The sequence below is a fragment of the Trachurus trachurus genome (genome assembly GCF_905171665.1).
Source record: "Trachurus trachurus genome assembly, chromosome: 7".
NCBI lineage: Eukaryota > Metazoa > Chordata > Actinopteri > Carangiformes > Carangidae > Trachurus > Trachurus trachurus.
The window spans coordinates 12,250,138-12,322,226 of NC_139901.1; the positions used below are offsets into that span (position 1 = coordinate 12,250,138).

At 41.3% G+C, this 72,089-nt stretch overlaps 1 protein-coding gene across 1 annotated transcript; it reads left to right on the forward strand.

Annotated features, from left to right (window-relative positions):
• Positions 1-3,305: 3,305 nt before the first annotated feature.
• Positions 3,306-48,558, forward strand: tafa5l (TAFA chemokine like family member 5, like; the record flags this gene model as incomplete). The annotated part of the gene is made up of 4 exons (XM_083974594.1): positions 3,306-3,402; positions 17,987-18,136; positions 32,172-32,299; positions 48,535-48,558. 4 exons carry the CDS (start codon positions 3,306-3,308, stop codon positions 48,556-48,558), a joined length of 399 nt encoding a protein of 132 aa, XP_083830720.1.
• Positions 48,559-72,089: the final 23,531 nt, after the last annotated feature.

Below are 72,089 nucleotides of genomic sequence, written 5' to 3' on the forward strand. Positions count from 1 at the left end.
GTTGGAAGTTTTATCACCAGGCCAACAAAATTACTTTGCTGTTACCATCTTAACCACACCAGGCCCGACAGAAAGGGACCAGTTCCAATATGATGCTGAAGAACGGGGACCAACTGTACTTCTGCTGTGATGACACCTGACGTCTGACTACTCTGAGGTATCGACTTTAAAGGAGACATATTATTCCACAAATTAAAATAAAGACATGTCTGTGACATGCTTTGGTCAAAATACCGCAAGGATCAAACATCACAGCACTCTTTTCATCCGCTCAAAACAACCCTGTTCAGAATATCTGGTTTCAGTGCCTGTCCCTTTAAATTCAAATGAACCACTGCTTGCCCCACCCCACCCCTTCTACTGGCCCCAGGTAGGGGTGGTATTATGCAAATTCCAATCGGTTCTGTGGTCACTCTGACCCACATGCTCATTTCACTGTTGCCAGACGAAAGGATCTGTTAATGTTGTCATTCAAAGATCAACTTTTTTCATCGATGTGATGCTAACCTTTTTGTTCTATGTTCATTATTGATACTTAATATATAAATAAATATTATTTTATGCCATATCTAGTGTTATTGTAGAAACAGGGGACAGCAGCTGACATGGCTCCTCGCACAGGGAACAAAATAGGTCATTTGTATGGGTCTGTAGGTTTTAAAAAGGTTTTATATGAATTAAACAAATTGGTAATGTTAATTTGAGGTTTAGAGGTGTTGGTAGGTAGCTTTTCTTACCTTTGCATACATGTATTTTGCGCTACATTAGCTGGCCTTTAGATTTAGATTTATTAGGCACAAGAGTGGTGTTGATCTTCTCATTAAACCGTCAGCATCTATGCACATAAACTAATCTGATCATAATGACATTGGAGGGAGTATCTCGTTGATGCAATGAACTACTTCCCCCCACCTGCACAACTGATACATCTTTAAAGTCACAGCTGACTCACAAAGTCAGTAACATTAATGAGAATCTTTGATAAAGTGTAATAATCACATATATTAGACAGTTATAAAGCCTAAGCACAAGCTTCAAACATTGGGCATGAATAAATACGAAAATTAAAATGGCAGCATTCTTACAACCCTGTCAGTCACAGTGACGGATTATGATTTATTACACTGCAACCCCTGCTGGTGCGTCATTCACACAGACTGAAACGTGGTTCTTAGCCCAGCACAGACCCCAAGCCGAACTCTGTAGCTCATCCACAATCTGCCATGCAGGTAAACTACGGCCCGAACCCTAACCCTAAGATATCGTGGCAGAAAATCGACACAGTATCCCTTTAATAATCAAGAAATGCATAGTCTTTGCAGTGCGGGTGATTCTTCATACATTACAGTGATAATGTGACAGGCCTTGGCCCCGGCTCATACGTCATCATAAAAGCCATTCAGTGAAAGGCTCATAGCACAGCAGCGCATTGGGGGAACTTCTCCATCTGCTAATAAAGTGCACATTCACTGGTCATGGAATCTGCTGTGTGTGTATGTGTGTGTGTGTGTGAAAGAGATGGGGATGAGTTATAGTAATGGTCCTCGAGTGGCAGGGGAGTCTTAAATGGTGCTCTTTCAGAAGACAGACTGGCATCTGCAAAGCTTTAGCTCTCTCTCTCTGTCTATCTCACTCACACACACACAAACACAGGAAAGCATGTGGCCCTATGTGCACACTTGAGACTTGATGTGATATTATGTTGGATGTGATACAGTAACTTCTGCTATAAAGAGCTCCGAGGCCCTGCACATGCTGTAACTCCAGGCCTGTAAAGGGACAAACGTCTCCCCATTTCCCCTGAATGCTGTGCTAAATGTTAAGTGTAGACCATGCAGCCCTCAAGGGCATTCTGCACCCACCAAAGAGGACATAAAGACATGGAGAGAAGTAACACGTCATGCGGGGAGTCTGGTGCTGCTGTGTCTCCCTATGGGCTGAGACGGTACATATCCATGTGTATAAATAAGCATCATCATCTTGAGTTTGCGATTTATAGCCTGAGAGCTCAAAGTTTTTTTTCCCCCACTTTGAGGAGGGAATTGGGACACTGTGTGTGTGTGTGTGTGTGTGTGTGTGTGTGTGAGAGAGAGAGAGAGAGAGAGAGAGAGAGAGAGAGAGAGAGCAGATGGAAACACTAACTCAAGGCAACTCGGTGTGCAGCAGCAGCAGTAGTGTTTCCTTCCATGGATTGGGGGGAGAGAGGAGGAGGGGGTCCCTCTTGTTCGGTGTCGCCTGCATGCAAATGCAGCGGAGTGGGGACTGAACCAGTCTGCGTTAGCGCGCCCACCTCTCACCAGCACTTGACTTTGCGCGGAGCAGAGCTTTTCCTCTGAGCTCGTGGAACCACAGGCGCCACCATTGAGAATTTTCCAGAGCCTCCTCCACCACTAAGGCTCATACAGGTGACAAACAGTGGCCAACTTCACCGCACCGCCCGTGCCGACGCGCTCGCAGTGCGTGTTTGTCCAGCGGCGGTGCGCTGCGTGAGATCCGCCGCTCTTGTTTTGACGTGACATTTCCTCTTGCGCCGCCGCTCGTGCATATGTGACCACATATGACGCATTTGCGCCTATAGCTGTTTCTTTCTTCTTCTTTTTCTCAAACGCCGGTTTTGGATGCGTTTTTTTTTTTTTTTTGGAAGGGAACAAGTTTCCGCGCTGATTGGTGTGCTCGTCATGTCCGCCTGGGTTCACTTGCGCGTTTCTCCGTAGAGTCGCGCAGAGCAGCGCGGGGCATCGGTGCAGAAGTTGTTGGTGGATTGTAAGAATAAGAGTGCGGAGCGCGGCGGAGGAAGAAAAAAGGTAGCGGCGGCTGAATTCATACAGCCAGCATCATCAGCATCTCCGCGTGAGGATCAAAACTGCGGGAGACCGCTGCTGCTGCTGCTCAATCCTCCTCATCCTCACTCCTCTTCATCCTCGCACTTTCCCCCCTCTTTCCTCTCGCCGGTGAATTCCAGCTCCTGAATCCACAGCTGCGTAAACTTGGCCAAATCTGGTGACATTGTAGCCTCCGTGTGTGTGAGTGTGTGTGTATGTGCGTGCGTACATGTGTGAGTGTGTGAGTGTGTAGCATGTGTGTGTGCGCCGAGGCAGCCTGGATGGATATGCGGCTCACCGAGGGAATCTGAAAAAGCAAAGGGGGGATTACTATCGGTCCCTCTCCTATTATAACCTCAAAATGGATGCCGACGACGGGCTGTGGAGACGCCACTGGATTAGCCACTCTTGTCCTGATCTGTTTGACATCTAAGCGGCACGAGTGTTCAAAGTTTGGATAATCTACAAGGCTGAAGGTGTAGGATGCAGTCAGGAGCGAAGACCCTCTCCGCAGGTGGAGGTGCGTCACTCTGCTGCCTGCTGCTCCTCTGGCTCATCTACTCCCATCTGCTTAGAGAGGGTAAGGGCACTTCCACTTATTTATTACTTTGTCAGCAGCACCGCTGTCTCTGTGGGCTTTTTACATGCAGCTGCACATGCGGTGGTCAGATGCTGTGGCCCTGTGGAAAAATGCCTATAATGTCCAATAAAACAGGCCCACAGGGACTTGTAACGTGCTGTGCCCATAACTAGGCAATTTATAGTGACCTTGTTGTTCTTTGTGTGATTATATTTTTTGTTGTTGATGATTTGTTGTTTCTATCCCTGTGGGAGTCACCTATAGTACACAGAGAATGATGTGATTTAACACTATTATAGTGGACTTCATAATGACCATATTTTAACAATAGTGCTTTTGGATACTTTTTTAAGTGTATACAGTTGATTTTGAATAGTTGCAGCTGGTTTCCAAACTAATCTCATCATTTGTTCATATTCTGATGCAGAAATATGAAGCAGGCTCTGTGGGATTATAATTTAGTCTTGATGTAAATGAGCTTCAGGTGAAAAAAACAACACACTTTTCTTGTGCTGATTCCCTGCGCAGACAGAAAAAAGGCCTGACTTCTGCCTTCACAGCTGTATAATTTCACTGAGGTTATGGCTGTATCCATCCACGCCATGCTTTCCTCGTGAATAATACATTGACTGGTGCAATTACACCTTCACCCTGACACAGAATAGAAAGCAAAAGGATGTTTCCCTGCTCTTCATTGGCTGCCGTCCATGACAAAACACTGTGGATTCCAGTGCAGTCAGAGAGACACAGAGAACAGGCTTAAAGCACTGGAACTTGTTGGGAGATGTTGAACACTAAGTTTGCAGATTAGATCTTTTAATCAAGCATTGGCCAGCAGCATAATTACCGCTGTGGAGGAGGGATAGTGCCTACATCAATGTCTTTGGCAGCTTGCCGGGAACAAAAGTAGACACTGATGTGAAAAATGAACTGCCTGTGCACTGAAATGTGCTCCCTTTGCCTCTAATTTGCAGTGTTTTCTCCCAGAATGCTACTGTCACCAGCCTCTTATTGCCACCCGTGAACTGAACCGTCTTTGCATATTATCTGAGGAGCCACACCAACCACCCTCCCCTCCCCTTCCTCCCTCAGCCATTATTGACTCATTTTCAACTGAAAATGATCTCATTAGCGTATTATTGTACTAAATCACTCAATCAATCTGTTGTGAACTTTGCTACCCCCTGATATTCCTGCAGTAAATAGATTCTCCTGGGTTGGGCCTGATGGTTAAAACCCTGGATACAATTCTGGCTTTGACACCCTGCATGTTGCTCACTCCTCTTCCCAGTGCTTAGCTGAATTTTAAGAATGAAGCGTGTAGTGCTTTTAATCTGTAATTTTAATCTTCAAATCCCTAAAACCCCCCTTTGAAACAGCTGCGTTGGCCACTAACCGCTGCTGTGTATGATGTTTCATCATAATGAGACTCTGTTTTTTGAGCGGTGTGGACTTTACGCCACTTCTCATCACAAGATACCAACTCTTTACTTTCATCTGCATGACCCCCGAGGGGCCCCCGGAAGCGTCGTGGAGTGTGGGTTAACTTGCGGGCAGCAGGGTTGAAGCCTTGTGGTGAGTGGCTGCATCACCTCCACCCACTCCATAGCTCATCTGTCATGGCGGCCAGGACAGGAAATCAAAGCGCAGCAGCCCTGTCCACGCACACCATTGGGCCAGCGCCCGTCACGATGAATGGCCTGTCAGCCGCTCTCAACGTTGCCAGTTTATTCAACAATAAATTTGGAAATGTCTGGATTCTCCTCGCTGGATCACATTCCGGTTCAGTGGTGCAGTCAGAGCAGTGGCAACTTCTCTCTGCTTTGTCAACCACAAACCTTTGGGCTGGTGTGTGACGAGGTGCAGGATAGGGCTGGCTGGATTTTTGCCCACATTTGTAAGGTTGGAGAGGTGAGCGGTCCGTCTGCCTCAGCTCACAGAATTCAAATGACAAAAATGAATTTCAACCTGAAGGGGCAGCATAGAAATTCCTCACATTCCTCCTGAAATGATAAAACGAGGAAACAGCCATCCCCAAAATTTCCTCACCTCTCAGATGCAAAGGTGATGCTCACTGCTGAGGTGTCTCTGCACCTCAAACAGATTGTACAGCGGCCTATGTTATAGCATCTTTTTTAACACTGGAACAAATGAATGTAGGTGTGTGCTGAATGATGATCTGAGCATTTTAGCTCATTTTAGCTCATTATTTCACATACTTTTCTTCCACCAGTCTCATGTCAGCCTGCAGAAGGCAGCAACAATACACTGATAAAACCAACAGCCTGCTCCCTGCCCTGCATCACACAGAAGACGTACAAAGTTTGCAACTAGCTGGAGAGTAAAGTTGAACATCTAGCAGCTGAAGAACCAGGTGGCAGGAGCTTATAGGGGAGTAAATATTGGAGCTGCGTTCCTCAGGTAGCCAGAACTCGACGCCAAATTCATGCTAATGCTGCCCTGTGTGTGTTGGATGTAAATGAAGGCATCCAATAAGCATTTCAGATGGATGATTTGGGAGTTTCAAGTTTCTGCTGTTTGTCTTCTCAGGTAGCTAACTACTATAAAAGTCCATGTTAAACCTCACTACCTGATCACCTGTAATAAAACACCTATAAACACACTCACGGACCATTATTACATGACCAAGTCATTGTATGCAGCATCAATAATATATATATAGTTTATTAATCATTTACTGACACTTTATAGATGAGCTTATGAACCACTGACATCTCCTGATAATTAGTTAGCAATTGATTTAATATTTGATTTATACATGCTGAATCCATACAACCATTAAACAAATTATACATGAGCTCATTAATTCAGAGTTAACCATTTTTTACTGTGTTTATTAACCACATAATCAGTGTAGGAAGAATGCTTCATAAATGATTATTATTATTTAATAATGTTTAATTAATGTTTACTTGTGTGTAGATATTAGAAGTATTACCAAGAGACTTTTATTTAAAATATGGGAGAATATCATTGATACAACTACAGAACTGACTCAAATTTAAATGTACAGTTGTGTTTCCTAAACTTAGTTTCATCTGATTACAACACAGAGCAATGCTGCTTTTTACAGTGCATGTCATCATAAACACACCACTTGATATGTTTGAAGAATCTGAACACAAACAGCAATGTCCTGAAGCCGAGAGGCAGACACAACAATCCATCCTGCCATCCTGTCATCCTGATCTGCTGCACAAGCTGTCGATGGTAATGACAGCACACGTTTTACGAGACGCATCCACGGGCTCTGTCACTAAATTTTGAGGTGACTCACGTCAACTTCACAATCAGCACAGAGCTTCATTGATAACAGCGCTGTGATGCTTCCTGTCCAAATATAATTTACAGACCAAACAGAGTTTTTTTTTTTTAATCCTTGTAAATTATCCTGGATGCCATCACAGCTGCTTTTTTCCAACAATTCATCTCCCGTGTGTAGACTGGAAGTCTTCATGGGGTGCCAGAGTGATGAATTTAGAAATCTTTGGTTGATATTCTCTTTTAACTCGGGGAGCAGGGGCTATCCATTCAAGCATTAAACCAATCAGAGGAGCAGAGAATTACACTCTTTTTTCAAGTGAAAAGGATGATTTTCATTCTAGTCTTCTTCAAGGCGACATTAAGGATGCAAAGAGAGACCTGCTTTGATTATGACCTTGGCTGTAAATTGTAAGCAAATCATTGAGGCCTTCTTCTATAGGCAGTGAAGCTGTAAAAGTATGAGCATCTTTATGGGACAAAATGAAAAGAATTTTTACAGCTAAATCAATTTGGCAGCACACAAAGCTCATATCTCATAGCCCCCTGAATATGAATTCTTTCTAGCCGTCAGCTTTGACCTCCCTTGTGGTTGAGTGTAGTGCACTGCTCAGTGGATTTCTGCATTGTTATTTTCTCTGCAGAAAGCTCTGGGCTTGAAACTGCTCCATCATTGGCAGAGTGGTGTAAATGATTTGAGTTATGTCGCTTCAGTCTTGTGTCCTGCTCTATTTTCTGCCTGATGCCAAGATCACATTTTCTGCAAGGGCTGTGCTTGAATATCAAACTCACAGTTCACGCAATCGTGCATTACGCTGCCGCACTTATGGTGGGGGCATAATGGTTCGTCTGACGCTCACTATTTTCTCTGTGTTTACATTAAAGTGGGAGGGCATCCTGGAGGGCTATCAGAGTGAAATTTGAAGTGAGTCACCTTAGCTTTACAGCCCTCTCTGCATTACATTCAGCAGAGCTACTGTTTGCTTCTGCAAAGGCATATTGCACATTTACTCTTTATGCCTGAAGCCTGTATTCATCCACAACCCATTTGTCTGAGTATACTGAGTATTGTAATATCTCTGCAGCCTAGATTGTACTGCATCACTGCAACAGTAATCCATCAGAGGCCTCCATCATGTGTACTACAAGGGACATGTTTAAGGCTGCCATGGCTTTGTATGTAAGGGGAGTATTTTCTATTTTAACACTGCCCTTGGCAATGTCACACAACGGCAGCATTCAATGTTGGCGAGCGGTAACTGTACAAGAACACACTGAAGTCCTGTAAAGTGACATTAGGAAGCCGTGCAGCACACTCCTGCTTCCCAGTGAGAGAGGAAACAATCTAACGCCGGTGAGTCCGGCTTCCTCCCGAGGGAGCGCCACCCTGCTGCTGCTACGAGAAGTTTCAATTTGTCATTCTCTGTGGGCGGAGTAGTGTGCACACCTGACACGAGAATTAAATTTGGGCAAATAGAGCACATCTCTGGCATCTCAGTTGGTTGGGGGTGTAGTGCTGTTTTTCTCTGTCTCTGCAGACCCACTGGGCGCTTGTGATTGCATAAAAGTCATGCTCAGTGCAGCTTTTTTAAAAAATCCCCACATACAAACCTGGCACACTTTGAAATGTGAAGAGCTTTTTAGAGCAGAAACCCCAACTAGTGCTGTTGTTGGGGTGTGAGAGTTGGAGCTGCTCCTCAGTACAATGAATGGTGGACTAAGTGTGGGCCAACACTGTGCTTATTTTACTGCTTGCAGATAAATGAGCTTCATCCTGTAATAGCATAACACAGCCCTCATCTCCAGAAGTCACCACAGCTGCTCCCGCTCTTCCCTCCACCATTGTTCCTGGCTCATTTCTGTTAGCTTCATATTAAATTGCATACTTAGGTTCCATTACAGGTCCTCGACTTCAGCAGAGAGTTGTTGGCTTACATAAATATTGATCGGACTGCTGTAAAGTATTCAAATGGTATATGAAATCCCTTTAAACCAAGCACATTAATATAAAGCACATGTTTCGCACCACTGCTCCGCTGCCCTACTTGCTTAGCGGCGCAGTGGTGTCAGGAAGCGTAGAGCATGGGATCAGTCAAACATCTGCCTCTCTCACCTGGTGTCCTATTACATGCTACCCACTGTGCCATACACGTCAAATGGTGTTAAAGTAATGAGATGCACTTGGCCGTGGCTGCCTTGACTAGCATATGCTCAGTCAAATAAGATTGCTGTTTGATGTCATCCTCAGTTGTTAATAACAGACAGAGCTGTGAGATGTGAATGCTGGGCACAAGGGAAGGCCAGGTCTTAGCATTGCAGTCAGATGACTCACCTATAGAATGAATGTCCTTCAGGAGAGTACTGAAATACTTACATTAATAATTATTAAATTAATCAGGTATTTAATGGATGGAAGAATAATGGTAAATCATTTTCATAATCACTAACTAGTTTCAATAATTTATCAAGGAAGAAATAGTAACAATGGGCTGCAAGAACATTAGTTTATTAGTTGTACAAAAGAAAAATTATAAGGATAATACAAATGAAACTATTTTGATAGACAATATCTGTGCAGATACTCCTTCCTGAATATCTCTTGGTTTTGGAGATTTTTAGGTGTTGTTTTAACATAATCACTTCAGGCTTTTGGAAACTCAACAATTTTCCATACAATGAGATCAAAAATTTGCAGCTGACTCAATAATGAAAAGAATTGTGAGTTGTAGCCCCAAGCTCACATCCCAACTCTCCTGACTTTCCCATGAGGCTTCTAACAGCTACAAGTGTTGCATTCAGGCATAAACCCATCTTAAGTTGCTTATTCTGTTGGACACCAGCCGATGAAAACACGAGAAAATGTTACTGCAGCTGTCAGAGTTGAGTCATAGAGAAGCTGTGTCGCGACAGAAATAAAGACGGATGGTTTGACGTGAAATTAGTCACCAGAAGTGGTCGACTGCTGAGTTAGGAGGTGCTCCAGGGGACGTGTCAGTCCCGGAGACAGGAGACAAGAGACAAGAGACAGGAGAGAATTTCCTTGCAGATGATTTTGTGCCGTTGGGTGTTATAATGATGGTTGTTCACCAGCAGGCAGCAGATCCACTGGAAAAGTTTTCTTAAATCACTCATACAGTGTGTACGAATTCACAATAAATCTAATTCAGGCACATTTATCCATGTGCTGCTTTTGTTATTTTAAATTTAATAATTTGGAGTTATGGACTGATGACTGGTGGGACAAAACAACTGCTGTCCTCATTTGAAGCAATTTTGAGCAAGAATTCTGACCCCACCTCTGGGGTTGCACTTTACTGTGTTTGTGTGTGGGTGACTAAGAAACTTTGAAAGCCCTTGCATTATATACACTCATCCAAAAGTATATAGATAATAAAGCAATCATTTCACAGCCCCAATCATGAGGCTGGATGGTTTAAAAGTAAATAGATCTGCACATTCCTGGCTGGATTTAAGATTTGTAGTGGATTTCTTGGTGCTCATTACATTTCAAATTTGATAACTGCAGCCACTACAAATCAGTTTTGACAGATTACCTGCATCATTAATATTTATAGCATCTCAGACAATGTTTTAAATGTTCCATAAAAGATCAGTGGAATTCCTATCTGATGTGATGTATGTTAATACGATTGTCATGCTTTCTAAACTGGCGTTTTGTTGGCAGCTCCATTTTCATCCTGGAGAACAGCACTTCAATAAAAACAGGAATGTACAATGGAACCAAGATAATCACTCAGACTTATTATTGTATGCCAGTGTAGTGATTAGAGTCTGATTGGCTCTCGGGGAAATCTGGTTATATTCCAGAGCGTTTAAGCCAAGCCTTTACAGGACGGCTCTGCTCTGTAGCTGTGTCTTGATGTGAGTGATACCAACACATATTGCCATGTGTTAAGGAATTGCGTAAATTTTGGCCTTTTTAGATACAGTAGATATAGTTTGTAACTGTAGTTTGCAAACACACCCTGTGCAATAGAACATTGTACAACCACACTTCTGTCTTAAGTAGCACGCGAGTAATTACAATCTATAAAGAGAGATTGTTTTAATATGGAAATGGATCCTTGTCATAGTTCATTCAGTGCAGCCTGTCATATAATTTTATGGCATACTCCCTGAGGAGAAGCAGGGCCTTTCTCACAGCTCCCTGAGCCTGGTTTAAGTTGTGAGGGAACAGAACAGAGCTGCGTCTCATGTGATTGCTTGTTAAATCTGATAAAGGTGTTTTATCAGTTGGGACTAACTACTGATGTAGTTATCTGCACTTAATTAAAGCGACAAACAAGTGAGAAGATAAGCTAGAACGAACAGAGTGTTTTCCACAGAGCAGTAAATAGCTGGAATATTTTGAGATGTTAACCAAAGGGATGATAATTGGATTGGTGGTTTTCTGTATTCGCTGTATGTAGTCAGGGTCAGCCAGTGCGACCTCAGCCACCAGTTAGGCCTGTGACGATAACAAATTTTGCTGTACGATATATTGTCCCACAAATTATTGCTGATAAACGATATTATTGTCAATATTTTTTTTGAGAACAAATTAACCACTAATGTAATAATAATATTTCATAATAATGCAAGCAGACCCTTTCAAATGCAATAAACCTTTATTTCTCATGAGCACATTTTTTTTACCATTGTAATTGGAATGTCAAGAACTTATATAATATCCTAAATAAATAAAACAAACAAAAAATAATAAACAGTGCAGTGCAGCTTCTCTCCAATACCTGAAGCTTCACTTTTTATTCAAACCAACTAATGTGAGACCTTCATTTATCTCCTAAAAAGTAAACGGTAACACTTTACAATAAGGGTCCAAAAAGCATTCCCTAATGGTTACCTATGGGTAAGTAATGCTTATGAGGCAGTTAAGCATTTATAAAGTGTTACCTATGGGATACATGTTTACACTTTACAATAAGGGTCCAAAAAGCATTCCCTAATGGTTACCTATGGGTAAGTAATGCTTATGAGGCAGTTAAGCATTTATAAAGTGTTACCTATGGGATACATGTTTACACTTTACAATAAGGGTCCAAAAAGCATTCACTAATGGTTACCTATGGTTAAGTAATGCTTATGAGGCACATATACTAAGGGCCATATAGCTCATGATTAATGCATTAGTTAGCTGTTACTTAATGCTTATCCACTCCAAATAATCACCATTAGTAAATGATTACTAGAAACGTTATTAACGGCTTACTAATATATGAACTAATGTGTTAATTAATGCTGAGTAGTGCATGCATAATAATATCTAATTACATTATTAAACATTTATTAATGCTTAATAATTTATTAATTAACGTTGAGTAGTAAACATTAAGTAACTGCTTACTAACACATTAGCTAATGTGTTACCTAATGCTAAGTAATACATAATAACGGTTGTTCATGCATTATTAAACAGTTAACTAATGCTTAATAATGTACTAACTAACGTTAATTAAGGGACCCTTATTGTAAAGTGTTACCAAGTAAACCTCTAAAAACCTGCGGATAAGTTACTCGGCTCGTTTTCTCCCCAGGGATGATGACAGAGGTTGACCGGCCCATGAGCTCAGCAGACGGCTGCTGCCTCTGGGAAGCCCCTGTTGCTCCCGCAGTGGCTCTGCACAAAAACGTCGGAGGAAATCTCCTAACAGGCGATATCTGGATAAACTGACCACAGACTGGGGATCTAAACTGTGTGAGTGGCTATGGACTGCTGGCAGCCTATTTCAGGCAGAGATATTAAGATATTTGTGCCCCTATACTTTGGTGATCTGCAGTGTATTTGATCAAAGAGCTGATATGTAGAGCACAGACTTGCATCTTTGCTCTAAGCTCTGTGTGTGTACGTGTACGTGTACGTGTACGTGTACGTGCACGCAGCCACTTTGCACTTGTATAGTGTTGTGATTCAGTGATAAGGTCACCAGGCTGCCAGTCAGTGCTGAGAGCCAGTCTCTGTGCTCTGTATCGGCTTCCTGTAAGCCCTCTAGATGTTGTTTCTGACAGGATCCAGTGTCTGGACAGCAATGCACCAGCGTCCTTCACTGGGTGCACTCACCACCACCACCACCACCACCACCGCTGCAGCCGTATGCGCATATCATCATGTGAAATAGAGATGAGGGCTAAGTGTCTTCACACTGCTGAGTGACAGAAGCCCCCTGTCACATGAATTAACTCCTGTATGTATGATGGAGGACTGGCCTTTGCTAAGGGCACTCTACAAAGCACCCCCCCTTTACCCACCCACCCACACACACATACACTAAACAGCTCCCCACTTTGACTCCCCCCCCTTACTATTCTCCTCCTTCAGGCTTATTGCATGAAGCCCATTCATCTGTTCAGTGTTGAGACATGGCAGGGAGCGCTGATATCTGATGGCACCTCTATCCTCCCAGCACACAGGGAACAGCCTCAGCAAAAAGAGAGAGGAGGGTGGGCTGAGCAGTGATGGTGATGGTGGTTGAGGGGGCAGAGGATGGGCTGATGCTCTGAAATGAAAAGTGCATTGCAGATCTCTGTGGCGGTGATTGTGTTTTATGACTCCCAACACCGGGCTAGGTAATAATTTAATTTAACGCTGTGGAGAAACGGCAAGTCACTAATCCATTAATTGATATGCAGATTTGTCCTCTTTGGTTGGCAAGAGGTAGGTCCTGAGTATGGTTATTTATCTGGGTAGCACCCCCTCCACCCCAACCTGCAACACTGACAGTGGAGATAAAGAAAAGCTCAAGGATTGTTGACATTGTTGTAGAGAGTGGGATAGTAACGGTGTGCTCAAATGGAAAATTTGACTTATTAGTGGTGCTCAAGAAGAGATCAGGATTCCACTAATAATAGTGCATACAAATCCTGTTCCAGCTCATCAAGGGTAAATTTCACCTAACAGTGACAAAAGTTATACGGTAAAAATGAATAAGATTAATTCTCCAGAGATTGTAAATGTAGACAGGAAGTTGACATACAGAGGGTCAAAACCACAAAAGTGGCAAAGCAGCACACCTACCCAGAAACACAATGTCTTCACTTTCTGACAGTTAGATGAGAAGATTATCAACTTCTTAGGGTCTCGGCTCGTTGCCTGGCAACTACTCGGAGCCAGGAAATAATCTTGTCATTTACACACAATTTTTTTGTGGGGGATTAAATGAGATACATGTTAATTGCTAAGCTTTAGAGGTGCTGGTACAACTTTGGGGTCCTCTGAAATTGAAGAGCATTTTCAAGTCAAAATATGTTTATTGAATAGTTATTATTCTTAATCTTGTGAGCGGGAGGGAAAATGAGGGATTTCTACTTTTATATTTTGCTTCAGTTCAAAATTTTACCTTTTGAATCCTGGGTCCAGTTGTAGTTAATTCTCTATCTCAGCTTTTATTTTGCTTATTTGGTTCACATCCTTGGTCATTGTTGTTTCCATCATAGATCATTTGCATAATTGTCCCTAATCAATACCTCAGTGTGTACCTGCATGCTGATGACACAATTGTATATCTCCTTCTTTGATAGTCTTCCAGTCTCCAGTACTGACTCCAATGCATCCTGTCATAAAAGGTTTATTTACTCTGAATGAAACTCACTGATTCTTACCAATACTTAAGAACTTGGCTCAACAAAAGACGATCATCCAAGGTTTATAGCCACTTAATATTTAGTCACACTCGTTTCTTTGTGTAGAGTTAAAAGATGTCTTCCTTCCTGTCTGTCCTCAAGGTCCTTTGTTTTCACGCTGCTCCTTCAACACACCAGCTCTTAAACCCGGTATCACAATGCTTTACACTTAAACACAAATGTCAAATATTGTACTTGTCATTATTCTCTGCTTGGCACTGTGGGGTGGACCTCACTATAGTAATAAAGAAACACTCGTCACACGTTATTCATTTAAAGCTCAACTGTTACATTCAAGTGACTTCAGATGTCTTCTCAAATCTTATTATCATCAGAACACAATAAGAACATAACCCTTCATATCCTTCACGTTTTGCATCATTGAAATGAAATGACCCATAATAACCATAAACCCATTGATAGGCAGTAAATTTGGGTACCACTGAAAGGTTATGTTACATTCTCAAGAGGTGAGAAATGAAGGGTCATTGGGGCCTACATTTGATGTTTACCACAGGGACTCTGTGCAGATTAATCTGGCCTTGCCCAGGAGACTTTGACTCTATGATGTTTCTAGAATAAAGGTTGTGGGGTCACTATGGTCAGTGAAATCCTCCCTTGCAATATTTCCAACGTGTGTGGCTCTGAAACTTTGCAGAGTCGTGTAGAAACTCTAAGGTCCAAACACCTGCTGATGTAATTTTATGAGTCATTTGTGTTGATCAACAGTCCTTTCAACCTTTGCCATTATTACAGTCATTTCATGCTATAGACCAGTTAGCGTCTCCTTTAATGAACCTTCCAGGGTGTTGGGAAGCGACTATAGGCAGCAGTATAAAGGAGTGATGGTTGCTGAATGCCAGGAATTGACCTTAAAGGAACTGCAGCACAGACTCTCTCTAATCTACCTTCACTGAGCTGATTTTATTTCAGTGTCGACCTGAATGGCTTTCACTGGCAGCTTTCCATTCAATAAAGAGAAGGAAGAAGAAACCATGTTACTTTTTCCAGATCATTACAAAGGTGAAAGAAGTTTCTTCAACTTTCTCTGAGCTTTACTGTTCAGCCTCGAGCTGACACATTAATACTCTGTTAATTTTGTATCACACTTAATTAGAAATGCATCTCAGGCTGAATCAGATTTGGCATATTCACACATACTAATAGTGTTTAGCTGGTTATTGATTAGTTTTGTCATTTTAAACAACAGCAAAACTCCCTCTGATCTTAAATCACAAGTGTATCATCTACATATAGCGAGACATTTGTTTTTCTAAATGTGCTTTTGAAAAGAGTGGAGGTGCCCTCAAGCAGTATACTGTGACTAAAGCTTGTTTATCCATACAAAATAAGACTATTAACAGTCAATAACTGCCTCTGACACATCAGAGAGGCCCAAATAAAAGACAATTAAATGTTCCCTCAGGTTTCCAAATAACTTCCCCAAACAAAACTGCTACCTTGACATTAAATGTTGAGTGTAATTGTCAGCTACAAAGGGCCATGCTGAGGGTGAATTTGATAAATCCCAAAACTGAAAAACATCATCACTACTGCTCTTCTTTTTGCTTTCCCTGTTGAAGAGATTTCAGTGGGACTCATCAGAAATGATCAACAGAGCCATGTATGAGCTGTAGTTGCAATTCTGGGCACAAAACTATCCATTTCAACATGGGAGCATGATTGAAGGTTTGAAGCCTGAGCAGCTCTTACTGCCGGGAATTCAACTCCTGCTTGAGGGGGAATCTCAAAACTGTCAAATGAAAGTTTATCAAATGAACACGATTCGAATTAGAATCATTTCATCGTGTAATTTGCCAAATAAAAAGTTGAGTAAAAAGTTTAGAAAAGGTCCCTTGACATGAGAAAATCTGGATAATGAAAAACATTTAATCATAGATGTTTTTATTTTATTTTATTTTATTTTATCAATTTAACCCCTTTCCACCTCCCACTAGTTCATTTTTTGCTAAAACACCCACATGTATTGTAGATTTCTCCTCTCTCAATTATTTTAGAGATCACATGCTGGCAAACTTTACACTAAGAAACCTGCAACCACAGGTTCCTGGCTTAGGAATTATCCATCAATTTGTAATGCCTGAAGAAGTAATTCTCTGTGCATGGATAACATGAAAAAAGAATAGCGCGCGCGCGCGCGCACGCACGCACGCACGCACGCACGCACGCACGCACGCACGCACGCACACACACACACACACACACACACACACACACACACACACACACACTCATACTCAGGTGAGATTGAAAGCAAGGTAATCATTTTAAGACCATTTGCCATCTCTGTAGAGCTTCACTTGGCTTGAAAATTACTCTTTTGTAGGAACATGGTGCCCGGCAGCCACTGCCATGTCAACCAAGTCCCACATTATTTCAACCAGTAGTTTCATTAATAATTCATTAGTTAAATGAAAGAAATTTAAAAACTGAACTATTGATGCCTTAAAATGTGTTGCCCCTGGGGGCAAATAAAAAATGTTTTGAACACAGGACGTAGTGTTCTCAAACACAATGTTAGGGTGTTAATCAAGAGATGGAAGTGTTGGGTGGCTTTGAATACATATTCTCCTCCAATTAACCTGTGACACAAAAGCTGAAGAAGTATCAACCAAATGAATGAATTTAAAGTAACAACATTGAAATGTAACAAAAAACTTATTCTTCCTTACATCAGTAGACAAGAATACAGTAGCAGCATGTTAATGTTTTGTCATAACCACAAGTGTCATGTTATTAATGTCATGTCAGTCCTTTTGATAGATGTTCAGACATTTCAATCAAAACCACAAATGTGGCCGCTAAAGGAAAAGTGACAACAAACTATCGTCTGAGTGAACAGAGCACTCAAGTCCTTTAAACTAACCACAACAGAGATAGCAGATATCAGCTTCTTGTCGAGATTAAGGGACCAGAATCGGTGAAGGTGGCATGACACTACATGTCAGAAAGAAATAAGAAATAAACAGTGGTCTTCCTCTGTTAACACTCATGTTCTCATCTGCTCTGTCCTCTTCCTGACGACTTTAGATTGTACTATTACAACTTCAGCTGGTTTCTGACAGACAAAAGTCTTTATTCGGGTCTTTTTCAGTTACTTTACTGTATTCATTTGAGAAAACCACCAGTGCTGTTGTTTTCATAAAGTTATGGGCTGATTTCTATGAAATTTGTTTAATGTATTCATGTTCCCATGCAGTCAGAGAAACGGCTTTGATTTTTTCCCTAAAGCTCTAAGAAAAGTAAAGCCGGCAGAATGCTGTTCCTTTCCTTTTAGCACTTTCCTATCTTGGATCTTAGAAAATGTGGGCTTGTTAACTAGCAGTTATGACTAACCAAATAGAAAATGTCCTTTTAACAGATTCTTGGAGGAAACTTTTGTTTTCCACAGGATCACTTATAAAGCACTTTTATCACAGGAGCAACCAGCCGTGCTGTATTAAAACTGAAGCTCTCTGCTCCCTTGCTGCTTTTAAAACATCGGAATCACTTTCTAATTTTTCAGTTTGAGACTTTAAATGAAAATAATCGACTGCTCTCTGCCTGTTGTTTGTACCTTCAAACACCAGTTGCTCCTCTGTGCAGCGTTCATTACAGTGTCATTATGCTAATGTGATGTACTTTGTTCTCCTGTGTTTGGCAGGCCAGTTGGCGGTGGGAACGTGTGAGATAGTGATGCTCAATAGAGACAGCAGTGTTCCCAGACGGACCATCGCCAGGCAGACGGCTCGTTGTGCCTGCCGAAGAGGCCAGATCGCTGGGACCACGAGGGCGAGGCCAGCCTGCGTAGATGGTGAGTTCAATGACCTCTCCAGCTCAGGGGGGAGCAGATTTTACAGACTTAACTCAGAAAGAGGCCGAGCAACAGGTCAAATGGTGAGAGAGGCAAGAAAGAAAAATGTCTACTGCTCCACGCAGTGATCACAAGTAAAAAGACAACAGGGTGTTGCCATAGCAACTCTCTGTGGATAACTGAATGATAAATTAAATTATGCCTAGGAGCATTCGAAACTGTTTAATTTTACTACATTTTAATTAACTGGAAGTTTGTTTGTCGAAAGTGTAACCGTTACTAATCCCATCATCCCACCTCTGTCTGACCTGTACTAACAATGTATTTATTACTAAATGAACAACAGCTCTGTGTTCACAACCCTCTATTATTTCTCCTTATGGAGTCCATTACATGAGTTTCTTTATTAGAGCATCATACTTCCACAAACTATAGTAATTACCCAAGTGAAGATTGAATAAATACCTGAGTCACGGCTTAATTTAGCATAGGGCTAAATATTACAATGAACTAGTTATATTCCAAATGTTAATTTTAGTTAAAGCGATCAAAATGTGGTTTATTACCAAGTAGATTTTCACCAAGGAGGACAACAGAACAACAAAATTACATTACTTTTCCCACAGCAAGCTTTGTGGTAATGAGCTACGAAAACACTGAAAACAAAGAAAGAAGTCATTAACCTAACGGCTGGTTAGAGTGCTGCACTGCAGAGATTTCTTATAAAGCTACATGAAAACAATCAAGCTAGCAGAGTCACTAATGTGGCGTGCGTAACAAATCACTCATGACCAACATTATCACATAAAACTTTAGCAGGGGTAATTAAAAGCTCCTTTCTATACAAATAGACCTCAACCTACCACAGGGACGGCAGGATGCTGCATATGGATTTTGGACAAACCCCTCATGGCTGCACACAGAGCAAATGCTCATCTAAATGTTCAAAAACCTAAATAAAAATATTGAAGCATTGAATATAAGTTCCCACTCATGCTACACAGAAGAGGCCTAATAATATCTGATACAAAACAATAGAAACCAGCAGTGGCTAAAAATACATGCGCTGAACAGTGATAATAATGTGAAGCTTCTACAGAGCACGCTCACCTTTTTTCTGCCTGATGTTTCGACATAACAGGAGCATCATGAAAAATCATTACAGGAAAGCATAGGTGTAACTATTAACATTAACAATGTCTCTGTTCCATGTCCCATTCCAGTGAGCTCAGGACCCCACAGCTGGTACTGTAGTGGGGGTGTGGGACTGTAGCTAGTTACTGTAGTGGTTCATGGTCATTGATGATGTTGTGACAGACTGACACAATTGACATCATGATAAGATTCAGGAACCAAAAAACAACAGAGAGTGGATTTACTGCTGCATGCACAGTGGAGGAATTAGTCACAGACGAGAGCAACATCGGCATTGCAGAGGTTGTTTGACTATAAAAGAGTAGATCTACAACAACAAGCAGATCTACAAGAAACCAGCAACATCATAAAGTGATCAGAAAACAGTCTCAGAAAGAATTGAAATGAATGAAAATCTGCTATTCTCAACAACAACAGTCCTGAATCGGTTTCCTCATTTCTCCATTAAAAGCGACTGCTGTTGTGATCGACCTTTTTCATTCCTTTCAGGTTGTTTATGTCCTAACTAACTATGTGACTTGACTTGACTCAGTATTAGGGCCACATTTAGGAAAACAAATGAAATTTTGAGTGTAAAGTCGTAATTTTGAGGATAAAATCCTAATATTTTAAGAAAAAAGTCACAGTATTTAAAGATTTAATTGTAATCTTACAAAATAAAGTAAGAATATTTCTGGAAAAATTTTGTAATATTACAATAATCAAATGTTTCATGAGAAAAACTGTTTGTGGCACAATCTTTTCCATATAATTTCCTTAATATCATAATTCTGCTGCTGCTGCTGATTAGTCAAAAGATGAAGATGATAAAGTAGAGCTGCACAAGAAGCTCTACATTCCTCACTTCTGATATTTCCCCCTTCAAAACAATACCAAATCCAAAAGTACAAAATATATTCTCACTATATTATGGCATTATTCTCATTTTTTTTAGATTTAATTTCCCCTCAGTGTGGTCCTGATACTCTGTCATGGCATGTAGGCTCCTCTGGGCAGCTGCTGTGACATCATCATATCACTCGGTGCCTCTTGTAGTTCACATTGTGTTGAATTTTCCCTCGGTCCAGTGTTCCTGAATACACTCCAGCTGAGTCAAAATCACTTGTAATGGAGAATGTACAGCGTTCATCCACTTTGCAGATAAGATTTTATACTTTAGAGCTCTCTCTCTCTCTCTCTCTCTCTCTCTCTCTCTCTCTCTCTCTCTCTCTCTCTCTCTCTCTCTCTTCCTGTGTTATTGGGCAGAATCTGGAGAAGGGAGGGTGATAAGACAGATGAGAGGAATGGGAAGGTGGTCACACTCAATCTGTGATGCTGATTGGATCTCACAATATCACAATCACATGCATCAGATGCACCATTAGTTCCATCACGCAATGACTCATGTTGGTCTTAATCTAATAGCCCTGACATACGACCACAGTCCCACAGCCCACAGTGTCACGCTTCCCACACACACTTTCAACCACCTCTCCTTCTCTGTGGACGCCTCTCTGAGACACTCAGCAGATGCTAATTAACTTACAGAGAACTATGATTACAGCAGCAGGAAATTGATTATTACTGGCTCCCCGCCGCACCACACCCTACACTCCATTAATACCCAGTGCATTAAAGATGGAACCTGTTGCTTGCGGGCTCGTTTAAAGGCTTTCTGCCGACAGCTGAGAATGCATCCATCATCACATGGCTTTAAAGTGGAATTTCTGCATATTGCATGAGAATGCGTCGGGTCCAACGCTGGCACTGTTCAGATATCCTCCCTGACCTTTACTTCAGAATATGTTCAGTTATGTTTGCCTTGATGTGAAATCCCATAAATGCCCCCGTGTCCTTCTGAAAACGTAAACCAATTTACTGACTTATAAACATGTTTATCCATTTGTATCCATCACTGAGGCTTTGCAATAGTCTGGTTTTATTTTTCAGTGGCCTGTTATTAATGCAGCAAGGGCTCACTGTCCTCTGGGTCAATTTAATATAACTCTTTCACAGCAGCAGCAGCAGAGGATCGCTGCCTTTTTCAGATGTGTGGTGATAAAATAGTGACCTTTAATGAAAGTGGAGCCATCTCTGAGTGAGTAAGCAGAGGCCAAGAGCTTTGTCCTGGTATTGTGCATTTAGAGCTGTAATCTGATTAATCCTCACTTTAGAAACATACAGTACGTGTAGACACAAAACCTGGCACCCCTTTTCGTCTTAATTCTAACTTGATAATAATTCTTCTTTTTTTGTGTTCATCAATCAAAAGCATGTCATGCAATATTATCTGCCAGGGCAAAAATGCAGGATTTCTGTCTCCTCTGGTGTTGATGTTGTACACCAAACTCCTAGTACAAGTACAAAGTACAAAGCAATGTTCATCCACTCAGATGTGAGAAATGCCCCCCTCTTAGGATGCATAAAAGCATGAATCAACTCTCTGTGGTGCCTGACAGCCAGAGACAGTTGACATCTAGATATTACAAATACTACGTATCATTCTTGTTGTACAGAATTCAGAATTCTAAGTTAAATATACATTTTGTTTGCATATATTTGCCAAGAGACTTTTTTAAAACCATATATAATGACAGTATCCCTGGTTCACTTCCAGCAGAACGTCTTATTTGCATGTCGAGGGCCACTTTCACTCCCTCTCACTGTGTTTTCTGGCTCCTCCTGTATTGTCACTCTCTAATAAAATGAAATGAAAGAAAATATGACGAGAGAGACTCAGTGGGGCAACTACAGTATGTGTCAGAGCTGTGAAGAAGGCGGGAGTTGCCCAGAGAAAGTAAAACTCATCTTGAACAGTAATGCTGTTAGACGAACACTTATTACATTTCTGGTAATTTAATCAATGTAATATATATTTTATTTAAGTTGTGAATCACAGCTGAAATAATGGCAGACACAATATCTTCAAAGTCTCCACAGTCTGTCTTTCTTTGCAGTGGAGCAAATGCTAAATAGGACCCAGCTACAGAGACACTACAACCACGCACGACTACAAAACATAATAAAAGTTTTGCAGAATCAAATAAACAAAAGCCTATTTCCAGCGTGGGTGGAGACGACTAGTGCAGAGAAGATTAGGCATCTAAAGTCTAAAGTCCATCTGATGAGTTGTAGCCAGAATCTGGAACAACGTTACCTTAAGAGGTGTAATTGATGAGAGTGACATAACCTGTTTGCCCTCAGTCCTACTCAGCGGGAACCCAGTCCACCAGCTCCAGAGCCAGCACCATGGACAGCGGTCGAGACTGATTTACTGAGTGAATTCATTTTCTTGGAACAACTTCAGATGTGCCCCAGTTTCATACTCTAAACTCCCACATAATTTCAACTGGATTTAAGCATGGACTGTTCACTTAAGAGAAGTGACACAGTTAAATATTCCCCAAAATGCCTCTACTCAGAGTAAATCACTGGATTCTTTAGGGTAGAATGGACCTTTGTCCCACAATGAAAGTACAAATATTAAACCACAATAAAATAGTGGATGATTTATTTCTTAACAGCTTAAGGAACATTTCCACATTTCACAAGTACATATTATTTCTGCTTGGAACCCCATTAACTAATGTCAAGCTTGATGATTGCTTATAGTGCATGTTCGTATAGTGAGATCTGTTCTGCCTTTGATAAACACTTCACAGTGGCTGGTCATATTTTTGAGGATGAGGATAGTGCATCCCATGCTTCTAACATTTACAATCTTTCTATTATGACTGTGTAGTTGCTTTAAAACATCTGCCTCTCAGTTTACTCTTGATCCCATATCTCTCAGTCTAGTTATCAAGGCTCCTCAGGCCATTCATCCCAAGTCATCTCCTGGCGAGGAGCATTTGAATCATTATTTCCTTTGTCCCACTGCCCCAAGCAAATAACAATTTTTTAACCTTTCTGTTTATTGGAAAACTCCTCATGTCGTCTCCTTGTATAAGGAGGGAGAAAAGAGCGGGTCAAATACTGTAGACAAATATTTAAATTATCCTGTTAAGATTAAGTTGTAGTGTCACTTGCAAATTCTTGACATAAGGTTCAGTTCTGGGCCCACTTTCCTTTTACGGTTTACCTGCCGTTTACAATTGTATGCAGATGATATGGTAATTTTTTGTGTCACTGAGTCTGATATCAAACAGACAAACTTGTAAAGATATTATATCAAGACCATTTTTTGTACAGAAATAAAACTAACTTTATTTTCCTCGGCTCCATAGGAAAAGAATGAATCAAGCAGTTTTTCTCTCTGGTATAAATTCTGCTGATGTGATTTATAGGCAGGCCTCTGCTTACACTCTTACACCCTTGGATTCTGTTTATAATTCTGCCCTTAGGTTTATTACTGGTGATTTTTATAGTGCTCATCATTGCATCCTGTATGAAAAGGTTGGGTGACCTTGTCCGCCTGATGGACATGATAAGCATATGTTTCTGTTTAGAGTTGTCGTCTTATATCACTTCTATGCTGGATTGGTGCTCTGGACCATGTCAAACATGCTCTAATGACTAGGTCCTCGTGTGCGTACTAATTTATATGCTCTGACCACGGGAAACTCTCAAAGTAGCCTAATCATGACCTCCATGATCAGTTTAGATCTATGATCACAACCATTCCTCTCTTGTTTGTACCTGTTTTTCATCAATTTGTCATTTCCATCTCTATAGTTATATATAATTGTTTAAATGTATTGCTTTCTTATACAGTACATTATTTAGATTTTGTTGTTATCTGCTACTTGACATCATTTTGAATAATGGCCACCTCTCAATGATTAATTCATGATTATTTAATAACTGAAAAACACTTTGCTATACATATTAATATGTAGTGTGTATTTGATAGTATTGATAATTAGCATTTATTTTAATCCCAGCTGCCACAACTGTTTGACCTGAATTCCAAGCGAACTGAGTGGGCAGTAATAGATCTGCCTCCTCATATGTTTGCTTGTCCATCTGTCTCATGCAACATTTTAGGTGCAACTGACTGGATTTTAATGAAACCCAGAGAAATGACACACCACGAACACAGTGCTCAAGCTTTTCCACTGCCAGTTAAAATGATTGACATGTTGTTGGTGGTGGCGGGCTTACAAATCAGAACTGAAAGTTTAATAAACATCCTCTCCTACCCTGCAGGTTTGACTGATGTGGAAGTTGGTTCACACACACACACACACACACACACACACACACACACACACACACACACACACACACACACACACACACACACACACACACACACACACACACACACACACACACACACACACACACGTACGGTGACTTAAAAAAACATACTTTATGGACCATTGGTTTATTTGATATTACATTTTCCACCATTTTGAGTCTGTCCTAGGAGCATGAAATAGAGGGGAATGTACATCATTAGCTTTGTTCTCTGTGAACTTAGGTGAGCTGTGGCCACTTCTCACACAGTGCCTTGATCAAGTACGATAGCTACTCTGTTTGATGTTTGACCATGTTTGCAGTTGACCTTTCAGAGTGTGGCCACGCACCATACAGTGTGTTAAAGTTCATGTTCAGACGTGTTCTGCTATGATCAATATTTTAAAATAGAGGATGGAGCTGGGCTGTAAGAACATCTCCTCTTACCTCCTGGTTGTGAAACCTGAGTCAGGCCTGGAGCCCCACCCACTGCCTTTCACCTGGCACCAGGTGCTGCAGGTGAAAGAGCAGAGCATCAACACTGACCCAGACTCAGATGAGGAGCCTGTTGTAAGACCAGAACTAGTAAACAGGTCAGAGCAGGTAGCACAGTTAGCATCTCTCAGAAGAGTTGGCACAGTTAGCAACGTTTCAGAGCAGTTAGTGAAGTTAGCTTTTTTTTCCCCTTCAAAACTTCTTAATTTGTTCATGTTTGTAAGCTTATAACTGGCAGTGTCTGTATGTGTTCAAATGTTACCTCTTTCTGTCATTACTCATAAGGTTTCAGATTTATTAGCCCCACCCCCTGTCCCAACAAGTTGAGGACTGATAGATTTGTGAAAAATCCAGTGTATGACACTGTTGTTGGGTCACAGTGAGAATATTTGTGTTTTTTTACTCTTTTACTTCTTTGTGTCATGTAAAAAAAACCCATCATAATTGACGTTGAATTTAAACACTTGGTTTTTATCAGAAGGTGTCTTAAACAGTGAAGAAACTCACCTGTGTGATTTTTAATCACCATCACAAGCTCATCGATTCCAGCCTCTCTGCTGTTTCCTATATTGAACAAAAACTAAAATCCCAGCCTTACCTCTGATGTAGCCTCTGGGACATTTTCAAATTTCACAGCTGTCTGCAACTAGTGGCTTAAAGGAGACAATTGGACAAATATTTTCATCTCCCTTGCCAGTCTGCCAGTATTCACACTTCCATAATGACACGCCAACAAGCTTACCTAAGCCCCCAGTGCATAGTTTGTTATATCTGAGTTACCTAAAAATGTTTATGGTCTGATTGGCCTCGATGGCAGCTACTGCATCCTCCGTGCTTTCCCTATTTGTTATAACTCACTGAACAATTTCTCAGCATGCGACAAATGCAGTGTGGTTTTCTTCTTTCCACCGACTGACTTCTTTTGTTTGTCTTCTTCAGGACATATTTCAAGCTTCCTGCCCTCTTTTTTGGTGCTGCTGTGTGTCACTGTTGTGAGGGTTTAGTCTGCACACTGTACACAGGAGGATTATGTGCTTTCCCTTGCTTGTCTCCCTGCTCTCACTGTAATCTGCTCCCCGGCTCCCTCCCTTTCCCTTCCCTCAGCTTGGCCCATTGTTGCCATGCCACCACATCACACTGTAATCGTATGAGGCTTGATGGCCACCATGATAAGGGTCTGCAGGCTGCAGGGACACTGTTTATTTGCTCGCTGCAAGCTTCTGCTTTAACACCCATCCAAATGATTATTGACACTAAATGAGCAAAAATAACGAGCTCAAATAAAAAGGGAAGGTTTTTGTCAGATTTATATTGCAGACGCACAATTGAGAAGATTTGTTGTATTCTGTTTATTTCAACTGCTGAGAGAGAGGCCTATATTTAAAACAGGCTTATGTTGGAGACAAGCTGTAAGACGCCTCCCTTTTTCTGATCTGCTCCTGTTTTGCTGTTGATGCTGTTTGTTGTTCATGCAGACTCATCATTTCCTCTGTGTTTACCTGTTGTCCTGATAGATTCAGAATAATGCACATGTTCCATCTGTGCAACTGGGTCATCCAGTCACCAACAGAAACATTGTTTTCATTCACAAAGCCTCCAATAGTTTACCCCCCCCCCCCCCCCCCCCACCACCACCACCACCACCACCACCACCACAACCACCACCACAAACAATGTCACTGCATCTCAACACTTCCTGCTTGGATGTTTCACAATAAAAGATCCTCACAGGATTTTGAAAAAGCAAAGAGTCAAGTTTTGTTTACAATGGCTCAACAGTTATTAAATAAAGACGTAAAAAGCCAGTGGATATAATTACCTCAGCCATTATGTGAATACTGACTTTTAATTGAGACTTTATGGTATCAAATGGACCCCAAGCCCCAAAAATACAAGAAGGTGTCTCGATATCTAATCAGTGGATCTTAAATTTTCCATTTGTGTTATCACCAGCAAACCTGAAGGATTATATATCTCTGAAAAAAGGTGTTTTGCCACAAATGTTGAACAAAAATTAATTTGATATATCATAAAAATCTTTGTTTTGTGTTTTCGTCAAAGCAACTTTTGTAAATGAGTGGGAAAATTACCTGAAGATTAGATTCACAGTTGTTACCACACTGTTGCCAAATATACAGAAATATACAGACAATTTCTCTACAAACTCATTTTTTGATCTAACGTCCTGACTGAAATACAAGCAGCCAGATATACAAGAAAGTCTCAGTAATTCCCGCCCCGGCAACAGCTTGCTCAACAGAATCACAGTTTACGATGACGTACTGAGACATTTGTAGCTTGGCTGCTGTCTTTGTTTAAAGTGCGTTTATGTTGGATTTTGCTGCCGTTGTAATTACAACGGAAAGACCATCAGGCCTCTGGAAGCAGGCTGGAGGACAGAGGGCTGAAAATCTGGCCGCTACAAATTGATCCGTGATTGAAGCTTAATTAACACCAACCACAAACCCTTTAAAAACCTGTTACTGCATTTCTGGTGCCCAGCTAAGCTAGTTTGCTAATCTTGTTGGATGCTTTGCAAAAGATGCATCACTATCAGTTCCAGTCTTATATCACTAGAAGAGAAGCACAATTAATTGTTGTGCTGTATTTTCGGTGTAGTGAGCCTTCTCTTGGTGTCTTCTTTCCCCTTCAGTCTTTCAGAAACTGCCTCTAAAGCCGTCTCTTTTTGTTTGTTGTACCTCATCTAAATACATTTTAAATGAGCTGCCTGTGGCTTTGGTGAAAATTTGATGTTATTTTCTACTTGTACAGAGGCAGAGTTTCATCAGACTATCAGTGTGTATGGTTTAAGAGCCACTGTTGTGCCTTCTGCCCCGTTTTGAGCCCCGTCTGGCAGTGCTGCGTTGAGCAGGGCAGGGCAGGGCTTGGCACCGTGCATGGGGGGGGGACAGATGGTCTTACGTGTGATCTAGTTGGAGGTCCAGAGCAGAACCCCAGCAGGGACCCTGGCAGCTGACAAGCCTGGCCCGACGTCCGCTTTCCCTGGGTGGGTCTCAGACAGTGACGGCAACAGGATGGGCCACCCAGGTGTCAGCCAGACACAGAGACGCTCTCTCTCTCTCTCTTTCTCGCAGCCAGATGTTTCACCTCTGCTGCTGATGCACGTTGCCACCATAACAAACACGCCTGGAATCATGTTCAAAGACAGCACCAAGCACATACTCGACAACGGTGCCAACATGGCCACAATAATTCTCAGCCATTTGCTCCAGCTGAGCGAACAAGCCAAGTTTATTACAACAGCAGCATGTAAAAGATACAGTAGGATGAAATGCAGCAGCAGCAGCAGACAGATTGAGCTCAGCAGCTTTAGGTCTGCACTGGTGACGTGTGTAGGTTTTTGTACCATACAAGCATTTTAATGTGCCTACAGTTGCGCGTGCCAGCATGTTGGACAGATAGGTTTGATGGATGGAGACAGGCTGAGGCCAAACTGCAGCTGATGCCATTTTGTCTCTGCTTGTGTTATTCATGATGTTGTCGTCGATGAAGTTATCACAGCGACGAGCGAGCGTGGCCCTAGTGAGCTCCGCTGCTCGTGGCATCGGGAAAGTCATCAAGTCATCACAGATCAAGTCACACTGTCCGCCATGGCATTGAAAAACTAACAAGGGCAAAGTATGGAGTGGCCTGATACTGTGGCAGGAGCTGAAAAATGCATTTATTTCAGCCAACCTCGGCGGCTGTGGGCTGGCCGGGCTGATGCACTCCACGGTTAGTCAGCACTCCCGCCGCTTTGCCAGCTCAGCTTTTATTCCGTGCCCTGGAAATTGAGTTTTGCTGGCCCTGTAATATACTCAAAACTACATCTGCAACTGACTGATAAATCTACGCTTTGTTGCGCCTGACGGATGGCTGTGAAAATGAAAATTCACCCCGGCATGTTGCTGTGTCAGGAGGAAGGTCACTTTAGATTTCCCTCCGTTCACCGAGGAGTGTGGGCTGGGGCTGAGGCCGTAATGACCGCTTTGTCTCAGAATCTAGTTGCGAGGCTTTAATATTTTCTTTAGCTTGTGTGATTCAATGAGATGAGATGTTCCTGGATTGTTTTGTTCCACTGCTGTGTCTCTACACACGGGGAGGCCACGCTTAAAAAAAAACACTGCCTTCTCATGTGTCAGTAATATCTGTTATTTGCTGAGGGACAATCGCTTTATATCCACAGAGCAGCAATTGTGTGTGTGTGTGTGTGTGTGTGTGTGTGTGTGTGTGTGTGTGTGTGTGTGTGTGTGTGTGTGAGAGTGTGTGTAGTTACATATATGAAGGTGCTGTTCAGCCGGCTTGATAAATACCACAAGATGACAGATCTTTATTGCAGAGCAGCAGTCGGGGTCTGACACTCCAAAGACCAATTTCAGACTGTTAACAAGCCTAGAGCAGGAATACCTCACAGCAAAATGTCACAGGGCCTCCCTCTCCACACCTCTTTACTCTCGCTCTCTCTCTCCCGCCCCCTCTCCGTTCCGCCCTCAGCTCTCCCATGGACATTCAACGAATTGTAGTTCCTCTCTTTCAATTTCGCGACCATGTTACCTCGTTCCACAATGTGCTGCCCTGAGGGATCGTGGGTAGGCAAGAGCAGTGGCCCCGGCCAGGTCCGCAGAGAGCTGATAACCTTTCCGTGTTGCTTTAGCACACTGTGTAAAGAACAATCAGTGCTTATCGCCGTCGACTACAGGCGAATGCTAATTTAATGTCATGCAGACAGACTGCAGAGGAGGAAGAAGAGCAACGCCACTGTTCACACTGACAGCCGATGTCTGCGGCAGACCAATACGTTTGAGGAGACTGAAGTTTTTCAGCCTTTTATTGCCGATTCTCTTCTGTGATCCACTGAATCCTTGTGGTGAAACACTTCTGAGAAGGTGTCTCAGGTTTACAGAGCACTGTGTGGTTAGAAATAATACAGCCATGCTTACTAATTAATAATGTGTCAATACTGATAACAGATCATAACATCAGAGCTTCGTCAACATTATTTGGATGAAGCTGTTATGTGTCAAATATTTAGATATATCCCTATATCAAAACTGTACACAACTGTATCAATTTTTTTTTTTAAATCTAATATTCAAGCAACATTCAGTATTTTCAGACACATCCCAACATGAAAGTTTTAGCCAAACATACTTCTAGACCTTGCCCCAATTCTGGCCCATGTACTTCCACATCTGTCCAGAGTCTGGCTCTTATCCGATGTGCCAGAATTGGTCCAAACGTGGACATTACATCTTACAACCATGAAACAATATGAGCCACAGCAAAAGACAGGCAAATGATTTATTTTGCTATCTGGGATTAATATCAAGCACAGATGCTAGCCTGATGCTAGCTGTTTTTCTCCTTAAATGACCAGAGTAGTCAACAAAAACAACCTGTACAGTGCGCTAACTCCAGTGTGTTTAGGGCTTTTAGAAAGCGAGTCAGCATTGGTTCGGGCTAGAGTTCTTAAGGCCAGGCCCGAAAATAAAAGATTCTGGTCGGGTTTTTTATATAAAAAACATCTTCTTACTGGTTGTACTGTGTGTTGTTTATTGTGAAATCATCTGAATCTGTACTATTCATTTTGGTGACGATTATCTGCTAACAGAAGAACGTCATCATCGCTATTATTATCGAGTGTGCCATATTAGAACGCAATAATGATGCATCAGGTCAGTTGTCCGTCGGGCCAGGTCAGTTTTAAAGCAGAAGTAAGCGATCCGGTCATTTTGGCTAACTTTCTGTCAGCCGATGGAGTTAGCAGTCCCCGCCCTCGTCCCTACATCACCACATGCACGCGCATCCCTTGGCTGCACACACAGAGAGGACCGCCCCTTTATGCCGTTCTCTCTCCTCATTGGATAAAGGTTGTAGGATACAAGGAAAGTTTTCTCCTCGGCTTACAGCAGAGCAGAGTGACTGACAGACCCGTGTTTCGGACCAAACACTCTATATAAGTGATTGCTGTCGGAAGATAGAACTATTTAAGACTTATATTAACACAAATATTCCACTTACTTCTGCTTTAATTTTCAGGCCCATTAAGAACTCTAGTTTGGGTTGAAGACTACAAACCTGAAAATGAAAAATATGTTGTATTGTCCCAGCAAAACAATTATGAAAGTTCTTCTTTCTTATACACAAATAAATAATTTACAAACATAAATTATTCATTTATACACACAAACTATTTTATTTTCCCCCTTGACTTCTGCGGGGTGCTGTGCAGGTTCATGTCTGAACCTCACATCTTAATATTTGTAAAAAATTAGCACTGTGGAAGGCAGGACAGGGTGCTGATGATGAGCTGTTTTACTGCTGTGTTCACTGTACTGTACATCTGGTTTACACACAGCCAGGGCCTTCTTACATTTCTTTCCTCATGTCTCCCTCGCCTGCTGAGTTTCCTGTCACCTTTCTACTGTCACTGTTTAATTTAAAAAGCCACAGAAAATAGCAATGACTACATGCACGGAAGGTGTCATAGTGTCACATTTGAGTGTTTCTTCTGCTGGTTCATCACAACAAACACAAGAAGCCTATGTAGCAGAATACTGTATATAGACTTAAAAATGTAAGATCATGAGCACCTACACATATTTCAATGTATTAACAGTTATAGTACACTCTATTTGCAAATCAGTGTAATTTTAAGGTGATCCATCTTTTTTAGCCTTTGTTACAAATTAACAACGAACCTGCACTCTTGCTATTCATGCTACATTATGTAGCTCTGTTCTCATGTTGTATGTAGCCCTGATGGTGGAAAGACAGTGGTGTAGGAAAAACCAAGATCTTCAATTTATTGGCCATTTAGTACAAATTTGAGAAGAAACTAAACATTCCAATAAAATTATGATAACAAATATCTTTTCACCTGCAATATTTTACCTTTAATTACATTGAAAAACAAACATTTTAAGAGAAATATTAATTGTAATAAAATGTCAAAAGGGAGAAAACCATCTGTGCAGCTGCAGGAAACACAACCTTCGCAGGAAAGTAATTTATGGAGCACCAGTTGGTCTGTAAAGGTTAATACCACAGGCAGTTCAGACATGGTGGTTCAACAAGAACCTCATTAAAATACTACAGGCTTGTGAACGCACCAGCACATGAGGACATTTTCCTCTATGCCTAGCATAAAAAAAACAGCTTTGTTGTTTGTTCCAGAATATTTTCAAGTCTGTGTTTCTAATTTTATTGTTGTCCGCCTTCCCAGCGCGAATCGTGAGGAGCCGCCAGTGGTGCGAGATGGTTCCCTGCCTGGAGGGCGAGGTCTGCAGCCTCCTGTTTAACCGATCCGGCTGGACCTGCACCAGGGGCAGCGGTCGCATCAAGACCGTCACGGTAATTTGCAAGACATGACATTAATACACGCCATATGCACTTAACAGCATCACGTCCCCATTTTCAGCATGAGCGACTGCTGCGAGCTGATGGTGTCATATGAAGCCTCAGCACAGAGACGGAGGCAGCCCATGTCATTCACAGCAGAAGGTCAGTGTCCAGAGTCCAGGATTCAAAGGCTGCGTCAATACTGAATCACAAAGAGAGGAGAACTGATGCTGGACTGCTTTGAGTGTTTGTGGCTTCACTCTGGTCAGTGGTGTTACAGCTGATGCTTCACGGTTTATCCACACTTTAACCTTTCACTGCAAGATGATCCATGAGGAAAATGAAAAATCAAATGAACACACTACTGGGCATCACTTGAATCGGATTATCTCAGCTCACTGATAAGATTATAAAGAAGACCGATAGAGAAGTAAGCTAAGCATGAGTAAAAAGTGTTCTGAGGATTAATTACACAGTTATCAGCTAATCCACCTTTGATATTGCTTTGTTGTTTGGTCTTTTGGTCAGCTTAAACACACCACTCAGCTAAAAGCAGCATGTACAGAGAATACTAAGAAGCCCCCATTATCATTTCAAACTCTTCTGTACAGCTCAATCTCCTCAGATTTGAGCCACGAGTCACACAGCTCATATCAAATATACTGCTAATGTAAAAGGCCTGAAATTTTAAGTGAAATACACTGGGTCGTAGCCAGGGCAAAATTGTAACTGAGGTCCAAAAGTGTTGTACTTTTAAAATTCAGATGAGTAAAGGAGTGTGGACTAAGCCAGGCAGCTCGCTCTGAGTTGAGATGTAGGAAAAGAAGACAGTAGCTCAAGTCAAGTTTAATATTTATCTTATATGAAAAAAAGGTGCTTCATGGTTCTTTGCTGCAATTATGGGCAAAGAGAACAGAGCAAACATTATTAATTTATTCTGACAAGTTAGCGCCAGCACTAGGCCTGATCTGACATCATAATCTTTTATATTTTTCCCTCTTCTTATGCTCAAAATATCTACATACCTACATCGGTAAAATGTAGCATTTTGATTATGAAATGTAAGTAAACAATTGCCTACTTTGTTCATGACAACAGTTGTTGTCCAATCAGAGGGGGGTCAAAGTTCAGGTGGTGGAGTATGTTAGCCGGCACCACAGAACCCAGAGTGGGTCAGGAAATGCAGATCAATCAGTCAAACTTAGGTCAAACTATTTGTACAGCACTTTTCATACAGGTTAGGGCAGCTCAAAGTGCTTCACAGACGACTGATGAGCTGATCACCAGGTAATAAAGCTATAATAACATAGGCAAACTTTTGTATGTCTGTTGTCAATAGTAATAAAAGAACAGAAGAACAGAATAGAATACAATTTGCAACAAAATTACAATAAGTGAGTAAATGAAGGTGACTAATGATGAGACAACATATTTAATCAAAATAGTAATAAACTTACTATGTATAGCGCTTCTCAAAGCAGAGTTACAAAGTGCTTTTCAGCACACAAACATAATACAAAAGTACAGCAATTAAAACAGTCAGTCTTTATCCTGGACCGGGGAATGGTTACTAGACCCTTGGCTGAAGACTGGGCTCATGTGGTGAAAGGAGATCAGTAATATCCTTGAGTGCATGTCCAGAAACTGCCTTAAACGTTATTGTTAAAATCCTAAAATCAATTCTAAAACTAACACAGAGACAGTGAATGAAGCTAAAACAGAGGTTATGTGCTCTGTCTTTTTAGTCAGAAAGTAAGAGGTCAGAAGAACACATTTAGTTTACAAGTTTAAGTCATCAGAGGCTTTTCCTTGTGTCTGTGCAGTAACACTTACGACTGCTGCAAGTGACAATATGTGAATTCAAATATTAATGCAAGCAGCTGATTAGATCATTTACCCAACACAATAGCAGACATTTCACATATCAGTGTAGGAATGGCTGACAACAGTGTGTGACCTCCCCCTGACTCAGTGAGACATGTAAATGAATACAAAACATGGTGAATTTTTAAAAGCTTCAATATGGTGTCATCTGTCCCTCTGTAGGCTCCTCTCGCAGCTTCCAATGCCTCAGAGCTGCCAACACTGCAGCCCTGACGAAGGCTGTGCAACGTGATTCAGCACTCAAACAAAACACAGGAAGCACAACTTTGTTATATCAGTGCAAATCACTAATTATTGTAATTATAAAGGAAGCATCATTATAAATGTGTTTGAATGGGGGGAGAAAAAAAAACTACAGCCTGGCCAATAATTGCCGCTCCCCAGGTGCTACACTGCTGTTTGCCTATAGTCAGTCAGACTGAGTCACCATGGATACAGATCTCTCTGTTACCATGTGGTTCACACCTTACCAACTTGGCAATTTCACACTTATGCAACCTAATGCTCGGTGCAAACAGAGGTCACTGTTGTTTTCCACCAGGTGACCATCTTTCACCACTTATCCTTAGTGATGTGGTGCTAATCTATGTTTGACACATCCAAGAAACACAATTACCCTCTCTCTGCAGCTCCACCATGTTTGTTGTTGAAAAGCTGCCACCTCATAAGTTGTTTTTTGCCTTGAATTTTCCTCTCTTTTATGTGTTTCCTTGTTGCAGCCACTGGTTGCTTGATGTGAGAAAACACTCAGGAACTGGAGACTGTGTTGCCATCTGAAGCCACATTACATCACATCACCTCAGGCAATAGCCGTGCAGATGCTAAAATCTGAAGGACCTGATCTGAACTTCTGTTTGCTTTCAACCCGCCTCATTAAGCAGTGCTGGGGAATAAAACTAAATTCTTTGCTCCACTGGATCCAAATGTTGTCCATATTTGGTCCATAGTTTGTCCACTGATATTCTGGGCCCAGGTGTTCAAAAGATGGATAAAAATGAACCAGATTTTGAAATCCCTTCTTTTGCCATCCAGGATCACGTTTTCCATCTTACTTTTAACCCACTTGTTCAAAGCAAAATTGGATTGGATCAGTCTGATCCAGATACAGTACAAACTTTTCAAGATTACCAAATCCGGATAACGAATGCTAAATGGGACACTAAAGGCTGCTAGCCTAGGTATGTAAAAAACATGCTGTTTTTCATTTATTCAATGTCAAGCCAGACCTTAATTTCATTTGCATGTCCAGTAGTTTGGGAAAAACATTCAGAGAGATCATTTGTAGAGTGATCATATGTTAACTTTATTTACTTAATCACTGAAATGGTTTAAAAATCAGGTGCAAATCCGATTTCAGAATCCGTTTTTAGTTTTGAACATTCCATTTTCAAGATTGTATCCTATCCATTAACCAAAATCCGATCAGGTTAGTTTTGAACAACTGGGCCCTGGGTATTACTGTGAGGGACTTGATTGATTGATTGACTTTATTGTCCACCTCTGTCTCAATATGTCTCTCCCAAAGAAAGTACAGTTAAAATGCACACAATCCCCACACCGTTAAAAACACACATGTGCAACATACATATTTTGTGACTTACCAATCACCTTTCCTTCAATGTTAACATTTTCTGCAGAGCAACTTTGTTTTTTGCTCTATACGCTCACTCTGCTGCTGCGAGCTGTTAGATGCTTTCAACCAGGCTCCTATGTGTCACTTCAAAGCTCCTCTGCTTCCTGATGAAGAACAATCATTGGTTGGCTTTTCTAGTCTGATCAGTGATTGTTCAACAGGCTGGTGACTGAGCGAGACAGGGAGGGTGTTACTGCTTCTTCTTGGTTTTGTTTAGTTTCCTGACACAAGTCCAGCAGCACAGTGACGTATGAAGGAAGCCTCCTCCTCTCCCTGTGTGGCATGATTTGCTGCTTAATTTTTTTCAGTTTTTCATTGTCATAAAAAGATCCTCTTTCAAGTAACAATGATATCTTTCCTCAAGGTTCATTTATATGGTGGCCCTGAGAGCTCAACTCACAGCAACTCAAGAAAACATGAAACTCATTTTCATCGTTTTGAAAATAAAAAATCGAGTTTGAGTCCTCTTACATTTGATCCGCTTTTTCTCTTACTTTCACTCTTGAAATTAGGTAATAATTTTAAAAACACAGTAATTAACCTGCAACTGCATGGGGGTATTATAATACATTCATGCATATTTACTCTGCAATGGTTTTAACTTCAAAAGCCATTGAATAACAAGTGCATCCCAGCAGGTCCATCACTTTGTAGAGTCCCCTGGTAATACTTCTGTTCTGTTGTGAGTATTTGCAGCTCATTCGTGATCACAATGATGAAGATGTTTTCTGACAGTCTTTGTGTTTTGTCTGTTTGGTTGTATTTTCTTCAGTTGCAGTGCATTGAGCCCTCACAAATGCCGGACATTTGGCCTCCAAACTTTTATCAATATAGATCAAATTAAAGTGAGACATAAGAGTTATTTTTTAAGGACGAAGTCACTCATAAATGTTTTTCAGCCTTGTTCATTTCAATACACCACCTCTGCAGGTGCTGCCTCACCGGTCTCGTATGACCACTAGCTCATAGCGGCTAATAAAAAGCTGACTTTAGAGTTTGGTATAACTGACTTTACTGTGTCTGTTGGTGAACTGTGTGACTATTCTACACTGCTGTTTTTTCACTTCACTTTGTGTTTCCAAGTCACTCCTGCTGCTCGGCCAAAATTGAAAAAGGCTAGCTTCATTGCATTTGCATTTTTAATAAGGCTTCCTTAAAATTATCACCAATACACGCAGTGAGTGTAGCATTTTATCAGGCTAAGTGCCCTCTTGTAGACAAATTGTCTATTGTAATGGAAAAACTTTCTTTGCTACCTCACACCCGTCTTTGGCTTTTTTCTGTTCTCCAGTTTCATGTTACTCAACAGCCCTACATATTAATACAATATTATTATTAATAATAATCTATAATCATTGGCCAATAAATCTGCCTGTCTTTTTTTTTTTTTATAGATTCTGCTCGACTAGACTTCATTTGTAATTCCCACCATTGCAAAGGGAATAAATCTGCTGAAAGAGAAGCAGACACAGATATCTGCCTCAGGTATGAAGATGTCAAAACATATAGAGACAGAGAGACTAAGGGGAGACGCAGAGGGACTTAACTTAAAGAGACAGAGTGAGTGAACCAGCACAATACAGCATTTTGATGTCAGCAAGAGATGACAAGATGGACAGGGCAGGGGAGACTGCTGTCCTCGTCATCAGGTACACAGGGCCAAAGGTCAACCTGTGACTGGCTCTGTTGATTTTTTACCCTCTCTCTCTCTCTTCTCTCCCTCTCGCTCTGTATGTGTATCTCTCTTGCTCCTCTGCCTCCTCCGTCCAGCAGCCCTGGGCAGCTGCTGCAGATTTCACGCACGCATTCTCACCGTCCTGTAATCTACCCTGACAGCACACTTAGGTTAGTGTTTCACTTTTTTGTACATATATTTACCAAAAAAAATACAGATGACGTGTTCCACTGAATATTGAATATCCTCAATTAGCTGCCGGTGTGTGTGTGTGGGTGTGGGTGTGTGTTTTTTGAGGGGGGCAGTGATGGTTATGGCTTTGGCGAGGGGATATCGAGAGGTATTTGTTGTAAGACCTGAAATGAGATGAAAGCACATTCTGGAAGATACATGAAAATAGGTAATCTATAAACAGGATTGATCAGGCTGAAGCGTGAAGACAAGGATAGAGAGAGAGGGTAGGGGGGGCAGAGGACCAGGCTGTCGCTCGGCCACTGGCCAAACTCTCTTCCCACATCTGTGAGCAAATATGTGTGAAAGAGGGTGGGGGGGTGTTGTTAATTGTGAAACAATGAGTCTTCACGAGCACATAATCACATTGTACATACACACCTGTGTTCACCAGTGTTACCATGTGTGTTTTGAAAGCTGATATTGGCCGCAGTCATTATTCACGCTGTAGAGCACTGGTTCAACGTAGGTGGAGTTTGAAGTGACGAATGTACCTGATGGTGGCAGATCATGCAGAAAATTGTGCATCTAATAAATCATATATTACCCTGTTATTATCAATTATACATGGGATTGGGTTCAGTGGCATTTTAACAGATCTAAATCCAGTGTCAAATTGCTTAATGAATCCAATTAGTTTTGTGCACCTTAATCAAATCAAAGTTCAGTCTCAGTGAGTTAAGTAAAGTTAAAAATGGCTTCAAGGTTCGGTCTGATTTGATCAATCTATACTTTGTTGGCTAAGGAGGCAGAAACACTTTATTTTTGAGTGGCAGACTAATTACTGTTCACAACATGTAGCCACGTCCTGAAAATGAAATGAGCAGCAGAAGATATGAAATGTTGATTAGATTTCACTTTTTACTTTGCTGCGAAAAAGCAATTATTAAATATTTACATACAAGTGGTTGTTTAAGACAGGAGGAGGAGGAGGAGGAGGAGGAGGAGGAGGAGGGAACAGCAACAGTGTTGAGTGCCGCAGCTGAGGGTAGTTATGTAGGGAAAAAAACATATTTTTATGTCATCTGTTGTTTTTCAGATGCAGCATTTGGTTTGTTCATGTTTTTGGGTGAGCACCCGTCCTGGCTGCCAGGTTGGACTGGCTCACCCAGTGTATGCAGAGTGGACCGTGGGTGGAGCTCAGGAAATGTCACTGTTCATCTGTTTGCTCATCACTTCTGTCCAGAGTTTGGTTAAGACTCTTATGGATGGCTGCTTGTGTGATTGACTGACCCAGTTATCTCCCCACAGTGATAACAAACTCTCTGACACTTTGAAACATGGGCCATTTATTTTATGAAATGTATGTCTTTTAATTTGACACCAATGCTTCTGGTTCCTGTTTTTTTGTTGACTCCCTTGCCTCCAGTCTCCAGTATTCACTACTGTATCTATCAAAAATATAGACAAGAAATTTTAAATAATAAAAAAACACATTTATTATCTCTCAGGTGGTAACGTTGACAATTGATGATTGAAACATAACAATAATCCAGTATTTAACCTGAAACCTGCAGAAATGGTCTCTCCCCACCACAGACATGATAAATCACTATAAATATAATATTCAAGATTCTCATTATGAAAAAAATTCCATTATTTTATTATTGCGGTGTCTTGTAATGCATTAAATAACCCTCTAACAATTCTAAATATTGATAAAGCTGCTGAACACACTAATACATGTCTAAATAAAATACTCTATCAACTTAGTAAAGTAAAGTAATAAAGTGATACCCTAGTTTACCTGCATCAGACACACACACCCACTTTAACCACTTTCTTGCACCTGTGTGTCTTTACTAAAGGTCTTTACACCCCCCCCCCCCCCCCCCCCCCTCCCCCCCTCCCCACTCCAGTGTGTGCAGCTCGCGGTGGCACTGCCAGGTCACACTCTCCAGCCTAACCTGCTAATGGAGTTTGCATATGCAGCCCGCTCCCCACTGCCAGCTAGCCATTAATATGAATCACTCTCTGGAGGCCGCTCCCTCCCTCCACCACCACCACCTCTCCCCACCACACACACACACACACACACCCAAACAAGCCGGCAATTTGTCTTCACTAGCGAGCCGCTGAAAGATCCATACATGATATTCTCCATGGTGGAAAGTGCATTTCAGGAGGGGTGGGGTGGGGAGGGCGGAGGTGTTATGAGATTGGTTTCGTACACTTGACAGGGAGGGTGTGGAGGGGAATTGCTGGTTTCACAAGAGCATGGACGTGTGCTGCGCTGGTGGAGGTTGGACATGGAGGAAAATTGTCCAGACGGACAGAATTCAGGACAGTGAAATGATTTCTCACCTTTCAGGTGAGCAAGAGAGCTGTGAGATTGCATCACAGTGCTTGCTGAGCGCCCTGCTGAGGTCTCTTATCAGCTTCTGCTGATCACGTCAAATTCAACCTTTTAAAAGCTTTGTCAGTGCAGGATCTGACTGTTTCCCCAAATATTATGTCCTGAGCTTAACAGGCCAAAGGGAACAGTACAGTGTTTGAAAACCCTGATTGGATCCTGTTCCGACTGTAGTTTCATGTCCCTCAGACAGTACAAAAAAATAAATAAAAAAATCTTCCTACACACAACAAATGCCACTGCTCAGCTAGTGTGTGTGTGTGGCCTGGAGAGAAACATGTCAGTTGCAGTTGGGCTTTTTTTTTTGCCAAACAGCATATACAGACACACACACACAGAGAGAACGACCCAGGAGGTCAGAGAGGATTGCATCATGTTTTTTAGCATTTTCTCTTTTTTCTGCTCTGGCGGCCTTCCTCCAGCTATGTGCTTTTTGTTCCAGTCTCAGCCAAGGCGAAGAACTAGTGGAGTGTGTGTAGTCCTGCCAGTGCTGCTGTAAACATTAAGACATCATTGCCAGCTTTTTGAATGGACGCCATGTGACACCAAAATCTAGATTTGTGCAGGAGGCGGGGAAAAAAAGAAGGAAGAGGTTTCAGCTGGTTGAGAAACAAAGAAAATGAGAACAGGTATTTGAATCAGCACTGTTGCACATACTGTATGATGCAGAGATGGAAAAGAAAAAGAAAAACTGGGTTGTGCTGATGGAGCTGTATGAATACTAATGCCCCGTCCAGTGATGGAGGAGTTATGAAATTCTCACCTCATATGAAAGAGGTGGGAAAATGTCACGGACAGTTGATGCAGTTCCACAGTGTGGTTATGTAACACCAGCACCTCGGCTTATAAAGGCTTCAATGTCTACGACAAACAGCGAGGCTGCCAAGTCATGTGTCGCCATGGTCACTGCCGAGCTGGCAACCCATCTGACCCTGAGACAGACTTCTAATGAGGTTCCTTCTCGAAAGGCGAAGGCGCTGCACTCCCGGGCCCTGTCGGCGACACCACTGTTTGTCTTGGGCTCCTTGAAATGAAAAGTTGATTAGTGGGTGAGGCAGGAGAGTGGAGGTGGCACTGACAGGTCTTCGCTTGGCTCTGTATCATTAGTGTAAAGGGAAGGAAAGGGATGTAGTGCTCAAATCGGAATCAACACAAAGCAATAAGGTTTAAAAATTGAGTCTCGCTGAGCTGCCAAAAACGTCCTCACGCGTCGTCTGTTTCAAATGCAGCCTTGCTTTTCAACTCAGCAGGAGAAACTAATATTGTGGTGACATCATTTCACTTCTTCAGCGACTGCAGTTCAGCTTAATTACCCCATTTTCTACAATTGGTTTAATTTCTTTTATACAAGAGAGTTGCAGGTGAAATGATCTCAGCTCTAATGGTGAAATCTTAATCGTATACGGAATATCTTTCTTCACGGGGAGACAAACAACAATGAATTAATCCTGCTAATGAGTTGAGCCTGTGAAGTCGTGATCTGATACGTCTCATTCCTCTCCACTGTCATCCACAAACTATTTAAAAACACATCAGTGAGCCGCACTGTCAGAGTAGGTGACATGTTACTTCATTATCACAAATGCACACACACGCATACACGGCCGCACGCACATACACACACATACACAGTAGTTCAGTGTAGTTTAGTCCATGCACTGTCCTGCTGCTGTAAATAGTCAAATCACCAAATTTTAACCATTGAAAAATATCCACAGCACAGTTTTCTCCTGTTCTAAGCTACAATTCCCAGCTGTGTTCGGTATAGGAAATTACTGATTGATCAAATAAAATTAGATACTTGTCAGCTGCACAACATTTTACATCTCCAATAGGAACCTATTGTACGTAGTACTGAGAGACAGACCAATACGTTGATGGTTTAGGTCTTTCCCTGGGATGTTTTGTCAAACAAAATAACCATTTAAACTTATAAACTGTAACATTTCGCCATTGAAGTGTCTAAAAATGACCAAACCAAACTTATATTTGTGAGTTGTGTTCTTACATCATCTCAAAAGTCTCCATCCATTCTCAAACCTACAGAAATTAGTGATTTTACTGATGGTAATGGTCCAACTTTACCTCTGCAGATAATTTGGCTTCCTGTAAAAACCACCTGAACAACTGACTCCAAACAAGAAAAAGCAGTGATAAAGACAACAACTCCCATGATTCCATGCCATATCATAATATTACCCAACTCCAAATTTTTATTATTGATTGATTGAGAGACTGTGTGAAATAGAATACAACAAATGATCACCATCATTCAGGTTTGGGCTGCTTTAAAACATCTTATTATTGTCATTAGTATTATTATTACCCAGTTGATCCTCTGGTGAAGTTGAGTGGAGTTGCCTGCACTAGGACTACACGCTCTACTAAGAGATGCAGATGCTGACACCCACGCAGCTCTCATATTATTGCCTTCTTGCTGCTGATGCAACACAACCAGATTAGAACCAGGCAGAAAAACAGAGTTGCCTTCGCCCTTCTGATTTATTATCTTAAAAGCTGTTTTGTCTGCAGGAAGAAAAAAAAATGTTTGTATGTTAGAGTGCATGTAGTGAAGCCTCTGTGTGTGTTGTGTTACAACTGCACTGTTAGAAAAACAACCTGTGAGCACTGCTGGCTCCGTGCTAATGAATAAGCATAATCCTGCAGAAAATGTTTGCAAAAGACAAAACAGGCAGGTGATTAGAGGGAGGAGGGGCACATCTCTTATCTGTGAATGTGATCTCATTTTTATAGGCACATTTTCCATTATGGTTTTTCTTTCAAATCTTTATCTAAACAGCTCATCGCACTCGAGTTAAATATGTTTTTCTAGATGGCCTTCAGTGCTTGAGTCCAATTTGCAATTGCATTAGCACCTTTGTGACTTTGCACTTCTCGTTATGACTTGAGTGTAGTTTTTTTTTTTTAGGATATGCAAATTGTTGCATTTAGTTTTCTTGTATTTGCCACAGAGCTGCCATCTCAACCTCGTGCTAACAGATTTGTATTCTCAGTGGGACGCCATCTTTAGATAAAGGTGGTCTTTGATGGTAAAATCACTTTCATTAGGTGCTAGCGCTGTGACCAGCAGCATTCATTTAGCCTCGATAAAATGCATAATGGGAGATGTAAAGTAGGTTGTTTCTGGAATAGTAACTCCTTGTGCTGAAGGATAAATACAGTAAAGATGCGCCCTGAGTGAGAGGATGTGTTCTAATACAGCAGGAAAATATCAGTGAGGAAATCAGGACTGGAGGTCATTAGAAAAATATCTGCATCTCGAAAATACATTGATAAAGCAGGCCAGGGCGTTTTTTTTTTCAGATATTAGATATGCATGCTGTGCAACATGTCCTTAGGTGCTCTGCTGGTTTTCACTCTCATTTGCAGTAGAAATCGTTAAATTCTTTGCACCAGCAAAAAAATCCCAACATACTTTACATGCACAACTAACAGAATCTTTTTCAGCATCACTGGGTTTAAAACAAAACAAGCAGGTTTTGGTTTGCACTTTTTTAGTGTTTTGCACAGAGATGCACAAATCTACAATTAAGTGAAACTGTTATTCTCATGTCACAGTCTGTTCAATGCGTGGATTGCACCACCATCCTTTCTTTGATACACACATCAGACAGAAAAGCATGAGTCCAGCTCAGTCTTGTGTTTTCTGTCTCACTGGCTCACCTCCAGGCTTTCTTATACAGTACATTCATGTTTGTGAACTGACAGTAGCCATGCCATATTGTATCTGACAGCTCCCTCTCTGGATCCTCGGGGATAATAACACACTGTAGCCTTTGGATGTACACTTATAAAACAAAAATGACTGACAATCAAACAGAATGCACGGCCCATGCCAAACACACAGAGTGCACAGGTTTCGCCAGATAAGCAAATATACTCTTTATTTCAGTTTCATTTACAGATCTTCTATTTATCAAGCGGAAAGAGAAATGCACTGCTCAGGCTTCAACTCATCTGTTTGTCAGGGTGCTGCGGCATGACCATCAGTCTTGAGGAGATAGCGTGTGGACTGATGCAGAAAATATATTGAAATAGGTTAGATTGATAGAGACATTCAGAAAAGAGAGAAATTGCTAAACCAAACCAACCTCTCTATTTCCCCTTTTCATTTGTGTTATCGTAGATGTTGTGTTATTGAACATGCGTGTGCCGCAGGACGCCTCCTGATTTCATTTAGAGGATCTAATTTTTCCTTGGGTTGTCATTGACAGGGTGTAAAGCAGGAACACATTGTTTTTTATTTCCTCTGGTGCTGCCATCATCTATTAAAAGAGTTCTTTTTTCAGTTTGACTTGGCCGGGCATTGCCCCCCCCCCCCCTCTTCTGTGTCTGAGGCCGCGAATGAATGTGGTCGCTTCTGCTGTCACTTTCTGCACACTTTACCCAGCTCGCCTATTTGAAGTTCTGTCATAGCCAGGCTTTGAACTGCCATTTGTGTTGTAGCCTGCACACTGCTCGTCTCCAGAGCTTCGTCTGCTGTGAAAATTGTCAGAGCCATAGGCCATGTTTTCAACACAGGCTTTTTTCCCCTTTTGTAATAACTAATGCAGAAACCCTGTTTATAGACTGGACACATTCACTCGAGCTCAGTTGCTGCATCCTATTTCAAAGCCCCAATGCCTTTTGTGGCCTTTGGATTTTTTGTTTATGCTTTTTTAATAAATTGTTCAGTGCTGCTTCGACTGATGTACTGAGCCGCTATATATTATGTCTGGTTAATTTTAGAAGCTGTTGCCAGCTTTAACATAACCCCAGATCTGTCTCCAACAGTAAAAGCGGGTACCTGCAATTTCTCATTTGTTTTTTCAGTTATATGCTAATGTGCTGTGTGGGTCATTCACATGAAGTTTCAAAGGATTACATTTTTTAAAATTATTTTCAGACTAACACACATGTATTAAATCTGTTTTTTCCCTAATGCAAAACGAGGGCCTAGGGATCAAGAGTAATCTATTTGTGATTTGATGTAGTTGTACATTGGCCCTGAGGACTCATAAGCTACAGTACACATACTGACAATAAAAACTGATGCACCAGCCAGGACACACTTGTTGTTTGAAGCTTTTTATTTACTTTCAATAGTGACATAAAAATGCAGGGTTGTATGGGAGAAAGAGAGAGAGAGAGGGAGACAGAGTGTGAGAGAGATTGACTGGGTTGGACGAGCTGCAGCCTTCATGGTGCATGCTGTGCCCTCCCACCCCCCAACTCCAACCCCACCCAACCCTCAGGTTTGCAGAGTATTGGGCTTCTAAATAAAAGTGACTTGACTAAATGTTCTCCTAATTCCACCATGTTTATGTGACTGCTGTAAATACAATTTTATGCAGATTAAGACTTTGTAAACAAGACAGATGATCAACTGATAAGTTATTATGCATTTCTTTAGAAGAAACCATCTGCCTACTCATGAATGCATCAGCAAAAATAACGTGGAATACAATTTAACAGTGTGAAAACTCAATTTACTGCATTTACATCCACATCAGAGCAAAGTGTTTTGCAGTATATGTTGCTGCTACGTCTTAGCCTCTGTTCCAGATGTCCTTTATGCTGCTTTGTTTTCTCTCAATATGAAAGTCAACAAACAGGCTGCTGAGATGTGTTTGATTTGTGTTATGCATCACAATGAACATCAAGTCTAAATCCATTTTGATCAACGTTCTATTAGTGATTTGAGGTGGTGCATTAATGACTTCAAATTAATCTGCACTTTAACTGCATTATCATGCAGCTGCAACATTTACATACATTAATGTAGACTGGATGTTCACTTTAACTTTTCCTCACCTGAACTAGTTTCAAACGCCTGTTGAGTGATTTTAATGCAACACACAGACAAATGGAAACCAGTCTCTGAGACAAACAGAAAGTCAAAATTTACTGTAGGAGTTACTTTCTGCAGTGGAAAAAAGAAATGCCTGGTAATACAGTACCGTTGGGTTGGAAGCAATAGTTTTCTTTCTTTTCTTTTTTTCTTTTGTTTTAGCATTTGGCAGCTGAAGCTTCAGATATTTTTCTCTGGAGGTCTGAAATACCAAATTAATGACATACTACAAGGTATCTAGTTTAAAAGCATTTGTTTGAAATCTGGTCAATAGATGCAATTGGCTTTTCTGCAGCTGCTTTTCAAGACATAAATCAGCAAATGCAAACAGATGTTTTGCAACCAGTGTTGGTTTACTGCCACCAGCAGAGCCCTGGCTCTGATGCTCTGATGCTTTTGTACCTCAGACTTGATAGTCACGGCATGTCTCCGGTATGTAGCTGACGCTGTGCTTGTTAGCCTAATAACAACCACAGCTGGAGTGGCTGCTAATGACTGGGACCTCTAGGAGTCTCCAGTTGATGAAACCAACCAACTACGTCCTTTGCAGGAGTCCTATTGTTATGAGAGACCCCAGGGAAAAAATCTTAGTTACTGCAGTGAAGGCACAGCACCCGTCTCTGTAATGGCTGGGTGAGCTGCTGGTGAGACTTTTGCAGCTTCAAGTGCCACCAAACATGCACCTTCTACTTTGTTTCCCCCTGAGCACTGAGCCAACAAGCTGTCTGCTGTACCAGTGGTCTCCCCCACTTCTGGCAATAAACATATCTGGGGGTTGTAACATTACCTTAGCTGAGGATTTTATTTGTGAAATGGAAAGCATACTGTTTCCTAAAAATACTTTGATCATAAAATATGCTGTGTTGATGATAAGGAATAAAGTTAATTGAATCCCTTAATATTTTTGCCAATCTCCACTGGCACTCGCTCAAAGATCCAGGCTATGCACCTCATTTGAACTGCAAAACTTTATCATTTATGCACAGTGCTCAGTGTTTACAAGTGATGATGAAACGAGGACACCCCGAGCTCAGAGACCAAGTCCAAATGTTTCCACTTCACCACAGCACAACCAATCGGTGAAGCTCTTATTAGCGTGTCCCTGCTTCTTTTGTCTGTCTTATCTGTAAATCTTCCTCACCCTTCACGCCAGCAGGAGCTGCATATATCTTCAACGTCCTTGGATTCCCGTCGTGTAAACACCAGAGGTGGTGAGCACTGTTTACCGCTGCGCATGGCAGGCAAACAGCCGGCTCTGGCTCCTGCACAGCTCGTCCCGTGGGGCCAAACTCACCTTATTACCCTTTTAATTAGTAGGAGCAGTTAATAGTGTCGGCCTCCTCTGCCACCTCAGCACTCTGCACCGAGTTCAGGAATCCCTCCAATCAATAGCGAAGAGTCGGACTGAGGGAGAGGGAGGAGGTCCTGTTGTGGTAACAGCTCAGGTGCATTCAGGATGGTTTTTGGGGAGAAATCAAACAACATACTATTTTCTTTGAAGAAACCTTTGGGCCTAGTGTAGCAATAACTATTCATTCTCCCTTTTTTATGTGTACATTTGAAGGGATAATAAGGTCTCTGGGTTCCTCATGCACATGCCCCTGTGTCTCCGCTTCCACATTTCCTCTCACTCGAAAATGAATGTAATCAAAAAGCTAAGGGTTTGCTCTGTAGATTCTATTGTGCCCTTATAAGCTTTTATCCCTTCCAACCGCTCGCCCTGTGCTCATTTCTTTTCTTGTTTTGATTTAAAGATGCAGTGGAAGTACTTAGCATTTAGATGACATGCTGCTGGAGAGGTGTGATGGATCAGCGCCTCTTCAGAGGACTGAATTTCCTCGACAGCGCCACAGCCGGTCGGTCGGTCAGTCTGTGGGCCGGTCGGACAGACAGAACGACAGATCGCAGGACGTCAGACTGGGTGGGCAGCAGAATACCAAGTCTGCCTGCCTCGCTGCTGCAGATAGCCTGGCACAGCCGAGAGGAGAGCAGAGACTGCTGGGAATGCCAATGCGATGCTCAGACACCCGTCTCGCCTTGGCTCCTCTGATTGGCTAAACAGACCATTAGCTTCCTGATTATGATTAGCAGAGTCATTATCTACACAAAAGTGGCTCATTCACCAATATTAAGAAGGCAAGGGAGCTTTTTTTCCTCCGGTCAAGGGGAAAACAGCGTGTTGTCATGTGTTCTCCTTAAGATGAATGTAGGAGGCGAGAAGTTGTTGTTCACAGAGAAACAAAGTGGAATACTGTTTATCACCCTGCCCTACAGCTAATGTGATAAAAATTTGCTATCTGTGCGATGCCATTGATGGAAGAAAGGAAATGTCTCTCACTCGTTAATGTGGAATGAGGCAGCCATTACTCGCTCGTATTTTCCGGTTGAGGAGAGGAGCGGTGTTCTCAGAGGTCATAAAAACTGGGGGAGAACAAAATAACCTTCATCTTCTTTCATCTCGCCTTAGATATAATTGGAAGACACGCCATCTGTGCTTTTAAATGGACATATGCTGCTTTGCGTCCAAGGCCAATATGCTTAAGGAAAGTTGAATAAAACGTGGGTGAAGGCCAGCCCACTGTTCCTGTGACGCTGACCTTCTTCTGCTTTTCTTTTCCAGCCTTTGCCCAAGGAGCCGTCGTAGGATGCAGAAGAAAACAGCAGGTATGTTGGTGTTCTAATGATTTTTTTTTCAGATTTGCATCTACTGTATATAATGTGAAGCTGTAACTTGGGTCGAGCAATTTGACATACAAAGCTAAGCAAAGACTTAACGATCAAAAGCAGAAATTATAACTTCTTGAAGGACATTTAATGAACAGCAGAAGCTAAAGGTTCAGTGTAATTCAGACCAGGACCGAATCGACCATTAATATCTATTCATCAAGTATTTCTCCAGTGCCACTCTCGCAACTGCGCTTAAATAAAGATCAGGCCGTCCTTAGAAAAGACACAATGATGTCCACCATTTCTCAGGATGCTGCCACTTTGATGTATCAATGCAAAAAAAAGAGAGAGAAATCAAAGGGGGTTATTGGATTTGTGGAAATGCATAGGGGTGGAAACTGAAAAGCCCGACTCTGGTTACATCAAAGGCAGAGGTCACTTCAAGTGTCCAAGCTGTCTTTTTATGACAAAAGCAGAAAACTGAACATTGTGGGAGGCTGTTTTTGACAGCAGTGAAAACCTAAAAAGCCAAAGCTACATGGTGAAGAAAAAAATCAATGTTAAAATGTTGGTTGCCTGCCTCACATCACTCCAAGTGGATTTCTGCTTATTAAAAGTTGGCAGTTGGGAGCAGGTAGGGCCAACTCTGTAGGCAGGTGAACTTCACTTCCACAAACATCTTTCTCTCCTCTAAAAAACAAGGAAATCTACTAAAGATTAAACTGAATCCCCCTCCTGAGAACACCGACTGAGTGTCTTTTATATTCTGCAAAACCACAGGCATTTGGAATCTGCATGCTTTATGTCTCCCAGCCAATAGTCTAAGATTGATTTTCCCTCTTCCACCGAGAAAACAAAATGAATCACGCACAATTACCAAGGACAGGGAGAAGAGGGGAATTGGGGGCGTCATAAATATTTATTTGCCAGTCCTGGGAATTTGTGCAATTCTGTGTGGATTTGCCAACTCATATTTAAGTGTCTGAATGATTTATATGGGCAGTCCTGGGTGTCACATTTGTCCACTGTCACCCTGAATCATTTATGTATAACATTTATGGATTTATCCATATAACATATTCATGGCAGAGTTCCATTATCATTCAAATGGGTTTCTTGATCAAATGATTGGCTAAGTTAAGTCATTAAGTGCAGAATTTTACTGGAGGTGAAATGTATTCTATATGGAAAGGAATATATTAGTACTTACTCCTATAGATTTGTCCCATGTTTTTTTTTTAATTCTTCATAAGATTTCCTTTGTTAAATATGTAAAAGAAGAGTCAGAGGACTCTCCTCCAATGATCCCATTTCAGAGCTGCAAGACTTAAAATTGCTGGTTTGGAGTAATTTGTTTAAGTAAAGGTTGTTTTTCATTAAGACGTGTCCATTACATTAATGTTCAGCTTTATTCAGAGCAAATGGAACAGCACTGCTGCTGCAACACCGTATCTGAAGCCTCCTGCAACAAAGGTATGAATGGCTCTGCTGTCAACAGCAGCGAGCGAACAAGTGGAGATATAGAGGAAGAAAAATGTTTCCAGTCATTTCACAGGTTGCATTAGTGATTGTTGGTGTTGAAGCGTCAATCAGTGGGCATTACGAGTGTAAGCCCCCCTCATAATGTTTATCATCAGTTTCATCATTTATTACAGTGTTACAGGAGAAATCTGACCAAAATCTGATTCTGTTACTTTAGGGTGATACCAAATTTTAGACTGTTGTTTAATTCTTAATTTGCTGACATGCTATGTGGGGGTTAAGTTGTGTTCTACTGGACAGACTAGAGGCAGCTGCTATTTCATTTCTTCTATCTTTTAAAAATAAAAGAGCTACCACTTACTCAGCTTAAGGTTCAGAGAACACCACCAAATCATTATTTGTTATGTTTTTGTCCAAAACCACAACTGAAGGACATCAGCAGCTTCAATGTCAATGAGAAGTTCAACAGCTAAAGTAGATGATGGTAGGGAAGTCCGCCAAAAGTGCATAGAAGTGCCCACAGAGGAAATGATCTAATTTGTCTGATTCCTTGAGTATTGTGATACCATGTGTTATTAAATCTAACCAAAAAAGCTCTTGGACACTTTTATTTTGTCAAGGAAGCTCTCAGAGGAAAAAAAGAAGAAGGTTGAAGACCCCTGATCTACATGCTTGTTGTCTTCGTGCATGTGAGAAATGATAATTAACTGAGTCAATGAATTTATTATGTTTCTCTCAAGTAGGGGGAAGACGTGCTGCTGCAGCTTAATGTAAACAGGACAGTTTTCAGTTTGGTATAGTGTGGTAGAAGATGGTGCTCTACATCTGAGTGCTGTGATAACTTTGACATGGAGCTGACTCAGGCTTATGAAACAGCAACAGTCTTTTGACTTGTCTTTTTCTTCTGTTCCCCAACAGGCTCATTGATGTGATTCAAACAAGAACCGATGCCAGTCACCACAACCAAACATTGTGTCCATTCACCAATGAGGCTCCAAAACTTTACACCAGACCTAACCTTCTGTAAAAAATAAAAGTAAAATAAAATGAATAAATAAATAAATAAATGAAAAAAAAAAAACAGAGCTTCTCCAGTCACCACAGTGAAAGACTCTCAGCAGACACTTCTGAGAACTCTCCAGTGAGCAGCATGGTACACCATCGGCATTGAATCTTTACCGCAGTCAAATTCACGGACACATCATAGTGAGTCAAGAAAATCCCTGTAAGGAACAGGTTTGAACAAGTGGGCGGAAAATTCATTGAAGTGCTGTACCTTTTGTTTTTTCGTTAGCCACCGTCTGGTCTGCAGGGGACGGCTCCTTGAAGAGATTTTCTTTTGTACCTTTGTGGCTTGATTTAGACTTTGTCAGAAGGTCTTTCAAAAGTCAGCCCCTTCATCTTCTTTACTGTCACTGCTATGAAGCTGTCCGGGGTGTTGTATCCCAGCCAAGTTTCTTTAATGACAAGCTCGCTGCTAAAGAGTGGTGTCTGTAACTGAGGCTGAGCCAAGCCTCGTCGTCCACCGGACTCCGGCCTTTTAACACCTTTCTCTCATTTGGCTGGATGAAACTTTACGAGGTCGTAGCCTCCAAAATCTCTGCGTACACACTGTGGATAATGTGGATGTGAAAAAGCATGAACATCTATTGGAACGTTGGAGAAGAGACGATACAGACAAATTGACTGTCTTTCCTCCTGAAAGTCGTGATGGTGAAATGTGGACGTTTTTGGATGAATTAGCTTATTTCTTGTGTTTTTTTTTATTATGTGGTGCCAACATAGACTAGTAGAGTAGTTTTTGTCAATGAACCTTGCACATCTTGTACACACCACCGGGAGCAATTAGCAGATGAGGACCCCTGGCTCATTTTAATGGTCTATACTTAATGTGTGTGTGTGTGCGTGCACAAATTTGCATCTGTCCGTGTGTGAAAATGTATGTGGGTGCTTGTCCGCATGTATGAATGAGTGTGTGTGTGTGCGTGTATGTGTGTGTATGTGTGTGTGGGTGTGTGTGCGTGTGTGTGCGTGCGTGCTTGCGTGCGTGCGTGTGAATGTGTGCCCATGCAGAGATACACTGTGAAATAAGTCATATCCAATGCATTATTCATACTCTTGTATATTTTTGGGGACACGCCCAGACCTGAGCTCAGAGTCTGGCAAAAAGAAGCATTTGTGATTTTACAGATGTTGGATTCTATTTGAATCTTCGCTGATGACTCCCATGTTGAGCATTTTCTTTTTCTTTTTTTCTTTCTTGTCATTTATTTAGTACATAGAGATATTTATATTGGGTGGGAAATACTATTGAAACCAGGGGAAAGATCTAAAGTATGTCACATAAGTTAAATTCTGTAATTAAAATCAATTTATGTGTGATTAAATGCAGTTCAGAATCTTGGTCTATTTTCATGTGAAATGTTTTGGCGGCCATTACAGGAGACACTTCCCTCAAAAAGAAAATGGGAAAAGGAGGACAGAATAACATGAACGTCAGTAAGTAGCCTATATTTCAAAACACTGAATAAAATGAAACACAATCCAAGTATCACAATACAAGACAAGCTGTGGTAATCTTAACTGAGGTGGGTGATGTTTGCAGAGGTGGTTCTGTTAATTTGTCAGTAACACTTGCAACTATACACTATTAAGTAAAGCATTCTTTCAACACTGAAACTAATACTAAACACAGTTATAAATGTTTCACACTGGATTATTCAGCTCATCTATAAAGTGTTTCATAATTGTATTTTCATACTTAAAGCTATAGTGCATAACTTCTGTCGACCCCTAGTGGAATTCTATGTAATTTCAAGAACCCTACCGGCTCTTCCAGGTTGTGTCTGGCAGAAAAGGCTGCGGTCACACAAACATACAGGAATTCAGGTGATATGTTTTAACATCTACAGAAGGAAATCAGCTGCTACTTCACATACAGTACATTTTACTGCAGGATCGACGATTACAGAATGCTGTAGGGCACAAAGGAGGGCTATGCGTAACTCCACACCAAAAGATACGCAACAAAAAGTATAAACATGCTGCAGCTGAATGTGGCGGAGGTTGCCGTGACACAGAAGCGAATGCAGGCAGTGGCCGGTGGAGGATAATCGCTTGCCACAGGTGAATGTGGCTGCAGCTAAGGCAGCGGTCACATAGCTACACGAATAACAGTGGTGAATATTGGCGCAAATCAGCATCTTGGCCATAGTTGCAGTATTCACAGCCAGACCAACTCGCCTTAGCTTACCGGCTAGTGCAGTCTGTCAGCTCGATGTAGCATTAGCTCCTAGGACCAGCTAGTTCAAGCCAGGTTTCCAGGTCATCCGTTTCCCTGCATGTGGTGCTCAACGGCAGTGCAGCCACAATCTTTCCTGGTCCTGCGTAGAAACCTGAACTCGGCCCAGCACAATTTGCTGGTATTACTACAAACACCAGCAAAGTGTGCTGTCCTGTTATGGTAACAGGAAGCTTTGCTACGAATGTCTAACAGTGTCTGTCGGTCGCACTGTGGCGCATTCACACATTTTTCAGTCAAACCAGTCATTTCACTCACAAAAGCACTGAATTTTCACTGAGAGAAGCAGCAGCAAACATCAGTCACACTGTGCCATTCAATGTTAAATTACACACAACTAAGTAATAGCAACACATCCTACTCATATCAGCAGTAAAGCGGCATCCGTATCGCTCTCAGTCTGATTTCAGCTTTCAGGCCTCTCCACAAAGGAAAAACAACACAAATGTAAATGTCTTCTGCGTCGGCCATTTTCTTTCTTTGATTGTAATCCTGCTGAACAACCAGGCTTTTCCTGTGTAGTACAGTCCACTTCTGAGCCCTGTCTTGGGTGCTTGTTTCTACCTGTTGCTCCTGCTCCCCCTCCTGTTATTTCCTGTGTGCCCGTGCAGGAATGGCTTAACCAGTGTTGTGTGTTCTCATCTTGTAATGATGGACATTTCCTGAAAAAGTTACGCACTTTAGCTTAAAGGGATATTCCGGCGTAAGTTTAAGCCATGGTCCAACGCACCGTAACACTGAGTTAGACCCCCCCTCGAGAGATGAAGTCTGCTAACCGCTAGCTTCTCCAGTTGTAGCAACTTTAGCAATGACCACACCGTAACAAACAGCGCAGTATACGGATCCACTATCTACCGATCAAAAAGCCACTTATAGCCACAAATAATGCTCAGAACAGCACCAAACGTCATCAACAGTACAAACAGGGTCCCAGCACATAATACAAGGCATCAAACATCTGTTAGCTTTGCCTGGTTTCTATTGAAAAGAGACGAAAACAACTCACCCACTCTGCTCCAGTTATACGCTATGCAGCAACTTTCCGTGTCCAGCACAGAGTCCAGGCACTGACAACACACGTCCAAGGCCGACTGGCAGCATAAACATCTGGTTTCAGTGGCCACCGACAGGCAGTGACCACCACACTGACCATTGATCCCCCCCACGTCCAGCATTAAGACTCCACCAGCTCTCTCCCTCTGTCACTTTTAGCCTCCATTTCCAGCACATAGCCTCCACCGCAGCTGTCCCTCTTTCACTTTACTCCTCCATTTCCTTCAGCTTGTCTTCAGTAAACTCGGTCTCAAACTGATAGTAGTGCCCATCAAAATGAAACCAGTCGTTGTTGTTCTCAAACTCCATAAACTCAGCCGTGTCCGTGATGTCTCCTTCACTAAATTAGACAGTCTCTTCCGGGCAACGAACGGCGTCGGTCACGCGTATGACGTCACGTCTAATCTCGCGCTTGTTTACGTAATTATTTCCGTTCATTTCCCTGTGAACACTCGATAATAACTTTTATAAACTGGTAGGCAAGATACATAGGAATTTTGGCTGCATTATATGGAGTAATACACACATTCATCCTTGAGCGTGGGACTCTACCTCACTCGGTAATCGCCTCCATGCCAGCTGACTACCTGTACAAGCAGACATCACAGATAATAGGGGAATCAAGTGGTCAGTCCGGTGGTCAATGCTTGTCGGTGGCCGCTAAAACCAGATGTTTATGCTGCCAGTCGGCCTCTGTGTGTGTTGTCAGTGCTTGGACTCTGTGCTGGACACGGAAAGTTGCTGCATAGCGTATAACTGGAGCAGAGTGGGTGAGTTGTTTTCGTCTCTTTTCAATAGAAACCAGGCAAAGCTAACAGATGTTTGATGCCTTGTATTATGTGCTGGGACCCTGTTTGTACTGTTGATGACGTTTGGTGCTGTTCTGAGCATTATTTGTGGCTGTAAGTGGCTTTTTGACCGGTGGATAGTGGATCCGTATACTGCGCTGTTTGTTATGGTCCGGTCATTGCTAACGTTGCTACAACTGGAGAAGCTAGCGGTTAGTAGACTTCATCTCTCGAGGGGGGGTCTAACTCGGTGTTACGGTGCGTTGGACCATGGCTTAAATTTACGCCGGAATATCCCTTTAAATGAATCGCCAGTGGGTCATTTATAAAGTGTCCTTAAGTGATTAACAAACTATTTAGATGCAGACAGAGTTGCAGGAAAAAGTATCTGAAGCCTTAGGATTTTTGTCTAGTTTTCTGCATTAATTGCTTTGCTTTCCATTGTAAGCCTGAAGTTTGCCACTTCACAACACTAATGGGAAAATGTTTTGTGGACTGATGAAACAAGTCCAATTTTTTGTATTTTTTTTAAAATATTATTATAAATATTATAATATTGAATTATTATTATTATTATTTGCATTTTTTGTACATACTATGGTGTAAAAGGAGAAGTATGTTGGAGGGAGCATCATGGTTTGGGGCTTATTGCTGCCTCAGGGCCTGGCCAGCTTGCCATCATTGAGGGCAAAATGATTTCCAGAGTTTGTCAAGGCATCCTACAGGATAACTAGGAAATTCCAAAGGGTTCACATAGCCTACTTTTTCTTGCACTGTATATAAATGACGTATAGGCCTACTGATGGTTGTTGAGTGCGTTAATAGATGTTTTAACAAGTAGTAACTACCTGAATTAATCTGGATATTAAAAAGGTGTATGAAAAAAGAAATGAAAAAAGAAATGATGAAAAAAGAAAGTTCCACCGCACTCAATGGGGTACATTCAATAAATTTATTTGTTAAAACCGCAGCAACGCGTTTCGCCCTATGGGCTTCATCAAGCCTGATGAAGCCCACAGGGCGAAACGCGTTGCTGCGGTTTTAACAAATAAATTTATTGAATGTACCCCATTGAGTGCGGTGGAACTTTCTTTTTTTCATGGTTTTTGTTCCTGACACCACCTGCACCATTGTGGAGTTTTATCTGAGTTGTGCAGGGGCAATCTCTTCTCTATTAAAAAGGTGTATGTTTTGTTTATGTATTAACAAACTCACTGACCATTACATGTTGAAATAATTGTAGCCTAAGTATAAGTGCAGCACAAATGTCCATCTGAATAGGGTGTTAATCATTTACTGTCACGTTATTACTGTAATGATCTAATGAACCACTGGCATCTCTTAAACCAACACTAAGGAACTTTTCAACCTTAATATAATATTTTCATAACTTTTGTGATGGTACATCGACTTACAAAAGGTTGAATGACAGCTCTGTCATGGCCTGAGGGGGTCTGTATCTCCTTCACTGGCACTAAGCAACTTTGAGGAGCATGGTACAGTAGGAACCGGGCTCTCACTTAAGTTTCACTTTCACTTTCGTGAGTCACGACGAGGAGGGAGCAGCAATGCGGCACCTTTCCGTCGGATTGTGTATGTGTGTTTACTGTGAAATGATCCACTGGTAACAGAAACTTAGTTTGGACGTCTTCTGTTAATTTCCATGCACCGGGAGATCAGGATGTTTACGGCGCTACGTGCTAGTGCTCATGGGAAATGGAGTCTTCCTTCAGGCAAAACACTACTGCTTTGGGCCACTGGCGCCGCCAAACTCAACCAAAACTGAAAGTTCTTTAGTACTGCTTTAAAGGGACAACGAGGAGTTTTGGAAAGCGAAGTGTATTCATACTACATTTACCATGAGCCTCCGCGCACACGGTGAAATTCTTGGACCGGCGCAAGACGGCTGTCTTGCCAAGATTGTTTTCATTCATCACGAATTAAAGTCAGAGGTTCGAAGACGATCATATACCGTCGTAGTTCTGACCATAAATGGCGATTCGGCGGCGTTATTCCCATGACACGCCGGGCAGCGTCCGCGAAACCGAAAGTAAGGAAACGCTGGTCGGCTCGCCCAGCATTTCCACCAAATAACAAAATAACGATAGAGACAAAACAATATATTTATCAAAAAAGGAGCCATTAACAAGTGTGGGTAGTGTAGATTCATCCACATTAACGTGAGACTTTTTTATAACCAAATAGAAACTCCTTTGTAATGTCCTCCGTTGTAATCGCCGCGATCCGCCGGCGGCAACTACGTAGTGACGGTGCTATGTTTAATACGAGCGTTAGCTGTTGTTAGCCACAGCATGTAGCTCAGCTAGTTAGCTTCAACTGTGTTTACATCGACTATACACTGTAGATAAACTAACTTATAATGGCATCGATAACGTGTCAGTATATCTTCGCACTGGTCCTGTTGCTCATGTAACCCCGCTGCCAGTGGCCAGCCCCCGGTTCTTAGCTCTAGACCAGCAAGGAGGTGGTGCTTCAGACCAGTTTTAAGAACCAATAACCGGTTTTTAAGCGGTGGAAAAGCAAAGAACCGATGCTAGTCAGGCTCTGGCTCCGAACCAGCACTGGAACCAGCTCAGTGGAAAAGGAGGGGAAACCCTACAACCCCGGTATGTCACAAAACTATAACGCGCCCATTCAATTACATTGACGTTCACTGTTCTTTTGCCGTCCATCATGGCGTCCGGAGCTATCGCGAGTGGAACGTGACGTCACGTGCAAGGGGTCAATTGGCTGAGATGGAGGCAGATGACGTTTTGGAGGCAGCTTTCGTCATCGGCCACCAGCTCCCCGACCAATCAGCACCGGCTGCTGCCTGCCTCTAACGGTTGCTAGGCAGTTTAGCTGCTCTGCTGCGGCTAACGGCTGCTAACAGCTGCCTGAACGGGAATCGTTAGTGCGGCCGCTGCCGGCGCTAACGAGCCGTTAACGAGCTAACGAGCCGGCGGATCAGCTGTAGATGCACTGTGTTAGGGCTCCTAGTAGTGTCCGCGCTACTAGTGCTGTTAGTAGCTCGTTAGTAGCTCGTTAGCGCTAGCAGAAGTGTTGATGTGTGTTTATTACTTTTTTTTCTCTTTTGTGTGATTTCGCGGGTGTGAATGGGGCGCAGGGGGGAGGGGGGATCGGAGAGTGCTCCTGAAGTCCCGCCCATAATCAAGGCATTTTTTGAATTTCAAGCTTAGAGCACGTCATCCAAAACTGAGGGGTTTAGTTCCCCTTTAAGGAGGAGGACGTTTCAGTTGTTGTTGTCGTTGTTGTGGTTGTGCGCGAGGTAGAGCTGCCGCTTCCACTAGCGAGTTTTCTTTTTCCCGCGATTGCACGTTCATTCAGCCTGGTGAGGGGGGGGGGGGGGGGGGGGGGGGGGACTAAACGAGGCTGCTCTCTCTCTCTGACAGCTGCCCACTTGTTTATATCTGATAAGCTCCGCCTGGCTCCATCTAGTGGCCGAATTTTGCGATAATACTCCTTTAATGTATGCTTCTGTTGAGCTGTGAAGTGTGCATGTAGTAGGTGTGTGTGTGTGTGTGTGTGTGTGTGTGTGTGTGTGTGTGTGAGAGAGAGAGAGAGAGAGAGAGAGAGAGAGAGAGAGAGAGAGAGAGTTTTCCAGCTTAACGGTGGTTTGTAGTGGAACAAAATACCAATTTCCACCTGATCCCATACCTTTGATTTCATGCTGCCTCTATTTATCGTTTCTTTGGTTTTCACTCACCGTAAATAAATGGTCTCTTTGATTTGATTCACCTTTAATGCAGGAGCTGCTCCTGCAGTCACACTCAGCAGGGCAGCAACTGCCACATCTCTTAGAAAAAGCTGAAAAAGAACAAGCCTCCTCCTCGACTAGAAAAGTGATCTAAAGGATGTCAGAACAGTAGGTAGACAGTCGTAGCAGCGAGCAGCGGTGAGCCGCTGACCCTGGAGCTCTGATGCAGTGTGGTGGAGGGACCGCTGGACCCCGAGCTGAAGGAGTGTTCTTAAATTGACACGGCTGTAAAAGCCTTTAGCGCCCCTCAAATGGTCTGAGTGTAAATGCTCCTTTTATTTCACAGTGTCCTTATTTGAAAGAGGCTTTGGGTGAAAAGCAGCTAGAGCAGAGAAGGGCAGCTAATTATTTCCCAGATATGACAAAGCAACGACGTCTGGAACAAACTGGAACAAAAAAAAAGACCTTGTCTTTTCTTGTGCAGACTAGAGTGAAATTGAATAACACTTTCTATGAGGCCCATATGTATGATGTATCATAATGTAGACTTCTCTGTAATGCATTTTTTGGAGAGGCATATTAGCTTTGATGTGAAGGATGATTCACAATGGGGTGTGAGGTTATTGAGATAACTCAAAGTGGACTTGTCGAGATGTTTTATTTTAAACTCAGTCCTGCACCAAAAAAAATGTAACTACACAGTAGTTTTGCACTTGCTATGTGATAACAAGTGCAAAAATGTATCTTAAACTGTTTTGTTATGATCAAAATGTTGCTTACAATCACAACACATCAGATAACCTCTTCAACAGGTCTCTGATTACTAATAATTTCCGTTTCCAATTTCCCTTTACTCCTCATGAGACCAGCAGCTGCACAAGACAAAGTCAATACACATAACTGAACTCTTAATAATTGAATAGGTCTTTCCAGGAAACCTCAGATAAATCATTAGTCTTTACAAGAACAGTAGAAAAAGTACAAACAGCCTCAGTATGATGAAGTGTTGTGTTCTCCACTTGGTTGTTGGAAGCAGAGATGTGTGGTTTCTGCGGCTGCCAGTATTCCCACTCCACTCCTACTCAGTCAGACATGTTCTCTCTGCAACATCCTGCTGCTGCTGCTGCTGCTGCCTCCGTCCATGTTGAATGTCTGTCTCACTGTCTCAGTTTTTGAATGTGAGCTGCTGTCAGGATCAACAAATGGATAGTAACGACGGTGGTGTCCTGCCATCTGTGATGCAGTGCAGTGTGTTGGATGGCTGGATACCAGAACACCCTCACTTATTAGTGTGACTGCTGAGCAGTCACACTATTGTTCTTCTGTTTGGCCATTTTCTTCCGCCTTTTTACGGTCTTCTTCTAGTCCTTCATACTTTGTGCTATTTCAACAATTCATATATCAAAACGTGCAGCTTTTTCTGGACTTTATTGGCATTACTTTTCTCTTTTTAACTCTTTATACTTTTTAAAATATTTAACTTTTTCTGATTTTTTTCAGCTTTATAATGGGTGTGTATTGCGTCTAACGAGCAGAGCCAGAGTGGTGTCAGAGTGGGGAGAGGCAAAAAAACATTCTAGAGTTTTTCTGGCTAAACTGTCAGCACGGCCACAAATTAAACTCTAGACAAATTATTTTCTCCAGTTTTGTAGCCACACTTGTCTTCTGGCTAAAATTCTGGTCAAAAATGCAAAGAGACTTAGATAATAACTAGAAAAAGCATTTCCAAGAATGGAAATGGTGTGACTGCTGATAGCAACTGAACGCTGTTGCAGAATTAGCAAATAGTGCAAGCAGTGATCACCATACAAATGTTTGACCAAGGTTGGAATCGAACCCACAACCTCATGGTCAATAGACTTCCACTCTGCCTCTAGGCCACAGTGCACACACAGTTGCAGAGACTGTTGTCTGTTAATGATCTGAACACTGTCAACATCAAGAAAGCTTGAGAGTCAAGCTTGAATGACTTAGAATGAAAATTATTATCTAAGTCTCTTTGCATTTTTGACCAGAATTTTAGCCAGAAGACAAGTGTGGCTACAAAACTGGAGAAAATAATTTGTCTAGAGTTTAATTTGCAGAAAAAGTTAAATATTTTAAAAAGTATAAATAGTTAAAAAAAGAGAAAAGTAATGCCGATAAAGTTCAAAAAAAGCTGCACGTTTTGATATATGAATTGTTGAAATAGCACAACACCTAACACACTAACCATATGGCCACAGAGAACCTGAGTTACAATGAGCTTTATACTATGAGGAATCAAAGACTGTCCAATGACAGCTGAATAATTGGAATCAAAAGTCAAGCAATGATGTGAAATGACTGAGGCAGGAATCGAACCCATGAGCACATGATCACTAAACCTTTACTCTGCCACTCGGCTACAGAGAGCACACTGCTTTCAAGACTGTTGTCATTCATTGTAATGTGATGATGTGCTGCAAACTGGTACGAGTAATCAAGGAGATAACAAACACCTGTAACCAATTGAAGGCGGTGGAGGAGAGCAGAATTCAACATAACATAACAGGAGTTCTACCCTTGGATTTGAACCAGTGACCTTGGGGTTGGGAAGCAGCCACCCTAACCCCCACACTACAGTGGGGTTGTGGTGAAGAGAGGTTGAGACTTTCATGAATGTGAGATTTTTCAATGATTCTTAAAATAAAGAGAAATTAGTATAAATTAGCCACACCAAGCAAGAAGAGGACTTTTTTGTGACCTGTGACTATTTTTTGGTGAATTAAAATGAATTAAAAAGCACTTAACAGCAAGTTACAAAGTTGAGCTCCTTCTCCTGCTGCTGTGAAAAAAATACATTGAGCTGAATGAGAGCAGAGAGCTCCCTGGCTGCATTTAAAAAATATTTAAAATTATTATCTAAGTCTCTTTGCATTTTTGACCAGAATTTTAGCCAGAAGACAAGTGTGGCTACAAAACTGGAGAAAATAATTTGTCTAGAGTTTAATTTGTGGCCGTGTTGACAGTTTAGCCAGAAAAACTCTAGAATGTTTTTTTGCCTCTATCCACTCTGGCACCACTCTGGCTCTGCTCGTTAGACGCAATACACACCCATTATAAAGCTGAAAAAAATCAGAAAAAGTTAAATATTTTAAAAAGTATAAAGAGTTAAAAAGAGAAAAGTAATGCCAATAAAGTCCAGAAAAGGCTGCACGTTTTGATATATGAATTGTTGAAATAGCACAAAGTATGAAGGACTAGAAGAAGACCGTAAAAAGGCGGAAGAAAATGGCCAAACAGAAGAACAATAGTGTGACTGCTCAGCAGTCACACTAATTAGTGTGAATGCTGAAAGCATTCACACTATTGTTCTTCTGTTCGGCCATTTTCTTTATACTTTTGGCACTTAACTAGTCCTTCATACTTTGTGCTATTTCAACAATTCTCACATCAAAATGTTCAGCCTTTTCGGGACAGGTGTGCTATTACTTTTCTCTTTTCAACTATTCATACTTTTTGCAATATTCAACTATTTCTCTTTCCCCATAGAGAATGCATTGGAACAGTCTTGAAACTCTTCAAATCTTCTTCAACCTCTCTTGTCCACAACTCTGTCTGTAGTCCAGTGGGTAAGGTGGCTGCTTGCCAACCCCAAGGTTACTGGTTCAAATCCAAGGGAAGCACTCTTTTTATGTTATGTTGAATTCTGCTCCCCTCCCCCACCCTCAATTGGTTACAGGTGTTCGTTAAGAGACGCATTAATTCCTAGTGCCACAGTTTGCAGCACATCATCACATTAGAATGGCAACATGCTTATGTCTGTGCTCTCTGTGGCGAAGTGGCAGAGTAAAGGTTTAGTGATCATGAGGTCATGGGTTCGATTCCTGCCTCGTTCATGTCATACTTTCTGCTAGAGACTTCCTTCAAATTCTGATTTGTAGACAAACTTCTAATGGCTCATATATGATGCTTTTTTAAGCATCATTGAAAAATCTCACATTCATCAAAGTCTCAACCTCTACTTCATCGGAAGTGTTGGAATGGCCTAGTGGATAAGGTTCCTGCCATCCAACCACAAGGTCACAGGTTTAAATCCCACCTGAGCAGTCTTGTTAGTGTGTCAGCCACTTTGAACTTTAACCAATACCACTTGGTCTGGTCACATGATCAAACTTGATAATGCATATGCGCCCCCACCTATTCTCTTTACCTCTTTCAATCTTGGTTTGTGTTAACATGTTTCTTGTTTATACCACTGCACTAAGATTGATTTGCACTGGAACTACAGCTTTGGGCTCGTTAACTTCAGAGTGAGACAGAGTGCAGTTCATCAACAGACAACAGTCTCTGCAACTGTGTGTACACTGTGGCCTAGAGGCAGAGTGAAAGTCTGCTGACCATGAGGTTGTGGGTTCGATACCTACCTTGGTCAACCATTTGAATGGTGATCACTGCTTGCACTATTTTCACAAAAAAAAGTCCTCTAATTGAAATTGAAATTTTGTTTATTTGGATAAAACCCCTTGAGATGTATCATCTCGTTTTCGAGGGGGTCCAAACATTTAAACAGACATAGATTCAACAGACAAACATGTACTCAACAATATAGAAAAACAGACAAATAAACAAGCAAACCAAAAGACAAAAAATAACAGTACAAACAAGGACAAACCACAGTTATTATAACTTCATCGGGACAAAACAAAACAACCATAGTAGGGCCACAAAGGTCAATACTGGGACTAAAATGACAGTATATAATGAATAGTAACAGATCAACAAATCAGAAATGAGTCTTCAGGGAAAACAGGAACAGGTCACCATGAAATGAAAAGACAAGGCATGCTTGAAAGTACAAAGAGTGGAAATGGATCTGATATTAGCAGGAAGGTTGTTCCAATCAGCAGGTGCTTTAAACATAAAAGCTCTTCTACCAAATGATTTATTGACATTGGGAACAGAAAAAAAGGGCTGCGATGAATGTCTAAAGTGATAACTTGTTGTATATGGTATAAGATACTGCTGTAGATAGGATGGGTAATTAAGATAAATGCATTTGTATATCAGCTGTAACCAGTGCATGTGTCTTCTCATGTTCAATGTTGGCCAGTTGAGTCGAGTATACATTGTGCAGTGATGAGTAAGAAAAGGACATCCAAGGACAAATCTACAGAGTCTGTTATAGGCTATGTTGAGTGGGGCAAGGTCTGATTTATGGGCACTTTGATATATAACATCACAATAATCTATAATTGGGAGTATAAGTTGAGTGGCCAGTTTCTTACGTACATTAAATGAAAAACAAGTACGAGAACGGTACAACATATTAATCCCAAAATTGACTTTGCGTAAAAGATGATTAATGTGAGGTTTAAAAGTAAGTTCAGAGTCTAGCCAAACACCGAGATATTTGAAGGTGTCAACTTTATGCAGTGGAGAGCCGTCATTACAATTTATAACACAAGAACCAGGGATGGATTTAAGTTTTTGTCTGGTACCAAATATCATAATATAGGATTTTGATTTATTAAGAAGAAGTTTATTGCAAGACAACCATTCCTGCACAGAAATAAAATCGGACTGAAGGGAAGACTGAATTTGAGTTATGTCAGACTGGAATGTATATATGACGGTATCATCAGCATAAAGTTGAACACAGCATTTAGTAAGACTTGTTGGAAGATTATTTACATAGATCGAAAATAGAAGTGGGCCAAGAGTTGACCCCTGAGGGACACCACATTGTTGCGTAAGAAAATCAGATTGATATCCATTTAAGACAACACACTGTTTTCTGTTGTGAAGGTAAGAGCTGAACCACTGGACTGCATTGAGAGAGAGACCAATATTGTACAATTTGTCTAATAGAAAATAACGATCAACAAAATCAAAAGCTTTACTTAAATCAATAAAGATTGCACCAGTGAGTTCACCATTTTCAGCAGCAGAAAACACATCATTTGTAAATTTCAAAAGAGCAGTTGTTGTTGAATAGTTCGACCTGAAACCCGACTGGAAAGGTGTTAATATATTGTTAATTGTGAGATAATGAGAAAGTTGATTATAAATTAACTTTTCGAATACTTTAGCGATAGAACATATGATAGAGATTGGTCTGTAATTATTGGTGTCAAGTACATCGCCTCCTTTATGGAGTGGGGTGATGCGAGCACATTTCCAAACAGCTGGTATCTCACAGGTAGACAATGAAAGGTTAAATAGATCAGCAAGTGGATATATTAGAACATGGGAAGCTAATTTAATACCTGTTCTCTAAACCATCAAGTCCTGGACTGCTATTCACCTTCAGGTCATTGATGGCATTCTGAACTTCTAATGGTGAGATTTTCCTAAATGAAAAGGAACTAGAACTGGGACAGGCTGAAATATGGCTAGAGGAGGATATAATATTAGATTCAGGTAGCAGTGAGGAACATACAGTCGAGAAGTGCTGATTGAAAGTTTGGGCAATAGTTAGTGAATCATGGATTATAGTATCATCAGCTCTTATTTTATTAATAGAGTGTTTATCTGATGTATTAATAATGGTTTTAATTTGATTCCAGAATTGTTTAGGATTCTTAAAGTTAGATGTGAGAGATTCTTTATAGTAGTTGGATTTTGCGTTACGTGTTTTTGTTTTGCTCATGTTACGTAGTTGCCGGTACACTTCCCAATCAGCATTGTCACGAGTTCGACGATAAGTTGCCCACGCTTTGTCCCTCTCTCTAAAGAGACTTATAAGATCAGAGTTGATCCATGGGAGATGTTTGCCCTTGACTTTGACAGTTCTCCAAGGTGCATGTCTATCAACAACATCAGTAAATTCATCAAACAGAAAATCCCAAGCATCCTGAACATTCGGTATAAGTTGGTATCTGTCCCAGTTAATATTAATCAAATCATTAATAAATAAATCAGAGTTAAGTTTCTTATATTGTCTAATTTTGATAAACTTGGGGGGTAATTTAACTAATTTAATTTTCCATACACAAAAAATGATTGAATGGTCACTGAAGCAATCAGACATGATACCAGCCTTTAGGATTCTATCAGGGTGTGACACAAGAATCCAGTCAAGCAATGATTGTGTTCTTGGGGTAATACGGGTTGGCTCCTTAATTAGTTGGGTAAGATTTATACTATTAAATAATTTTGTTTCCTTATCTGCTGACTTATCCAACCAGTTTTTGTTGAAGTCCCCAAGTAAGATTAATTCATTGCTACCAGAAATGGAGTTAATAGTAGAGATCATGGAGTTAAAGGACACGGCTGGAGATGAGGGTGGCCTATATATGCTACCAATAGTGAGACATTTATTTACATGAAATTTTAACTTAATGAATATGCTTTCAAAATGTAAGGGCTCAATTGTAGGGACAATTAGCTCACTCACAAGATCAGAGGAAACGTAAATAGCAACACCTCCACCCCTAGAGCACCTAAGCACCTCTACTTACTTGTTGTGGCTCATTTCTATGTCTGTCTACTTTTTTTTTTTTTTTTAAAGCATCATTGAAAAATCCCACATTCATCAAAGTCTCAACCTCTATCTCACCAGAAGTGTTGGAATAGCCCAGTGGATAAGGTTCCTGCCATTCAAGCACAAGGTCACTGGTTCAAATCCCACCTGAGCAGTCTTGTTAGTGTGTCAGCCACTTTGAACTTTAACCAATACCACTTGGTCTGGTCACATGATCAAACTTGATAATGCATATGCGCCCCCACCTCTCTATTATTTGTACCACGAGACAGAGTGCAGTTCATCAACAGACAACAGTCTCTGACACTGTGTGTACACTGTGGCCTAGAGGCAGAGTGAAAGTCTACTGACCATGAGGTTGTGGGTTCGACTCCTACCTCGGTCAAACATTTGTATGGTGATCATTCACTGCTTGCACTATTTGCTAATTCTGCAACAGCGTTCAGCTGCTTTCAGCATTCACACGCAATTCCATCAGGAAATGCTACTTTATCTAGTTTTAAATATTTTTTAAATGCAGCCAGGGAGCTCTCTGCTCTCATTCAGCTCAATGTATTTTTTTCACATCAGCAGGAGAAGGAGCTCAACTTTGTAACTTGCTGTTAAGTGCTTTTTAATTCATTTTAATTCACCAAAAAATAGTCACAGGTCACAAAAAAGTCCTCTTCTTGCTTGGTGTGGCTAATCTATACTAATTTCTCTTTATTTTAAGAATCATTGAAAAATCTCACATTCATCAAAGTCTCAACCTCTCTTCTCCTCAACTCCACTGTAGTGTAAGGGGGTAGGGTGGCTGCTTCCCAACCCCAAGGTCACTGGTTCGAATCCAAGGGAAGAACTCTTGTTATGTTATGTTGAATTCTGCTCTCCTCCACCGCCTTCAATTGGTTACAGGTGTTTGTTATCTCCTTGATTACTCATACCAGTTTGCAGCACATCATCACATTACAATGAATGACAACAGTCTTGAAAGCAGTGTGCTCTCTGTAGCCGAGTGGCAGAGTAAAGGTTTAGTGATCATATGGTCATGGGTTCGATTCCTGCCTCAGTCATTTCACATCATTGCTTGACTTTTGATTCCAATTATTCAGCTGTCATTGGACAGTCTTTGATTCCTCATAGTATAAAGCTCATTGTAACTCAGGTTCTCTGTGGCCATATGGTTAGTGTGTTAGGTGTTGTGCTATTTCAACAATTCATATATCAAAACGTGCAGCTTTTTTTTTTTAACTTTATCGGCATTACTTTTCTCTTTTTAACTATTTATACTTTTTAAAATATTTAACTTTTTCTGCCACGATTCCTTACTTTTTTTTTTAAGCAGAAGCCAGTGATCCTCTTATCAAAGGTTTTCTTTACCCCTCACATACTCTCTCTGTCTGTAGCCTAGTGGTTAGCTTGCTGGTCTGGAGACCTGAAGGTTGCTGGTTCAAATCTTGCCTCAACAACAATTATAGTGAATTATTTTCCCAGTTGTCCTCTGTTGACTTCTGATAACTTGCTTCATGTTGAAACTGCTGCTCTCAGCCTGAAATTCACAGAAATTTTCATTCTAAGTCATTCAAGCTTGACTCTCAAGCTTTCTTGGTGTTAACTGTGTGTGCACCGTGGCCTAGAGGCAGAGCGGAAGTCTAATGACCATGAGGTTGTGGGTTCGATTCCGACCATGGTAAAAAATTTGTATGGTGATCACTGCTTGCACTATTTGCTAATTCTGCAACAGCGTTCAGATGCTATCAGCAGTCACACCATTTCCATTCTTGGAAATGCTTTTTCTAGTTAGTTATATTTTTCTTGTGTTCAGACAATGAAATCAAGAGTGATGTTACCTGCTTGACAGTTTCGACTGTGACTCCAGTCTTCCTCAGAAGCGTCATCCGCTCGTCCGGGATGACGCTTCTGAGGAAGACAAAATGAACAAAATTAATCTAACACCCTCACTTACTTCACCAGAAGCCGACAATGAGCTGTCATGAAGATGATCCTGTGGTGAGAAATAATCGCATACTGTGTATTCTTATTGCAGGGAGAAGCAACATCGTCAAACCTTATAATCTTGAAAACAGAGCATGTGTAGTGATGATACTTCATGTAGTTCAGGTTTGTTAGAGAAGAACAATCTGCATGGAAAGGGCTGTAGAAATTCTTGTGATGCATTATACATGTGTGTCTTACAGTACCACATGTAAGCAGATATGGTATTATAGTTTTTCTCAGTCGCTTTGGTACATTTCTCAGATCAGAATCGAAATTCTCAAAACTACTTGTTCGATCTTCACATCATGTCACTTGTGCACATCAAAAATGCAGCTTCTAATTTCTTTGAACAAGTTGTAAATGCTTTGGTACATCCATGCAAATGTATGTACAATTCTCTGCTGTTTCCTACATTATCCTACATTATCAATTGCTTATGTCATGTTGATCAAAATGTATTATAATGGTTCTCTGTTTAACAGTCTCACTCCCCACAACATTTAGGCATTAGTTCATCGTATAAGTCTTGACATTCAAAATGGTTGACAAGTTGTCATGACATGTCAAGCATATTTCTATAAATTCCCATGAGACTTTTTTCTAAATCTGTCCTCAATTGGTAAATTGCTCCCAGGTGAATCTTGGCTTTTCTCCAATGAAGGGAAATGTGTGAAGGATAAGATCAACCAGTTTTCTGAAATAGCTCAAATGTGGATGAGAATTTGTGGCCCAACAGACAGGAACGTCGGGAAGGTGCACTGTAATTCCTACAGCACTGCATGCACAGTTTTCCCTAATGACATTGTCCTACAGTATGTTCACATTTCTGTTATGCAGTGCTGTCTTTTCCTTTCTGTATTGCAATGACATGGCCTGTCAGTACAAACAGTAAAAGCATAAATGTGAGTCATGTCCAGTATCTTGCAATCAATCTCCCACACACACTTGTAATTTACAATTTACAATAATTGTCATCAAAACTTTAGCCATAGTTTTACATCAGAACATCCCTCCAGAGTACACTGTTATATTGACAACATGACTAAGCAATTTGACTGTCTTATCCGTACACAATGACACGAGGACTTGTCATTCTGATGCACTGACATGTTCATTGACACAGATATTTACTTTTGAGAGATGAACTAAGGATTTTGAGCAAGAGACTGGCCTTTGCAGGTAATCCATGGTGTTTTACTATTTGTACAAATTCTTCTGAGAAATGCACTTACTGTTTTGCAAATGTCAAGGATGATTTGAGAAATGTACCAAAGCGACTGAGAAAAACTGTATTATAGACAGACAGACAGACAGACAGACAGACAGACAGACAGACACAAAATTAACTGTGTTTTGTTACTGTATACAGATAATAAACAATAAAATAAAATAATTTGTAATATGTGAAATATTTTTCTTAAAATAAGAAAACACTACATTTAAATGTGTGCACAGATGATATTCCAGTCAGAATAAACACCTTAGACATGATGAGCTCTCTTTTTTTCTGACTGCTGGAGAAGCAGGTTGGAATATAATATATTATTTAAATTTGATTTAAGCCAATGACATATTGTACTGAGACCATTTATAAGAGTTATATGTTGAGCAGTGAAGAGTGCTACATCAACATGCAAGGGCAAATCTACAAAGATAATTAGATGCTGTACTGAGCAGTAGGAGGTCAGTTTTTGATGTTTTTATGCACTATACTGTACGCATATGAAAAAAGATTGACATGTACTTTATGTTTAATACAAATAGGAGAGTTGAAACTTGTATTTGACTCTGTGTATTTCATATACATGTGGTTGTACTGACATAGACCGTGAATGCTTTGATCCATCATGGAGTAATAATAGTGTGAGAACATCAGTCGTTCACCTGCCCAGGTAGCTTTAGTTTGTGTCAACAACCATCACAAAACATAATCATAATAATATCTGACACCTGATAGCTGCTGGTCTTACCGGCTGCTGCTGAAAATAACTGTGCCTGCATTTATGAGATGTCTTTCTCCTCCTCAATAAAACCTTCAGGTGCAGGATGAACAAGTGCCTCAGCAGTGTGGCCTCTCATCATTGTATTTCTGTTTTTTTCCACAGAGTCCTCCTCGTCCACAATAGATCACTGGCTGAGCTTAATGAAACACAAACACGCCCCAGAGGCTCCGACTGACTTGCTAAACACGTCGTTGTTGAACAGTGCAGCGGTGTAGCGAATTAGCATTTATGCCCACATAAAAATCCATTTACTGATCCATTAGCTTAGCATAGTGCTAATGAGTTGCCAGTGATGACTCACAAGGGATTTTGGTTAGCAAGCGAATCGTCATTAAAGGTACAGTAGGCACTTAGAGGGCCACAGCCTCATACATGTGCATTGTCAGGATTAGCACTGAGATTTAATATGAACCTCACTTTTCATGTTTGTTTGATTGTTTTTTTCTACATGTATCCAATTCTATTTTTTTCTCAATGCCCCCCAGACAGCTGCATGTCTGGCCTGTGAGAGTTGGAAGAGCTGCTGTCACAGGAAATCTGTCGCACTATCCCTCAGACTAATAATGAGGAGGCGACTGCTCCCAACAAATTACAGACCGTCCCTGATAGAGCAACAGTGGCTGCAGAAATCACTCTTCACAGGTAAGCAAGCAAAAAGCAACATATATCAAAAGCATCTATGCACCGATCGCTACGCAGCTTATGATTCCTAAAGAGATTTCAATTTTTTTTTCTTGGCCTTTACTCTCTCATATTACAACAGACACTTCAATGTCAAACCCAGACCCGCTCAGGTGCAGGTATGTGCAGCGTGGCACCGTGCCACATCCACTTGACACCGATGAATGTGAAAAGCAGACATGCAGCTGAATTAAATGTCACTCATACCTCTCTGAGTGATTTCCTATGAGGAGCAGCGCAACCAGAATCATATCAGCGTAATCTGAAAACCTTTCCTGGCTGCCAAAGCCTCTCCGACTGGGACCGCGACACTGAAAAGGGTTCAGCTCTGGGGGGGTTGGTGGAGGATGGAGGTGCGGGGGGTAAAATGGTCGTTTTGCTAGAGTAACACAAGCTAATTTATCATTCTCCAGGGGTCAGGCGACGCTCCCTTGGTTGTGAATTTTAATGTTGTTTTTTATGGGTCTTAATAAACTCTATTTTGCTGCGAGCGTTTATGTAGAAGAGCACAACATCCTTCACTCGGCTCATTTAGTGAGTCAAGGAGAGAGGGGCCTGAGCCAAATGTAACCAATGGAGTCATCATTTTCTTACACTAATAGGACACAGTGAACTGAAACATCAAAGGTATTGGAAAAGCTATGGGAGATGCACATGTGTTTATTGGAGATCTGTGTTGCACTGTCACACCGTGTATGCTGGATATTAATTCTCATTATAAAATTAAAGCAGCACTTGGGGAATATTTCAATATAATGTTAATACTCTTACAATAATTGGATGATTATGCTAATGAACATACTAACAATATTCAGACCCACTATTTGCAGACTCTATTGAGTTGTACGTCATATTTTGAATTGATAAAACTGCAGTTTTTCCTCATCAATCTACACTCAGTACTTCGAAAAAATGAGACATCTTCACAAATATATTCAGACACCCCACAATTTCTCCACATTGTAGTTTGGAGAATCCTCTGCTTTAATAATAGTTATTATAATAATCTTTATTTTAGAACGCTTAAAAAAAAAACTCCATTGCTTGACAAAGCCAAC